Here is a 72,089-nt window from a genome sequence, read left to right on the forward strand (position 1 = left end):
AGAGGGTTCCTCGCTGGGTCTGACTGGCGATGGCAAACCCCTTCAGGATAGTGCTCTTCTTCTATGCTGGAAAATGGTGGTCCTGTGGCTCTTCTTTCCGTCCTGCGCTGGGAAACCGAAACGGTGGTGTTCAGTGTGGGCAACCACATCTAAAGTTTTTCCCCACGTTCTCAAGCCTATATCTTGAGTATTGAGTCTACTTTTTTTGAAAGTATCATAGCCAGGCTGTTGAGTATGGGGTACTAGTCAGTGGCACGACACTTTGAAGGTCAGTATATTTAAGTAAATATACCTTTACGATTGTAACGTCACATCTAGTTCCACAAAGATGTACACCTACATATTTATATACCTTCAAGATATTGAGGTAGTCGATATTCTGGTTATGATATGTTTGTAGATCGGTACATTTTATTTAAACTGAATATATACCGGCTCGTCACTTTCAGATAAGGTCAAAGGCTTCCATAAGAAATTAAAAAACATATTTTCAGTAAAAATGTTTCTGAAAAAGACAGCTGTGTATCTTTGTGCACAATCTTCTTTCCTGACTGCAGTCTATTGATTAAATGACATCTTTAATTCTTGCCAGCATAGGCCTAATCTGGCTTCAATTCCTTTGGAAGACACACCATCTGCCATGTTAATTGAGCAGCTTCAGAAGGACTGCCTAGGAAATACTAGGTTGTACAATCAAAAAATCAATTCTATGGTGAGGGAGGGAATGACACACAAGCACACATCCTGGCACTGACTAGCATGTTCATAGCTAAATGGGGGGGCGTGAGGGAATTAAACACATAAGGTGGTCTTGCTTTATGACACCTGCCCCCTGTCATCCATGCCTATGCATTAAAATTCCGGCACAAGCATAACACATATTTCCAAAAGTCTAGCGGTAATATGTTTTTTTATGGTTGGCACCACCCTCAACCAAAGTAAACAGGAAGCAGTCACACTTTCGCCTGCGCATCTGAGGATGCAGTGTAGAACTGTATTTTAGGCATTTGTGTGTTCAAATTAAAAGTTGAATAATTCAGATTTAATTGTGGCACTCTTTTAAATGGGGAAATCTTCTGCTCTTTAAGTTCTTTAATATGCACGGGTTGGAATGCACTTCTTTAGAGAATACTTCTAGTACTATCAATGTCAGTATTATAAAGAACTGTCACAGACTGCATAAACACCGTATAAATATCAATGCATATAATGAAGGCAATAACATTCACTATGCTATTAATACAAACAACAACAGCAGCGATGATTGTAGTAATGATAATGATGACATTATTCTTATTGTTTTTTTAAATAAATAATGTACATAGTGCGTGTTCACTCGATGGCATATTGGCGCCAGTTATGTATGGACTGGAAAACCTGCCTGGTGATTGATAGACACTGGCTGACGATTATGAAGCTCTCTGCTGCAGTAAACAGCCAAGTTTTCCAAGATCTCCTAAACTTTAGCAGACCGGTTTCCTTTCTAGCATAAAAGAAGGGAATTCCAGAGTGAAGGTGCCATGACAGAGAAGGCTAAGCCCCTGAGTGTAGAGTGTTTGACTCACTAGAACTCAGAACTCTCCTCAGTTTATAAAATGAGAAACGTCCACACAGAGAACTCGTCTTGTCTCCATCAACTGTTTTGTGAATGAGAACCAGAGCTTTAATGTTTACTCTCGTCGCAATAGGTGAGCAGTGTAGCTTACTCAGGACAGCATATACAGATTAATTCCTCCTGGTGTTAAGAATCAGGCTGAGTGCAGCTGTCTGAATCAGTGGCAGTGTTTTAACAGGTTTTAGCGGTGGGCCTAAATAGACCATGTTGCAATAGGGCAGCCTAACAGAGATAAACACATTATGTATTTGGATTTTTGAGAATAATAGCTAAATAGATAAAGAGCTCACTTTAGGACCCGTAAGTGGAAAAAGCACATTTTTATTATAGCTTTACCTTAGTTCTCCATCTGAAGATTTTGCATCTAACGATTCTCCTAGATGTTTCACCCTTTGCACCAGTACTGGTTTAGTTCCCATCAGTGGTTGCCAAGCATCTGTCTCTTCACTTTTTTTCTTCTTTGTATGATTATTATAATTATTATAACTGTAATTATTATTATTATTATTAGTTGTAGTAAAAATCTCTACTTATCAAGAAGAGTATTTATACTGCTAACAACAATACTTCTGATAATGTTTTTACTAATAGTACTAACAATAACAACACTACTAACGCCTATTACTACTGCTACTACTACTACTAATAATAATGATAATGGCTGCTAAATGCACCCAATCTGACGAGTACTGAAAAGTGGTAGACCCGTGAAAGTTCTAACTGCTTTGTAAACATTGTTCTCTTCCATTTAAGAACATTTCAATCTTTTCATTATCCTTCCAGACTACTTTAGCTCACTTAATGCTCGATTCCGTCCCCTCATTTATTAGACTCAAATTCTTTCTTTCACTAGTTTTCACTTTGGTATTTTTTTATCCAAATGTTGACACCAAATACAATGTGCTATACATTGTGCAAACGGAAAAATTATCTTTACTAACCCATATGCTGTGCAAATATATAGCTTTTCTACAATTCCTAATATCTCTTTCTACAATATTACCGTTTTACCAGGAATAGTATGTTTTTTATTACAAATGCGACCATATTTTTAATATTCACATTATCGCAATAGGTATATAATTTGCCATGATCAAGCAATATACAACTCACATTTCCTTCACTTGGTTTTGATATACTGGTCTCTAGAATGGCCTCTTGTAAGAAGCTGTGCAGCCTCTCGCTGCTGTAAATCTGCAAATGGATTACTAATGTGAAACAGCATGGTCACAATTTTTATACATTCCAAAATAAAATGTTTTCACAAAACCTTCATAGGAGGTGACCTAACCTATTACAAAAACTTCCTTTACTCTGAAGTTCTGTCTTTTTGGGCAACAGGTGGGACAACAATACTATGTTCATTCATTCATTGATAACTTTATTTCGGTCAATTGACCATAAAAGTGCGCATACAATCCATCAGCACGATCAATAAAACAATAAATATACATAAAATGTAAAAACAGCATTAAACTGGAAGTTATCAGGATACAGCGATAAAAGCAATAAATACATCAATTAATTTAATTTAAAAAAGTTTGTAATCCTGCATGAAGTTCTGTTCAAGTGCTGCACAACATCCCCTACCTTGCCACAGAATTATCACATACCTTAAAAAACAGATCTACATGCAACTAACTGTGCACTCAAGGTTGTGACCACAAGGTTCCCTTTTGTAGTAAGAAGGGTCCCAGGAACGGGAGGACAGATAAAACAAGTCACAAGAGATTCAAAGAAATCTGAAGAGTTTGGAGTACAATGTTATTTATTCACAGACACTCAACCACATATTAGGTATACATTGCATGAGAAATATCCATTGATAAGGATTTGTGCCCAACAAAGGGGGAGTGTGGGAAGGAGGGGGTGATGTGGTAGGAAATGGTGCAGGATAGGGAGCTTAGTGCAGGTCAAAAATACATTATTTACAAACAAAAGGAGCCAAGCATGAGTGCCACAAATGATCGTAAAGTTTTTCAGCAAGGCTTCAGAGGTAAGCTGTATAATTCTTGCTAGGGGTAGAAGCTGGTACGGGGGGTAGTAGTCTACCTTTGGCCCTGACTGGTGTAGGGTATTTGTTCCCTTACAAACGGGTCTTCATCAGGACGGGAAAGGAGAGATGGGCAGAGTTTCTAGAGGGCGGCATAAAAGCAGAAATTAAAAAGGGTCCTTATGAGATACCAGAAAAGACAGGGTTTAGTTACACTGAGGATCAATACAAGGTGACCAACAATGTAGGTTGGGGACTGAATACGGGATTATTTAGTGCTAGGAACACTTTATGCAAAGCACCAACAATGTGGGTTGGGAACTGAATTTAGGAACACTTAAAAAGGGTTCAAACATTTAAATAAAACAAAGAAATCAGGCCTCAGACAAACGTTTGTGAATGCAGGGGACCATCATTGTGGCTGCGGACTAAACATGGCAGCACTTACTGCATGCATTAAGTGATACTGTAGTCAAGACGGTAAATTTAACACCGCAGAGAAACTAGAGCTCCTACCATGCTACCAACAAGAGTGTAGGGGACTCGTAGCAAAACCTAGTTTATACGAAAAATCAACATTAATTGCGAGCACTTACAGCTTGCAAAACGAACTTCAAAATGACGGGTCAGGCCATCGGGAATTGTTTGTGGAAGGGCGCAGTCCTCTACGGGTGTAAAAAACTTCGTGTTACTCATGTCAGCGGACGAGGTAAACGTCTGTGGTCTATATGTATAACTAATATAACAAGTACCTTCAAACACCTGAGGCTAGAAATCCACCACACAGTGGGCCACGGGATGGTTATAAGTATCCGTTGCCGCCGATGGCTCGAAATTAAACATAGGATCCATGTTAAAAAGGACTGTGTCATTAAAACAAGGGGCAGAGTCAAATAAAGGGGGCCCGGCAAAATCGCTGATTCAATCAGGAGCAACCGGGCTGTCGGCTTCTAAGCTCAAGTCGAAATGTGGAGGCCGAAGCTGGAGATTGACAGGGAAGTTAGTTACGTCCCCAGAGGACCCGTGTGAGGTCATGATGGAAATGATAGAAAGACTCTGGCTCATAGTAACCATGGTAACCGATCGTGTTAGGTATACAAAAAATGGATTTAATAAAACCCAGTTAGAAAACACTAATTGGCAAAGAAAAACACAGAACTAAATTGCTCGTACCCGACAAACATGGCGACTAAGGTGCATGTATATACAGGTTCAGGAGGGCTGAATCATATTTATTAGGATACATTAGTGGCAAAACGTGGATAGCCAGACTTGTCGGTGTGCGTGGTCACAGGACCTAAGTTGATTGAAAATGATCCGGTGAGGACTCACAATGCGGACTTGCCGCACAGGGTGGTACACGCGCTGAGAGATCACCCACAACACACTTTGCACAAAAAAGGGAACCATTGTGTTTAAGTATACTAAGACAGAGGGAAAACATTTTTTTTAACATAAAATTGCTACTGAAATATCTAAAAAAATCACACAGGGTGGTTGAAGCGCAGTGGGGTTGGGCTCATGTATGCAGACATAGTCAACCATTGTTCGAGCGCGCTTACCTGCCACGCAGGGTGGTAAGGACGCTCTGGTGTAATTCCAAAGTCAGAGATTAAAGCAAAGAGAGGAAAGGTCAAGGCCAAACCCTAACTGGTGTACCTTTCAAAGCATGAAGCTAAAGACATGTAGGTGTCTGGCTATGTCAAAGTGAGAAAGAGGTAAAAAGTTATAGATTGATTTATAATGTTGCAAGTTGTGCGTAGCTGCTGTCTGACTCATTTAGCCCACTGTGGACTGAGTCAAAAGTAGTTATCCACTTGAGTTCACAAATATTAAGTAATGGGCCAATGTTGCCTCCCCTCGGGCCGAGGGACACACGTTCAAGTTCCGGGGAGTGTCCAGCTTGCATGAAATGTTCCACCATTGGTGCACCAGCTACTTCGCATCTAATGCGACTGCAGTGTTGTAGAATCCTCATTTTTATCTTCTGTTGAGTTTGTCCGACGTAGATCAAATCACATGGACAAATAATGCAGTATATGACGTCTGATGTATTGCAGTTCGTATAGGATTTGAGTGGGACTTTGCAATGTTTGAAATGGAATTCTTTGGTTTGGATGCTGCTAGCGCAGACCTTACAATTGCCACACTCCTGATGAGCAAGGACAGGAGGAAGGTTCCAAAGTGATAGTATTGTAGTTGCTGCTGGTGGATCCAAAAAGGATCGAATCACGTGGTCACGGATATGCTTGGCCTTTTTGAAAGAATGCATGGGTGGCATGTCACTACCCAGATCGTCAGATATCAAGTTCCAATGTTTATTTATGTTTTTTTTATTGTCATTACTCTTGGTTGAAAAAGTGGTTACACAAATCAAACGCTGCTCCTCGGGGTTCACACGTTCCTTGGGTTGCAGAAGAGATTCACAGGGGCTGAACCACATCCGTTTCCTCGCTCTTTTTACTAATATTTTTGGATATCCCCGCTGGATGAGGCATTCCATTAGATTCTTAGACTCATTTAAATAGTCTTCCGTATGGGAGCAGTTACGCCGGATGCGCAAAAACTGCCTAAATGGCAAATTATCCCTTAATCCTCTGGGGTGATGGCTGGAGTACTGTAATAATGAGTTTCGTTCCGCTGGTTTTCTGTACAAGTTAGTGCGTAAAGCATCACCCTCTGCAACGATAGATAGATCGAGAAAATTGATCATTTTTTTTATCTGATTCAACCGTAAATTGAATGTCACGGGATCTCATGTTGAGCCCTGTATGGAACGCTGTTAATTGTGATTCGCTGCCAGACCAAATTAGAAGGATGTCGTCAATGTAGCGCACCCATAGCCCAATGTCGGACCAGAATTGGTTGGAGTTATTTAGAAAAAAGGTGCTCTCAAAGGTTGACATGAAAATAATAGCCAAATCGGGGGCAAAGGCAGCCCCCATAGCCACTCCCTTAGTCTGCAAATAAAAACAGTTCTGGAAGATGAAAACATTTCTCATCATGGCAATCTTAAGGATCAAGATGATAAAGGAAGTCGGGACCTGTATGGGAGCCTCCCAAGGTTCCCTGACATAACATTTGGCATAACATAAAGCAGTAAGAAAACTGCATATATTTTACTGTATTGCCCCTTATCACATTGTTTTCAAATATATTGCTTTGCAGTTTCATGTGTACCACTTCATAGCCCTGGTGAGGCACAAATGTACTCTCAATAGAACAAGAAACCGGATTAAATTGTGGCCTATGTAAGAACAAAATGCATGATAGTCAAAGCTTTATGCCACCGGTGACAGAATGTTTAAGCTTACAAAGCATTGCTGTGAACAGTTAGAAGGGTGTGCGTTGAAAGTGTGGTCTCTTGAAGACATCTTTTGGTGTCATGCTCATTGAACAGTGGCTTGCTCCGATTGTTATCGTTTTGGCTGGGCTTATGGTTAAAGTGGAACACAATGGAATGAGGGATAGTTGTCCATGTAGTTGAGACTATCATCGTTTGTAAGCAATTGGTTCTTGGTCTTGCATGGATTTGATCGTGAATAATCTGTTGCATCTACAACACTTGTGTGGGAGATTGATTTTGCTTCTTTGTCATCTGTTGGGGAAAAGCTAGGTCTGTAAACTTTTCTGAAATCCAGATGGTGGTGCAGGCTTACTGCCATTTCTGGGAGGATGTCCAACATTTTGCTGCAAATACATAAAGGCAGTTCCATCAATATCTATACACAACATTTCTATTATTCTTTTGGTGATTCTTTATTGAAATGTGTACACAGTCTCAGGCTGAAAGGTGAAGATATATTTGACAGTTTATAACTCCAAAAATATCGACCCATCAGCTCATGAGCATGAGTATAACATGGTGAAAGAAGAGTAAGACTCTCCCAACTGATAATGAACACCCAGAACAAAAACAAGAATGCAAAACATCAACCCAGAGTATATAATGAAAGAGAGGGGTGGAGGGTAGGAAGTAAAGGCAGGAGGATGAGAAGTGAAAACAACAGGACAGTTCTATCCTCAGACAGCGGAATACATTTTGGATACCTTCTGATTCTCATCCCACACCCTTTCCACATCATTCCCCGCCCATTGGTGATTCTGGTGGGGGTGCTTTAATGCATTCTGGTCAGGTCCTGCCTGAATACCTCAGAACAGTGACCAGCATGTTAACTCATATTTGCCCCTTGTCCCATCACCTTAATCACCCTTTCAGTTGATAAACTGGAGGTGAGAGTCAATGGGAGGAGGCAAGGGAGAAGGAAGGGGAGAAAGTAATCTGATCGGAGGGAGGCTAACGAAAAAAGGATGTTATATACATCCTGCACTTCAGAGATAATTAATTGAACTGGCACCCTGAAATAAAAGCATTATTTAAGGAAGCTCAAGGGGTCAGGTACATATGCGCCTGTCTAACTGTAGGCGTCCCGGGTCTGGGCCCAGTTCACCCATGCCAAAAGCTACCCCTGGAAAACAGGGTAGAGGTGGGCTAGATTGACCCCAAAATTAGTAAAGCGTTTAAGAGAATTGGAGCGTAAGAGCAGAAGACTGTAAAAGCCTAAGTACCCCTCAAAAATATTATAACTGATTCTACAGGTGATCAACATTCGAAAGAAATAGTGTTGTGTTGTGCTTGGAAGTGTCTAACTGTCATTTGTTCTATGTGAGAGCCGTGGTCATCCTGGAATACTGGATAAAGGGAATTCCAGGATGACAGTTGGAGCAGGGGCTGAAAATGGTGGCCACTAACTAGATGAGAGGCATGTATAGGATCCTGTATGTGACAAAAGTGAACTTGAACTGCATTGGTAATAGAACATATACCAATAAAAATATTCTAAAAGAAAATGGTGGCTGTTTTTCTTGGTTGATGTAGGATTGTCCAATAAAGTGACTAAAGACACAGTATGGCATCCATCTTAAATTGGGTGATTACATTTCTACACTTGAAACATTCTAAGGAATTGGATATTTAAGCGGCAATACTGTGAACAGTGCTTGTTTTAATCTCTTCTTTTTGTATGTTTTATTACCTATGGAAGCACTGCTGTTAATTTCCTATAAGTGTCTTATTCACTGTGTTTATTTACTTTGGTACCTTGATCTTTTAAGTAACATCGTTATCCTTGGAATCTTCATACAGCTTTCAATCTTCACATCATTCCATTATGGCAATGGTTAGCATGCCTTCTCCTCCAGTTGTTTTTATCTGATAAAGGTGAGTCACTGATACCCTGGAAGTGATGGAAAATCACTTTTTGATTCAAACCTTGGAACTATTAGGGGTGAAAAATTTCAGCTGCCAGGAAACAAGGAGTACTACTACAGAATTTAGAGGTGGAATGGCGCAATATTTATGACAGTCTAGAAACCATCTCTGTAGGGAAAGAGTAAGGAGAACCAAGCGATGCTTGTGATGTGAATGCTAGACAAACATTTTGAAGCTATGACCAATGTTGTTTTGGAGCGCCACAGAACTCGTTCTCAAGAACACAAAGTAAAAGTGAAAGTGTGGGAAACTATGTGACTTGCTTGAGAACCCTAGCACCCAATTGCAAATTAAATCTTTAACTGATTCGCTTATCAGGGATCTGTTGGTGAGGTGCACCGAAATATTGTGAAAAAACCTTGATGTCAGAGAGGCCATTACTATTCTTGAAAGTATATAAAGCACAAACACATGGGTGCATGAAATGTGAGTTATGCCTCCTCCTTTGCAGAGTAATTCCACTAATGTGATAAATGAAATTGCTGTAGATGTTGATGATAGAATCTAATCAGAGGGGAAGCATATTGGCAGTAGTAGGGAAACCAAGGATAGTATAATGAAATGTTGTCAATGTGGTAATCCTCGCCACTCTGCAAATAATGTTCATTGCTAAAACAGGAATTCTATCTGCAGGAAATGTGGAATAGGGGTCACTATGCCCAAGTTTGTAAGGGTGACAAGGGTCAAGCTTTTGATACATAAGTTTAACCATTCAGACCAATTCGAGTGAGGTTGCTGTTGATCCCTTGATGGTGCCTGAGTGTTGCATTAAGATTGACATTAAGGAAACTGTGGTCTTAGCTGACTTTTGATCACCTTAAACTATGGTGGGTGATAACAATTGGGAGAAGGAGTTTGATGATGAGCACATTTCTCTCCTTCTCCCTGATATACATCCTGTGAGCTGTGGAGGCACCAAGATTGAGGTTGTGGGTTATGTAATTATGAGAATTGCATTCATGGACAAGGAGACTGTGGGACAATTGTATGTAGCCAAGCAAGGAGACAATTTATTGGGTTGGTGTCACCAATGTGACATGCGTTTTCTGTTGAATCCCACTGCTTTACAACTAGTTATGTATGCAAGAACACAAAGACATACTTTCACGGTTCCCAAGTGTATTCAGTGGTTAATTGGATCTTCTTAAAGATATCAAACAAAAAGTAATTTTAAAGAAAATTAGTTTTCCTTGTATTCACAAAGTCAGACAAGTTCTCAATCTCATGTTTGAACCTGTGAAGAGGAAGATTGACAGCTTGATAGGGGAAGGCATAATCGAGGAGACTGAATCCAGATAATGACTTGCTCCAATTGTGTTGGCACCTAAAGGTGGGGGTAAGCAGATCAGTATGTGTGCTGACCTCAGAGATTTAAACAAGAACATTTTAGTTGTTTGTCAACCTCTTCCCAACATCTCTGAGGCTTTAACTATGCTCGGGGTTGCTAGGATGTTCAGGGTCATAGAGCTCTCATCTTCATATCATCATGCAAGTTGCTTGATGAATTCAGGCAATTGACCTCATTTGTCACACCTTTGGGTGCTTACCATTTAATTAGGATGCATTTTCTTTGGCTTCCAAAGGATCATGAAAAAGGTTTGGATGGTGAAGTGGGCATACTTTTCTTTCAGAATGACATCCTGATTTATGGGAAAGATTTTTGAGAACATAACAGTACACTTGCAAAGGAGCTGGAGAGTTTGCGAGTGTCCTGACTAATACTCAAGAAGGAGAAATACAAATTTTGTATCATTTCTGTTTCCTATTTGGGCACACTATTTCTGCTGAGGGGATTAAACCCAAATTGGAGTTGGTTGACTCAATTCTTAAAGCACCAGGACCGCAAGACAAAGAACAAGTGAGGTCCCTCCTAGGGTTGGCGGCGTCTTACTCCTAATTTATACCCAGTTTTTCCAGTGTGGCTCAGCCTATCTACGCATTGTTGTAAAAATGTATGATGTTTGTTTGATCTGATGATTGTGTGGAGGCTTTTGATCAAGGTCTATATAGAAGGAATGCTTATCAAGGGACACTTTGATGTATCTAAAAAAAAATGTTTTGACCACAGATGCTAGCCTTAAGGGGCTAGCTTTCACAAATTGATGGTGGTGAAGAATGGGCAGTAGCATTTGTGTCATGTTCACTCAAGGATATGGAGGAACGACATTCCATCATCAAGAGGGAGGCTTTGGCATGGGCATGGGTGATCATGCATTTTAAGTTCTATCTGGCCAGGTCTGATCACAGACAATTAGTTCATATATTTTCTACAAAGAAGGAGGAAGATCTGATGCCCAGGATTAAAAGATGGATGGAACGGTTCAGTAATTTTATTTTCCAAGTGGAGTATATTGCTGGTTTCAGGAACAGAGTTCCGGGTTGTCTATGCAGATTACTGTTAGACAGGTATGTGATGTTAAAGGATGATGATCGAATTAAATGGGAATGTGAAAGTTCTATATGTGAAGATGAGTGGCAAATGGCAAGAAACAGTGATGAGGAGACCAAGGAACTCGAGGAGTTAATAGTTAAGGGTTGGCCAGAGTACAGACCTCTCTCAGAAGAGATGAGGGAGTTTGGGAATGTTAAAGAAGAGTAGAGCTGGCGTGGAATTGAACTGTTTAGGGGTACAAGGTTGATTTCACCCAGAGACATAAGAAATAAAGTCATACATCTGGTGCATGAGTGCAATTTAGGGAGGAGCCTCACTTAAGCTATGGTGAAAGATTTGTATTGGTGGCCAGGGTTGGATCAGCATGTTGGAAGTGTAGCTAAGAACTGTATTTCTTGTGCCAATAATAAAGTAGTTTCTAAAGCTCTGTTGTCACCTATGGAAATTCCAGAAGAACCCTGAAAGAAATCTGGACTGGATTTCACTGGTCATTTCCATCTTCTACCTCTAAGCGAATGATATGTGATACTATTAGTGGGTTATATGTCCAAATGAGCGGTGACTAAGTGAGTGAGCTCAATCAACACCAGAATTGTTATTGACTTTTTAAAGGAGGAGTTTGTCGAGGGGTCCTTCATAAAATTGTCATGGACAAGAGATGCAGGAGTTTTTGAAGGATCTATCTAAAGTCAGTCTCAAAACGGTGTTATATTCTCCACAAGCGAACAGTCTTACTGAGCGCATGAATTGGGTGGTGCAATCATGTGTGCAAAAAGTGGTGGAAACGAGAAGGCCTTTGTCGTATATGTTGAGTGAAATGTGGTGGGCTCATCGCTCCACTCCCAGACCAGTAACATTCAACTCACCTTTCTACTGTATGAGAGGAAAAGTAAGGAACAAAAAATTAAATCTGGCATGGATGAATAGGGAAATTTATGGATTGAGTTGATTGAATGATGAGATAAACATGGGTGAAGTCAAAAGAGAGAGCAATTTTTTGAAAGATATACATGTGTATCAGAGCTTTTACAAGAGGAGGTATGATCAAAATAATTGAATTAAGCTCCTGCCATGGTTGGTTGGTGACAGGGTACTAGTGGAGATGCCAGTTTTTGTGAGGAAGGTGAGTCAAATTACATGGGTCCTTTTTAGATTAAGCCAGTCATGAGGAAAGTTGTTATCCTGGATATTGGTGATGTGTGGAGTATGTCTAGATTTGTGAAATGGCTTTGTAGAGATTTTGACAGCACTGATGATGCATTCAGTTCTGAGGCAAGTCTTATCCCCGGGAAATGCGAGCACAGTGATCCGTAGGGTAGTCACAGTTGAAATCATGCTCCAAGATTATCTCCTAGACAAACCACAAGGTCTTCTGTCAGACCCATCTGGTGGAACGACAATGTAGTATTATAGTTATGTCTCAATCTCATGGAAACATGCTGCATTGTTCACTTTATGTTATGTATATTTTATCCCTAGCAATTTTATGCTTTTTAGTTTGTTTTGTTTTCTTTTTCTTTTTCAATATTGATGATATTGAACTGTATATCTTTATGTTCGCTGGTTAAACATTTTCTGTATGTTTAATGTGTGGTTGCTGTACAGGTTTCCTTTGTTATTAAGGGAAGGGAAATGTGTTGTGTTTTGCTTGGAGTATAGAACTGTCATTTGTTCTATGTAAGAACCCTGGTCCTTCAGGAATGCTGGGTCAAGGGAATTCCAGAATGACAGTTGGAGCTGGGGGCTGAAGTTAGTGGCTGCTGTTCATGGTTGCTGTAGGATTGTCCAATGAAGTGACTAAAGACACCTACTGATAAATGTCTTTCCTTCATGCAAGTAACTTAATAGATAGTTAAGATGTTTATAACATGAAGGCTTCCATTCTTCACATATATTATACTTGAATGAAAGATGGACTTGTAAGCAATGCAGATTGCCTTGCTTAGTGTTCTAGGTGATGTAGTTGCATACATGTAGATTTAGTATTTTATATGGCTGCTGCATTCTGGATTCTTAGAAGTCTTCATAGTAGGAAGAGCGGCACCCCTAGGTAGATTCATTTTTGAAGTCCAGCAGGACAACATACGTGAGACCTATGCTACTCTGCAGCTTCATTAGGAAAGAGATTGCATAGCTTAGAAATGGCATCTTGTCACTCTGGTCACTTGAACACAGTCCTTCAAAGCTGATGTGAAGTTGCATCGGTATTAAAATTCTTTCCTTGCCATGGAGAAATGATCCCTTCTGTGACCATCTCAGAATGCAGAGATATCAAGCAAGTAGCACTGTGTACTTTTACTAATGGGCACCAGTGAGTTGAAATAGTTTCTGGTGAACATTCAGACCTAAACAACTAGGTAGACTGCTAATCAAGGGTGCCACCTATACATCTGTAAAGCCTTAAATAGAGAAAAAAGCAGCAACACCAGTTAAGTGAGGTCTGTTAAGTTATAAATTCATGCAGAAACAGAATGAATGTGGAAATATAACAAAGTCATTAATTTTTTCCAGAATAGCACTATCAACAAAGTACCAATGTTTCTATGTCATGGAATAACAAATCATACCATTACACAGCATAATGGAAATCTGTTAATTGATTTTGGAATGGTGGCCCTACCTGGTTCTGATCTGCTTACTGCTTTAGAAATCATATGTGGGATTGTTGCATCTGTTCAGTTATTATACTGTAGGAAGTTAAACTCTATGACTTCACCCAGACCCAAATCTCTTTTCTCCCTACCTGTCCAATGTCCCCAAACCTTCTGATGAGTCTGAAGTATAAATAACACTAAGCCACAATGAATGTTAAAAAAAGGCCGAAAGGAACATACAATTCAATATGGCTTTACTACTGTATTCTAAACTAGGACCCTCTTGTTTGCATTAGGATTCCCAAACACTTATAGAAAAGAACAGAAGTTTCAAATATTTTGTGTTGCAGGGATTCTGCTCAGACACAGAACTGTACACAGAGACCCAGGACCTCAGTGAATTGTGGTGGACCAAAAAACTCACCTCAGTACCTAGAACACCCTAACCAACTAGCATCAGTGTCACATTAGCTCTTCATCCTATAGCAAAGGAACCAATGATTAGACAACCCAGAACATACAACTTAGGTTACTCTCAGATATGGTGGGAATCAAGAAAACTCTTTCGTTATATTCTCATACCAGTCCACAACATGGGTAAAGAAAGAGACACGATAACGTTTAAAAATGTTTATTCTAACGACGTGCTCTAAGATAGAGTATTTTTGCGAACATAAGCAGGCATGTGATTAAAAATAATATGATCAACATTGTTACAATTCCATAAAACACAAAAGGAGGAAGCATATTATAATGCGAGTAAAAACAGGACTTATAGTGCCTAGTGTACCACCCTGCCTAGCTAGGAGCTATGTTTTATAAAATATAGAAGGTCTCTTAGGCTTGAATAAGGGACCTCATTACTCCAAGATCAGCAGGAGTAAATCACATCAGAATCTGCAAACGCTCTCTCTCTCTGGAAACGGATTTGCTCCAAGTGTCTAAATCATGCATGCAGTGTGATATTAAAGACGCCAGAATTTCAACTAGCTGCAGCTGCGCGCATGTTATGTCTAGTGCATGAGCCGATCAACCCGAACAACACCTAACATTGTTATGATAAACTTGTAGGCTTCAGCACTCACTGTGCAGACTTAGGTCGATATGTAAGTCTAGGGATGTGGAAAACAAGCCATGCTCATGTGAAGAATTCACGCAGCCTAACTTACAACAACAGGTACAGATAGAGTCGTGTGGAAAAGCAGCAAAAAGGTAAAATGGCATTTAAACTTCTAATATGCCCATGCTAACATAGCAACTCGAACAGAATGTAGACTGTGAAACAGTGGTCAGGAGGATATTCTGCATCTTTTGTGTATTTGCCCCGAACTTTTGCAGGAGAGAAAAACATTGCTTAAGTTTCCTTTCAAGGCACCCGGCATGAGGTCATGCAGGCAGGCTCTGATTAAGTGCTTGCATTCGAATGATATTATATTAAATGCTACGTTTGTAAAGTTTCTAATGATAGTTAAAAGGAAACTAGGAGTTGTAACTATTTTAAATATTTAACTGACTATAAAGTTGATGCAATGATATTTTAACTGTTCTTATACATGATTATAGCTTTTATTGTTTTTCTTTTAGATGAGTAATATTGTAAGATTTTAAATAATCAACACAACAAACTACTTTGTAACAGTGTAAAAAAAACATAGCAATGTGTGCACACAAGGCTCTGCCTTCACTACAGTTGGAAACCCTTGAAGCAAATCATTGGGTGTGGGGTATGTGTTTTGTCACTAGTTTTGGGGAGCTACAAGTACATTGAAGAGTAGTTCATCTATCCCTTTTATTTCTATTTTACTAGGAGGTGGTAAATGCTTGGGGAAAACATCCCCATTCTTGTATTATGAAAGGTTTTTGCGATTTCCCTGTAATTTTTTAACATTCAAGAGTAATCCCACCCAAAAAAAATTAAGCCAGGGAGCAAAAGTCACAGTTTATTATTTTATGGAGAGCTCATAATGCTGCATAGAAAGCCAAAAGCTGGTATGCAAATCATCCCTATAAAGGTCTCAGTTTGCAGGCAGTGATAGATCAAAGGAAACACCATATATCAGATTGGAGATTATAAGGGAGACCCTTCTCCTCACCCCTAAATGAAGACAACTATGTTGTATTCATATTTCTTAATTTCTCTGTTTGGGGCTGGCTAAAAAAAAAAATTGAAAGGTGCAGTACAATAATTATAAGGTGCAGATACATTAAAAAAACAATGCCATGAAGCCTCTCAGTAAATAGGACAATACTGAATAATGTGCAAATCAAACAATTCTGAGTCCCAAGTAAGTAGCAAAATCAATAAGAAAACACACAGCATGCCTAATAAAATTGCTGGAAATACCTTGCTTGCCTCCCAAATCAAGAGTTTATATGCAGTTTTCTTGCATAAAAAATCATTAATTTCTGCAGAATTCTCCCAGAGCAAGCAAAACAATTATATAGTCAGCAAATCATAACACAATTCTATAAAGCATCATGCTGCCTTACAATCTAAGCACGATCCCACTACATGACTATTGAGTATGCCCATTCTATGCTAATCTCATCCAGAGATGGCAGGACAAACTGGTTACACACACAACAGAAAACTATTATGAATGAAAAAACAGTACAGAGAGCTAACAACATGACCTTAATATCGCAACATTGCTATGTCCATGCTGCATTTTTTTTCCTAGAACAGCAAGAACAACTTCAATGGAAAATAAAATATGACTCTGCTTGACTGTGTGCTGCAGAATTATTGAACAGGTAACATGCAGGAGAGAATCATTTTGAACAAGATGGCGTTGAGGCCTGATTTTTAACATAAGCCAGAGAAACACAATTTAACAAGATATTACAAATTTGTTTCAAATGCAATAGCACCATTTAAGCGTGTACATGTAAATTCAAAGGTGAATCCACGTTCTACACTTTAAAGATGCACATAAGTATATAATAGTTTAAAAAACATTCTAACACCTGCAGCTCATAAGAACATGGAATGTACACCTTCATTTAAGTGCTAAAAAAATGGATGGGAATTTTGGAAGCTATATTAAAGAGAATTTAATCATAGCCCAAAAGTTCACATCTAGTAAAAATTCAATCAACCACATAAGAGCGTGAACATAGAAGGCTGGTTGACCAAAGAACAGAGTGTCCAATCAAAACTGTGTTATCTTCAATTTGCCAGTGGAGCCACGCTCAGTGGATGTGGGCAATCCAGGCTCGGTATGTCCAGGTCATATAAAGTCACTCTTGACTCTCATTTGTTTTTCTTCATGCCTCAAATATATATTTACACATGTTACTTTGTGACACTGAAGCCCTTTATAATCCTGATTAACACCTCGTAGACACCAGTCAGGATTTTCCCTTTTGCTCTTTACCTTAGTGTTTCTACGTGCATTTCACTGTCTTTATGCAGCTCTCATGAGCTTTTGAGAGGGTTAAATGGTCAAAGGGATATGCAAGACAGGGGCTGGAGCCATCATGACTGTGAGATGTGGAACCAAAGGGCAGGATGGCAGACACAGAGAAGAGTGTTACAATGCTGTATTGTAGAGTGTTCCACATTTCTCATCCTCCTCCTAGCCCCAGTCCATCATCCGGGTTACTGATGTTACACCACCTCTCACCTCTGAAGCGTCCTCCATGAGATTTTCTAGGTATCTTGGCCAATTAAGGTAGAGGCACAAGCAAGATGCAGGGAACATCACCTGTGTCATAATGGCAGGAATGATGCTCACAGAGGTCGTGCAAGAATAATGCTTCTACTGCCTCTCTTCACTCCACACACTGGTACCTTGCTCCAGGGATGATTGTAAGGCTAAATGAGCAGTCATGTCTTGAAATGCAAGATTTTGGGTACAGAAAACCTTGAGATGCACTGTACTACTAATGGTGAGGAATAGAAAGACAATTATTTGTTGCCTCTTCTGATTCTGAGTTACCAAATTGCCTTACTGCCATCTTCTAAATGTTGTGTCCCTGTTGTTTTTTAACCCCTTTGAGGCATCCATGATGACAGCGTGAAACAAATTAAGTTGTACAGACTTTTTGATAATGTAAGGTCTATACTATTGAAACTACAGAATACAGTAAATAAAATAGCCACTGCACTTTGGACAAGGAACTTCCCCACCTGTCCGTGGAAAATCCAATATTAATTTGTTATCACCTCTACTGCAAGTCATACAAACCAATGGTCTCATGCAAAAGCAGTGATTCAGTATTGTTTATTTACACACAGATATATATAACCAACCATTTTGTTCCCGTATAACAGTAACCTTTGTATGCATAGAGCTGTCTAAATCCCCATCTCTAGATTGACCTTGAGCACATCTTCATTCCCTTATAAGTTCAGAATCTTATCCTCACTTCATAAATCTTTTGAACATGACATGTTTTGTTTGTTATGTTAAATTATGTTATGTTATGGTATGCTATGCTATTCTATGTTATTTTCTGTAGATTTGTAGGGCGCATGTGTATTATATATAGAGGAAGTACTTTTTTTTTTTACAGAGTTTTATATAGAGTGAACTTGACCTGAATCGGGTATCAGAGCACTTTACGTAGCACCAGTTGCATTACATGAGGACACATTCATTTTTTTAGGAACCGGGAGATTAAGTGATTTGCCCATAATCACAGGAAGTTCAGCGTCATTTCCAAGACTTTAACCCAGTTCCCCTGATTCAAGGTCAGCCACCCTAGCTGCTAGGCCAACTCCTCTCCCCAAACTTTCCAGTTTTTGGCAGTGATGAATGAAAATGGGTGACCTCCAGTCTTCCTTCTACATATGCAGGTGATTTGAATGAGGGAGAGCGAGGAGATACGTTGCTGTCTGCAGGGTTGGTTGAGTTGGTGTTGATCCTGTGTTGTGGAGGGCTTTGTAGACGTGGATGAGCAGCTTGAATTTGCAGCGTTTCTGGATGGAAAGCCAGTGTAGTTCAGTAAGGTAGGGAGTGATGTAAGTGCTTCTGGGGATATCCAGAATGCGTCTTGCGGTGATGTTGTGAATGGTTAGGAGTCTTTGAGTGAGTTGGTTGGAGATAGAGATAGAGTGTCTTGTCGTAGTCGAGTTTGCTGTTGATGAGTGCCTGGGTGACCATGCACCTTGAGTTCCTGGTGAGCCATTTGAAGATCTTGCAAAGATTTCTGAGGATGTGGCAGCAGGATGCCATCACAGCATTGACATGTTTGATCATTGTAAGTTTGTCGTCAAGGATGATGTTGATGTTTCTGATTTGGTCTGTGGGTGTGGGCATGGGACCCAGGATGAGTGGCTTCTAGAGGCTCCATTGTAGATAGAGGGCACTTACCCTCTTTGCACCAGGGTGCACCTTTAAGCAGGTGCACCGGGTGCAAACAGAAAAAGTGTGCCCTATCATGTACAATGCGATGCCCTCAGGTCGGCCGTGAAGCTGACCTGGCCCCGGGGCAGCACATTCAAGAGAAATATGAAGTAGCTGTTTAAAAGCTGCCCCATGTTTCACTGTTCAGGCAGAAACCACCTGCACTTTTATGAGGGAAAAGAGATCCTCTTGCAGGCTGGTGCAGTGAGTGACATAAGACCCCATTTACTCCCTCCAGAGGGCTGTGGCGCACTGTCAGCACATCTCCTGGCAGCTTCTTTGTCTCTGCTCCTGCATCTATAATATGGTAAGAACAACATCTGGTCCTGCTGTAACTCTTTTAGAGACCAAAGAGGCAAAAAGACTCTTCAAATTAATTTATTGAGTCAGTGAAAAAGTTTTCTCATGATTACTTTAAACAAGAGAGACAAAACAACTAAATTTAAGACCCTAAATCTTCTTTATATATGAGTTATAGACGTTGCATAATCAATAGAACAGACAATGGTTGTCAAAAAAATGAGAGGTGCAAGAAAAGTGCTCATGTGCGAGGTGAGTGGAAAAAGGAGAAATCAGAAAATACCTCATCATTCACTGGTCTCTTAAATTGTATGTACCGTCTCTTACATGGTACTTGTATATATATATATATATATATATATATATATATATATATATATATATATATATATATATATATATATATATATATATATATATATACTAGCAGCCCGCCCCAGCGTTGCCTGGGGCAGAAGGGGGCTGGGGGCTGCATTTTTAGGCCGGGGCCAGAAGGTGGCTGGGGCAGCATGTTGTTGAGCGGTGCACCCGCCGACTCCCTCCCGCACCCCCACCTCCAGCCTCCCGCCCCCCCGCCTCCAGTCTCCCGCCCCCTCGCCTTCAGCCTCCCGAGTACCGCCCCGACTCCCTCCCGCCCCGCCTATTTACTTTTCTTACCTGGCCCGCCGCTCCTCCTCTTCATGTCGCCACCAAAGCACCGCCGCCTCTTCATGTCGTCGCCGCCGCTACTCACTGCGCCACTGCACCACCGCCCCGCCGCTCCTCCATGACGACGACGCTCCTCCATGACGCCGCCGCTCCTCCTTCGTCATGACGCACGTCGCGTCGCGGCCAGCACTAGGTCCCGGCCGGCGCTACTTTCAGGGGACTACTTTGTTTTGTAAATTAATTTTTTTATTTTGCTTTTTTAAAAAAAATGTATATAGCCTATGTCCATCTACACACCCTGACATTTTCAAAGATGTATCGGGTGTGTAGATTGGCGCTGTGGTTCCCGAGATTACCTTGCCAAAAGGTGCAAGTTCTCTCTTTATAATAGTAGTATAGATAATATATATATATATATATATATATATATATATATATATATATATATATACATATAATATATATATATATATATATATATATATATATATATATATATATATATATATATATATAATACACTTCAATTTATGTATATGATATTTATTGGAAACAATGTACCATTGTTAATACTGTTTGTTTTTGTTTCTTGATATGCAATTCACCTTTAACTGTACACACTGCTTGATGCTGCACTATTGTAAATACATGTCTGTCTTGTGATTTGTGACAAATTTGCTAAGATACGTGTTGCACACCTGTATGTTTTGACGGGTTATGTAGAAGCGTATTGCATTTAATATATACAGCATGATCTTGCCAGCATATATGTAAAAACGAGGTACTGTCTCAGCTCGTGGCCGCACTGTATCTCACCTATAGAGGAGACAGTCTTTCTTCCATCATATTGTATACCCTGAAAGACACCCGGTCAGCATCATTCATGACAGCCCACTGCTCCCTCGGGTGGCAGACGTTGCTTACGTTCATGATAAGCACGTACCCTGCAAGCTCTTAAAACCACGGGTCCTCTGACTCGCATTCCCACAGAGCCACCGCACTGACAGGAGCTTCCTGGGACTGCCACATGGCCGGCCACCAAGGTAATAGCGTGTTTGGCTTTCTCTGAGTCGAGCACTTGCCTTTTTCCACACGGCTTGCAGATGTTGCATACAATGACCTTTCTGAGCATTCTGTTTATTCACTTAGATATAATTTGTGATTAGTTCGCTTTTCTACATGACTTTGACTGAATGCCAAGTGAACATTCAGTACTCACTTCTTCTTGAACAGCTAAGTAAAGTACACAGTTTCTCCTTACTGTTGTGGTAAGTCTATAGTACTTAGACTTCTAGACTAAAAATCCAATTTTTTCTGTCTTGGCGACTTTTATTATTTTACTCATTTATGATTACATTTATGATTACAGAACACCCACTCTCCTGATCTGATACACTCTCACGTTAAGGACTACCCAATTGTCGGGGGTTTTGGACTCACCCGACCTGCCTCTTTAGGCCCCAACTACGGTCAGTGAACATACAATTAATGTATGTTGTTTCTATGACATTCCACGCATCAGGGAGACATGTTAAATTTTTCTTTATTCTATTTAGGTTGTCTCTTTCGATTCCATTGTCCTGATGAAGACCCACAAGTGGAGGATTAGATTTACCCTCACCGCTTAGATCGGGTCGAAAAGTTGACACCCCTCATTCTACGGCCTTGAATATACTACACTTGTCCTTCCCGCAAATGGGTTGTGCATTCTAAAACACTAGCATCATTCTGTAAAATGGACATGGGAGAATATAACAAAATTGTGTTGTAAACAGGTCTAAGAGCACTGGTTTACTTTTTCTTAGCATCATTGCAACCATTGCTGTATGTGTAAAATTAAGATACTATGATTTGCAACTGTTTCTTTTCTGATTTCCCCCTTTTCCACTTGCAAAAGAGCACTTTTCTTGCACCGCTCATTTTTTTGAGAACCGTTTTCTGTTCTATTGATTATGCTATGTCTATAACTAATATATAAAGAAGATTTTGTTTCTTGAATTTTGTTGTTTTGTCTTTCTCTCTGGTGTATGTTTAAAGAGTATTTTACTCTCTTGTTTAAAGTAATCATGAGAAAACTTTTTTGCTGACTCAGTAATTTAATTTGAAGAGTCTTTTTGCCTCTTTGGTCTTCAAAGAGGGACCAATTGTTGTTCTTACCATAAAGTACCCTGGTTCTTTGACGTATTCTGGGTTACCCCATTAGTTTATAATGGTGCATCTATAATATGGCATGGGCACAGAGGCAAAGGGGTTCCCCCATTTGCATGGTGCCATGAACTGATACAAATAAGGTAATACCCTCTTGAGAAAGCACTGGTGCTGCATGTGCACCAGCACTTTCAGTATTACAGAAGGAACCACACAAGCATCTGTGGCCCCATCTTTAATACCAACATGCCCTGAGCTGTGCAAAGCAAGTGCACATGCCTGTTGTGCCCCTGGGGCATGTTCTGTAATACGACCCCAGGAGAGTCCCAGGAGGAGATCATACTTTCAAAGATCAGGATCTCCATTTTGTTCTTTTTGAGTTTGAGGATGCTTTCTTGCATCCAGTTGGCCACCCTCAACATGCAGGTGGTGAAGTTAGACCTGGTGGTGTTGTTCATGTCAGTTAGCTGATTTTCACCAGTATAGAAGACAATGTTGATGTTGTAGATTCTTATGATGCAAGTGAGAGGTGCTATGTAAACATTGAACAGGGTTGGGTTGAGGAAGGAGCCCTGGGGGACTTCACAGACTATCTTCTTGTGTTCAGAGGTAAAAATGCAGAGTCTGACTTGTTGTGTCCCGTTGGAGAGGAAGGAGGCAATCCAACTCAGAGCATGCTCTTGAATTCATGAGTCCTGGAGTCTTGAGATCAAGATGCCATGGGAAATGGTGTTGAACGCTGCTGAGAGGTCTAACAGGATGAGAGCTGTGGTTTCTCCTCTGTCTTTGATAGACTGGATGTCTTCCGTTGCTGCCAGAAAGGCAGTTTCTGTGCTATGGTTGCTGTGATATCCTGACTGGGTGGAGTCCAGGTGGCAGTTCTACTCAAGAGGGGTGGAGAGCTGCTAGTTGATCTCTTTGTCCAGGACATTGGCCATGAAGGATAGGAGTGAGATTGGCGTGTAGTTGCTGAGATCTTTCGGGTTGGTTGAGGGTTTCTTCAGAAGAGCAGTGACCTCTGTGTGTTTCCATCTGATGAGGGTGGTGAGGTTGGTGCTGTAGTGAAAGAGCCACTTTTGTGGTTGAGCACCTTATGATGACCATCGACTAACACCATCTTAAGCTGACTTTAGTGTGTTATTTTATCCTAGCTTATTGTAGGATGGCCCTGTATCAATGGGAGCCATCGAGGAGTAGAACAGTACATAATATTATGAGTGCTTACTATTTGCTTTGACACGGCCTCATGTCATCATGCTCTCTGACTTTACTTTGCTTCATGGCAGTACTTACTATTGGCTTTGTCATGGTCTCATGTCTTGCTTCCTAACTCTACCTTGCTTTAAGCTTTTCTGTGTGCATGGCAGCACTTGCATCATAATTGATGCCATGTTCTGTGCTTGTATGTAGCTGCAAAGTTGGGACGGCATGTTTTTTTGCTTCTGACTTATTTTTCGCTCCTCACCGACCACAGTGAACTGGATATTATCTGTGGAATGTACAACTCTGTCTTAGAGTCAAAATACAAGGGCTTGGCCAGCCATTGTCTTGACCTTGACGCAGACTGGTACCAGCCAGCTCAGTTTTTTCCAATGAGAAGGGGGCAGGGTTTACTAGGAGCTTCTTCCCACATTGAATAATGGTATTAAAGCTGGGAGCTTTCATGGACCAGGTGGAAGTTCACCACAGAATAGACGTATTGCTGTGGAATGGTGACCGAACTGACTGAACTCCTTCATGGGCTGTTGAAAAGGACTTCCACAGCTAAAGAGTTGGCAAGGATGTTGCAGAATCAGTCGGTAAGGTGTTCCTAACCACTTGTATATATTTTCTATTCTTTGCTACTTGTATACATACTGCATTCTATTTCAATCGTTTATTTTAATTATTTACTTGATATGTGGGAGTCTGCCATGACTGATATATTCGGCCAGCCTTTTTAAAATGTTGCATTAATAAACTTGCATGTGTTACTTTACTTACATTTGGGTTTGTTTTCTTACCTCACCTTAAGGAAGTGCTGGGTCTTGCCTTGCCTTTTTGGGGTGTTGGGTTAGGATGTGGTCTTTTAGCAAAAAGCACATTCATTACATGAGCTTATCAATGTGCTTTCCAGGTTGTACATGGCAAGGGTTGGAGGGGGACCCTGGGGAGATGGTCGGCATGATTCTGGCAGTGTCATCTGTGGTGTGAGGGCTCCAGTTCATTAGCAGGTGGGTGCTCCTGGTGGTGGTGGGGGAATTGTGTGATGATATCTTCTAGGGTGGGTTGAGGTGTGAAGTTGGTGTAGATCTTGAATATTTTGTTGTGGTAAAAGTCAGAAAGGTTGCTGCAGAGGATCTGTGAGGGGATAAAGGTCTTGGAGGCTGCTGTTGGGTTGTCGAATTCTTTGATGATGTTGCAGAGTTCTTTGCAGGAGTTGGAGTAGGATTCATGCCGGAGCATGAGGGCCACTTTCTTGGCTTCTTTGATCTGTGTGTGGTACCTTCTGAGTGCAGATTTGTAGGTGTCTCTAGAGTGCTTTTCTGGCTGGTTCTTCACCTTCTTTCCAGTTGTTTTCAATAGCGCTTGAAATCACTTATTTCTTCCATGTACCAGCATACTTGAGCACAAGTTTTTGTGTGTTTGATCTTCTTCATGGGGGCCAAGGTGGTTAGGCAGTCTCAGATCCGATTGCTGAAGACGGATAGGTCATTCTGTGGATTGCCTGTGAGAATCGGTTGGTTGGATCTGAAGGTGAGAGACCAGCCTGCTTTTGTTATATTGTTACTGTTGGGGCCAAAGTTGATGGTTGGTTTTGGTTTGCAGGGGTGGGTTGTGTTGATGTGGGAGTAAACAATGAAGTGGTCAGTCCATGTGAGCAGGGTGAAGAGGCTGAAGGCAGTCTTGTCGCTGACTGTGAAGAGTGGGTCTAGTTTGTGCCCTGCAATGTGAGTTGCGCCTTGTATGAGCTGTGTGAGTCCCATGTTGTTGAGGCTTGTGGTGTTGCACTCCATAGTGTCATTGAGATGAATGTTGAGGTCGCCGTGCAGGAAGAAGTCATTGGATCTAATGGCACTGTAAGTGATGAAGTAAGTGAGGAGGTTGCTGAAGGTGGTGAAGGATTCTGGTGGTCGATAGACGTGGATGCCCAAGATGCTCATGAAGATGCAGATGTTGTGCAAGTGTTCCATAAGAGTGGTTGGTTCGATTGTAGGAGTAGTGCAGCTGATGGTGTCTTTGTAAATGATTGTGAGGCCTGCTCCGGGTTTGTGGAGCCTGTCGCTGTGGGCAATCCTGTTGCCAGGTGAGATGGCCACTGCAATGGAGGGGGCAGATGCCGGGCTAAACCAGGTTTTAGTGAAAAAGAGTATGTACGAGTATGAGGTCCCAGAACTTAGTGATCTGTTTGCAGATGGATATGGTATTGAGGAGCAAGCAGAAGATGCAGGTTCAGATGTGTGCAGAGGATGGTGTGTGGGGGATGCTGAAAGAGAAGTGGCACTGAGTGCACTAGAAAGGGCCTGCCATGTTATGTGGTGCACAGTGGGGGCAGCAGTTGTGACTGCGCCTGGTGTTGTTTTCTAGCAAGTCGATGGAAGTGTAGCGGTGATGGTTGGAAAGACGAGGTTCCTTGGGGCTGGACACAGTCAGTGTGAATGGGTGCAGATAGGTTTGCCTTAGGTGCGCCAGAGGCATAGTCGCACAGGGGACCCCTTAAGTATGTCCTAGGAGGGTAGGAGCAAGGGGAGTGAGGCTAAGGAAGGGCGTAAGGACGGAGAGGGTGGGGCAGGAGGGTCTCTGCAGAGAATGGAGAAGTTGCAGAGACAAGGAGTAAAAGCAGAAGGAGCTGAAGGGCAACAGAAATGGGCACTAAGGCGTGGACAAAAGCACACACATGGGCACATAAGACAGTGATGAAACAAGCACAAAAGACAAATGGGCACAAAAAACAGACAAAACAGCCATAATGCAGACCAATGGGAACAGAATACAAGTGAGCAAAAAGACAAACGAGTACTAAACAGAAAGGAATAAAGAGCACAAGAGCCAGAGGACGCAAACGGGCACATATGCCAAAGACAAAAGAGCATACAATGCAGAGTACAAAGCAAGAGAGGGGAGGAGTGAGTGAGAGCAGAGTGAAAGAAGGAGAGAGCCGGAGTGCAGTGAGGCAGGACCTCTCAGCAGATGTCTAGGTTCAAAAGGGCCTTAGACTGGTTGCAGGACTGGTTCCCAGAAAGTGGTATCTGGAGCGTGGGTCACGCAGCAGTCTCCTTTCAGTAGGTCCTAGTAGGGGGAGAAGCATGGGGTTGGAGTTAGGGAGGGGCAAGAAGCCACTTTGGAAGAAGGCAAACGGGAAGCAGGTAAGGAGAGGGGGAGGAGGGAGGCAGGAAAAGTGAGGAGAGAGGAGGGGCTCCCTGTAGCAAGGGGGACATTTCTGGAGACAAGAGGAGCAAAAGCACAAGGAGCAGAAGGGGAACAGAGACGGGAATGAATAGGGGCACACATTCTGGAAAAGAGCACAAAAATGGGTGCAAGAGACTGAGAAATGATACACGCACAAAAGACAAACAGACACTAAAGCAGAAAAGCACAAACGAACACAACAGACAGAAAGGCAGACAAATGGCACAGAAGAGAAGTGAGCATAAAAGTCAAATGGGCACTAATCAGAAAGGCACATAGACCACAAGAGCAGAGCAGGTAAACAGGCACAAAAGGCAAAACAGGCACAGACGACAAACACAAAAGAGCACAGAAAGAAGAGTGCAAAGCGAGAGTGTGGAGGAGTGAGTGACAGCAGAGTGAAAGCAGGAGAGGGAAAGAGATGGAGCACGGTGAGGTGGGACTCGCAGCAGACGGCCAGGTCTGAAAGGACCTTAGACTGGCCAGAGGACCAGTCCAAGTGGGAGTTAGGGCAGGGGTGGGTACAAGACTCTTCTGTCTTTCTTTCACATTCTTTTGCTTAATGAGCTGGCTTTGTTGACTGCAGCAAAGCAGTAACATCTATCTAAAAATGTAACCTAATGCTTTATGTTGGAATTCCAGAAATGTTGAACATTGAGATACATGCACATGGTAGACAGTGCTAACTAGAGCTAAAGGGCTTTTGCTCTCTCCCCTAAAAATGGTAGTATTGGTTCATCGCCTATTGGCATATTTCATTTATTTATAAGTCTCAGGTAAAGTGGTACCCCTTGTACCCAAGGCCTGTGAATGAAATTATACTAGTGGGCTTGCAGCACTGATAGTGCCAACAACGTAAGTAGCCCTTTAACCATTTCTCAGGAAAGCCATTGCAGAGCCAGTGTGTGCAGTTTACACTGCAATGTCCCTTTTGTCAAGCCAAAACCTTCCCTTTTTATACATATAAGTCACCCCTATGTTAGGTCCTGTATAACCCAAAGGGCAGGGTGCAATGTATTTACAAGGCATGACATACTTTTTTTTCTTGTGTTAAAATTATTTGTTAGCATTTATTAAATATAAGACAATAAAAGCAATAAAATACAGAACTGTGCAAAGCGATAACAGAAATCACATTGGAAGTAATGCATAAAGTCAAATATATATACATGTACTTTTACATTTTACATGTTTTGGTAGTCAAAAACTCCCAAAGCTGTTTTTCACACCTTCCCCACAGGGTAGCATTGGGATTACCTTATTACAATTTATAAGTGAGATTAGCAATTGTGGAGAGATAAGACCCCAAAGTGTAATGTCTCTAGAATCACAATTTAAAATCACAACTTATGGTTAAGTAGAATTTTAAATAGCAATTCTCAAAATGCCTCTTTTAGAAAGTTGGCATTTTCATACTTTAGCCAATTGGTGTCTGCTGCCCGCTCTCCTCAGTCTGGGTTGGGTGACAGCTGAGCTATGTGTATTCCCTCTAGACGGTCACATATAAAGGGAGCTTAGGTATTACTTGGTGGGCCATCCTTGGAGATGGGAGGGTGGCGCTGGGCACAGCTTCACACTTACACTTGAGTAGGCTGTGTCCTGTCCACACACAAAGAGATTCATACCCCCTTGTAGTGAGCCTGGAGCCAGGGCAGGAAGGGTCGGATCTCTGTGCACTTCAAAGAACCTTCTTTTAATCTCCACCACTTCAAAAGCAGAAGTGGATATAAGTACTGGACCTCTAACATTATGCCTTTAGTACACTTCTGGACCTGTGAAGACTGTCAGGAAGAAGGACTCCACTGCTGCTATAAGACTGCCACTGTGCTGGACTGCTGTTTTTCTGGCTCCTGCCTTTCAGTGCTGCCCTTCTGCCTGCTGTTCCTCTGCCTGGCTAAAAAGGACTAGACCTGCATCACTTGAACCCAGAGTGACTCCAAGCGCTTGCTGGCTTAACTTCTGATTTGAAGTCTCAGGGACGTAAAAGACTTCCATCCATCCTACTCCTACACCCGGACTCTAAAATCTGTGAGTCTGCTTTCCCAAGTGGTGCCACCACAGTCCTGGACTCTTGTAAGTGGGCCTAAGGTGTTTGCTCCAGCTAAACCGATGCATCCTCTGCTGCATGAGCAGAAATTGGCATACGGTTTCCACTTTTCTCAGTAGGAACTGTGCATTTGTTGGACAATGGGATGGTGCCAAACTGAATCTATGCACCCATTCAGGATATGTTAGCCTATAGTCCTGCTAGTTCATAGTGCCGCCATAAGTACCTCTAAACCTGAGAAGGTAAGAAATGGATTGGGCAACAACAGAACATGCCAACCCCTACTGCCCATGGAATCGTGGTAACAGATCTAGAACCTTTTCGCTCAGTCGCTCGTGCATATCCAGAGGGATACACAAGAATTACACAAGAAGGCATTTCATTATTTATTGATCCATTGTGATTCTTGTGGAAAATATATGCACTGCAATGATTAATAGACATAAGCAGATGAAAGTGAGTAGCAACATGAGAACAGCGAAAAGTAAGCTGTATAGTGTACTCCTAATATACATTCTCTAACTTACTTGCCTATGTTTGGGTGATTTGAAAAATCCCCTACTGGATGATATAACTCCCCATTACCTGTGGGTGAATGCGTTCAGGACACCCATCTTGGTTGCAAGTTGGACATCCCTCTTCGCAGAGGGTAAAAGGAATCAGCTGGTCTGAGACTCCAACGAACAGTGACCTCACAGTGAAAGAAGAATGCTCCTCTGATTCTGGCATGGAAATGCGTGTCTTTATATATAATAAACACATCCATGCTTCTGAGGAGAGGCCTCAGCCAGGCTGTCATTGTTTATCCTCTTTTAATAGCTGTGTCGACTTACTGATGCAGGGTAAGAACCCCTGGGGTGATATTCCGATTCCCGTGTCTCGCAGGTATAAATCATTTTATTTGTTGCACAATATAGACATAGTATTTACATTTACTTTTAGAAAAACTTGGGCTTTTACTGGCCAGCCCTCCGTTACCCATTAAGAAGCGGCGACCCATACATACCTAGACCCTTAGAACTTCGTCCGGTAAGCTATACGGGAGCCGCACATGTTTAGTTACTACACATATATTTATTTTTGTGTACAGAAGACTGACAACGCTTTACTGTTTCCTAGCTGTCGTCAGCACAAGGAATCAAGACTGTTCTAGATTCATACCATCCACATGTGTAGGATGATGTAAACCACGGTAAATACAGTCTTTGGTCATATAGACGATATTGCCGGTTGGGGTCTACTCTTTATCACCCTATTTTCCGCTAGTTGTTTATTTAATTTTTTCAATAATACACACGCTTTTCTTGCGTTTGGTTTTTCACTTCTCCTGGGTGTTTTTTGTATAATTATTTTCTGTGCCAAACCACTCCAAGGAAGAGTTGTAAATAAGTGTATATAATGGATGTATACATATAGAATATACCCTTTGTTTCTTTAGAAATATCATGGAACATTTAAAATTAGTATTAGTGAACATGTACATATAAATGTTTGTATTATTTTTGATTTCATAGATGGACCTTTAATAGCCCTTGTCCTGATGAGGCCCATAGTCATTGGGCTGAAACGCGTCGACATTTAAGAAGACACCATAAAAAAACGTATGTTGCAAAAATAGCTAAATAAGGAGTGCTCAAATAAGAAAGGTTTAAATAATATATACCTTCTAGGCTCCTGCTTTGTTTTTTGGTGGATCTTGCTGTATAGGAATGCCTTTTTTAATTTAGTAAGCATCCTTTTTGTTTAAAAAATGGACTATATTACAAATAAAGGTTGAAAATATATGTTCTAGTATGTCATTGTAAATATTTTTGTACAGTTTGTGATGTGTATATATATATATATATGTGTATTTGTTATGTATATGTAGTTTATTGTACAACTATAAAAACTAATTCTTTCTGTCTATGAGAAAATAGAACAGTAATAAAAACAAATGTTAAACAATAAAAAAGAGCCATTTAGTAAGTTATTTTTGTGTCATTAAGTTTGGCCCCAGATGAACATACAATATAGATTGGTTCTGATATCATTTAATTCTAGTAGGAAGGGACAATTTATTTTTCCCTAGCCTTGAAATAGACCTATTAGTATTTCCTATGCATCAGTTATTGTAGAATATATGACTTACTGATGCACAACAGCAAAAAAAGATTTGCACAATGGACATTTAGGCCTTGTGCTAAATGTTCATGGTGTTCTGATAGTGTGCCTACAAAGTGGAAATGTAAGCAATATGGTTTCAGAGAAACTAATCCTGGACTGTCACACAAGCAAATGTGTGTCAAAAGTCATTGTGTAGAAAGGAATACAACCTACAAAAAGTGTGCATGTAAAATGGCAGTGTTTCTTCCAGGGCATAACCCAGCCACGTGACAAATTGACACATTGCCACTGTTTTTGGAGCAAGACCGGTGAATCACCTTCGGAACCAGCGCATTGTCTTCTAAACCACCACTGCAAACCCAATGCATCATGGCCACCATGTAGAGAAGATCAATGCATCTCCTCTATTGAATGGAGAAACACGCCACATCATCTCAGTACTGTTGCATCTTAGAACTGGCGCATTACCTTCAGTACCAATGCATTGCCACCATTAGATGGAGCCAATCAATGCATTGCCCCTACTGCATGGGGGGCACAACCATCTCTCGACTGCACCCTGCATCTTCGGTGATGCAACTAGGATCAAGGTACTTTTGTTCAGTGGGTCCCTGTATACGGCCCGTGCCCCATTGCTGTCATCCTGAACTTTTGACTTTTCCCAGGTCCAGCGCTACCAGATATCTTAAATAGGCATTTATCTAAGCACTATTTTACAGTTTGTTCAATAAAAATTTATATTCAAGTTCTACTTGTTGGACTTTTGGCATTTTGGTCTTGTTATAGTTATTAATTTAAGCTCAATTTTTCTAACCTGATGTGGAATCTTTTTGTATGGTGTCTTCACTGTCTGCTTGTTTGAAATCTTTCACAAATCTTTTACACAGTGCCTGTAAATTAAGCCTGACTGCTCTGTGCCAAGCTACTAGAGGGTGAGCACAGGTTAATTTAGAGTTTGCCTGCTTCTTACCCTGACTAGTATTGTGGTTGCTGCCTTACTTGGGTTAATACCCTAGTCAACCAACAACCCAATTTCTAATGATGCAGCTCAAATGAAATGCTGCGCATTGCCTGGAATACTGCAGAAATTGGCAAAAGTGCATTCTAAGAGCAGAATGGAAGCTTGCAAAGTAGAGTACCGGAATACATTCATTATGAAATCTAATGCCTTGAAAGATTTATCAAAACTTGTTTATGGCCCTCAGCAAGTACCAAATTTCAAAGTACTTGGCCTATTTGGGCAATAAGGGGCTGCCCAGGTGTAAACTTTGAAAATCCACTGGCTCCATACAGGGAATCATGAAACAATTAGAGAGAGAGAGGGTATGAGGCACTCTTAGTCCCCCGAGTTATGTATGTAAAACAAAAGAAGAGTGTCATATGCAAAGGTTACTGTGTAGAGACACAGAGACAAAGACTGTGAAAAAGGACTATAAATAGATACCCTCTTGTTGACACATTGGAAACCTTCAAGGGATTTATGGGAAGCCCTCACTCACCAACCTGGTTGGTGACATGCTTCATCATCGAGCCCACCAGGAGAAGCCGAATGCCTCCCTGGTGTGCTACAACGCCAGATTACTGCGGAGCTGGATTTTGTGACAGTGATGTGAAAAGTGATGTTAAAAATGTCTAATACGGTACCAACCAAAATGATTTATTTACTGGTCAGTTTAGACACAGAGGCAAAGACTGTGAAAAAGGACTATAAAAAGATACCCTCTTGTTGACACATTGGAAACCTTCAAGGGATTTATGGGAAGGCCTCACTCACCAACCTGGTTGGTGACATGCTTCATCATCGGGCCCACTAGGAGAAGCCGAATGCCTCCCTGGTGTGCTACAACGCCAGATTACTGCGGAGCTGGATTTTGTGACAGTGATGTGAAAAGTGATGTTAAAAATGTCTAATACTGTACCAACCAAAATGATTTATTTACTGGTCAGTTTAATAAAGACATGTTTAAAAAGGTATGTGTGGGAGAACTACCGCAAATTATGATGGGAGTTTCCACTTAAAGTGGGGTCAACATGTTTCTGCCCTTTATAAGTGTCAGAATTATGTGGGCATTCGTCAGGACAGTGTAGCGTGTACCTTGGCGGTATGGGTGCGATAAGGCCCACCCTGACCAAAGGACGTGAAAGTTAAAAATTGCTCTATGTGTAAAAAGGTGCAAAATAAAACACAAACCACAAGTTGTGGGAATTGCCTCCACTCAGAGGAACCTGTATTGTCTGGGAAAGAAAGACAGACAAACATACATGTAGAACAAAACATATAGTTAATGTTTGATCGTTTGTGGTTGTTAGGACAGTCTCTGCATTAAAAGTGCTATGGATTGGTCTAGAGGTAGACCTAGTGCCATAAATATATTTTAGTGCCAGAAGCGCTTTATGGTTGCCCAAGGGGCATTACAGGCATGTGGGCATGCACTTTGGTGAAAGAAATGCAGGCTGTAGGACAGAGCAGCTATATTACAGCACTCGTGGGTAGCGATCAATTGACCAATGGTGATGGCCTGAAGTGCTAACTCCTGAAGGAATTAGTGTGACACACAAGTGTTGGGTTTACAGATCTCACTTGTGTAGTAAAAGATCCACGCCCCATGGGTCTCGAGAGGGGGGTGGAGGCGACAATGGCACACCATGTAAGTAAAATAGAGGAAAGAGAAGCCTCGTAAATTTATACTGCTAATAGTGGTGACAGACAGGGCATTTACTAAGCTCAAAGTTAATGATGCGAAGGATTCTTACGCCCGCAACGCCTAGCACCCTCTTGGCACCTAGCTTCTCCTGCTCCAAACCCCGTGGATGTGGGTCGCGGCGCCGGGGCCGCTGATATGGAGTGCCAGTGGGGGCCGCGGTAGGCGGGGCATCGGCAGCCAATCGGGGGCTGACCTCAGGAAGAGGCTTGGAGAGAGAGTCGAATCCCGGACCGGCCTCGGAACGAGGCTTGAGGAGCAAGCTCGCTCATTCTATCCGAGTCTAGGGTGTGTCGGGCTGGCCTCAGAGAGAGGCTTGGAAGGCAAGTCTGAAAAAGACCAGTCCCGGGCCGACCTCGGAACGAGGCTTGGGAAGCAAGCTCACTCGATCTGTCCGATTTTGAGTGGATCGGACTATGAGGTTGGCTCAGCAATGCTAGTTGGTTGCTGGGGAAACAAGGACTCACCTCCACATTGGGGAGAGTCGGTGAGAGTATTAACACAATAATTACTGTCTTGGGTGAATAAAGAGGTGGTAAAAATTATTTTAACAAAAAAGAGGAATAGGAGGGTTGTTATAAGAAAAGGACAAACGAGGGTTGTTCGCTTAGTAAGGCGAAGAGCCTTCACTGTGGTTGCTGGAGGTGACTACAAAGTGTGGCACGGCTGGGGGCAAATAACTGGTACTATGCCCCAGTTCAATGTGCATGGTCAGGTGATTGCATTAGGTTAGAGGTTGACCATAAGCATAAAAGGAAGTTCAACGCTTAAGTACTGTCGACCAAGGGATCTGGTTGTTTAGGCCATCTAGGTGTGTGCCAAGTCTGTACACCCAGCGTTGTTCTTTCTCAAACAGAATACTCGCAGTATTGGTTGTTGATTCGATTGGCTCTATGATGGTCAATCTCTGGTCATTTGGTGTGTGGTTATGTTGAATGAAGTGCTCGCTTAGTTTTGTAGTGACTTTGCGGCATCTAATATTGCTGCGATGTTCGCAGATGCGTTGTTTGACTTTGCGAGTCGTCATACCAACGTACCTTTTGCCACAAGTGCAGGTGATAAGGTATATGACGTTCATTGAATTACAGTTGGTATGTTTCTTCTGGAACCATGTTTTCCCTGGTTCTATGGAGAGTTCCTTTGTGTGGGTCGTCAAATGACACACGATACAATTAGAGCATGGGTAGTGCCCTACTATTGGTGGTAGGCCCCATGCATTGGTGATAGATCCAGAGTTTGGATGGTTCAGTTTATCGACCTTGGGTCGGGTATTCACCAGGGTGTCCTTGAGGCTGGTTGCTTTTTTGAAGGAGAAGAGTGGTTTCTGCCAGTCTTTTCTGTTGCTCCTAATTATACTCCAGTGTTTGTTTACAGATTTCTTCTTCTGGTTTCAGAGGGTACTGTAAGTGGTGACACATGTTAAAGGTATTTCCGCAGGCTCTTTGATGGTATCTTCTAAAAGGGCCTCACGGGGTTGATTTCTGGCCCGTTTTGTTGCCCTTCTCAAGTATCTTTGTCGGATAACCTCTTGATTTTAGTTTCTGTGTTAAATCTGCTGCCTGGCTCTTGTAGTCAATGACACTGCTGCAGTTCCTGCATATCCTGAGGTACTGACCATAGGGAAGGTTCTCCCTCAGTGGTCTAGGATGGAAACTCAAAAATTCCAAGAGATTATTCTTTGATGTGGGTTTGTAATGTGTTTTTGTGGTCAAGGAAGTGCCACTGACCATGATTTCCACATCTAAAAAGATGACTTCTTTCCTGCTATAACTGTGTATAAACTTGAGATAAGTATCCAATGTGTTGATCCAGTTCAGAAAATGCTCCAGGGATGCTTCACTACCCTTCCAGATTAGGAGGATGTCATCAATATACCTCCTCTAAAGTCCTATGGAGGAGGAAAAGGGGTTGTCCGATGGTAAGATGTGTCTAGATTCAAAATCATAGACATACAACCCTGCTACGCTGAGAGCAAATGTGCTGCCCATCGAAGTTCCCGTGGTTTGCAGGTATAGTTTGCCCTTATGTTCAAAATAGTTCTCCTTTAGAGCTATTGTCGCACATTGGAGTATGAAGGACTTTGGTGTTTGTTATTTCCAGACGATGGAGTCTAGTGCTGTGGCTAGAACTTTCAAAGTTTCGTCTTGGGGGATGCTGGTATATAGGCTCTCGATGTCGAGCGTTACCAGGATGATGGAGTCTGCCTCAAAAGTGATTCCTTCGAGTAATTGTAGCAAGTTTTTAGTGTCCTTGAGATATGTGGTACTCTTTTGTATCAAAGGCTTTAGATAATGGTCACAGAAAGTTGATAAGGGTTCCAGGAGGGATCTAATGCCTGACACTATAGGTCTTCCTGGTGGTGGAGTTTTGTTTTTATGAGTTTTTGGTAGGGTATAGAAATACGGAATGGTTGTGCCACCTGCCATAAGAAAGGATGCCTCATTCTTAGAGATGTATTCGTTTTCTTCTGCTTCCTTTACCATGTTATGGATCCGAGTCCTCAATTCTGGAGTAGGGTCTTCCCTCAAAAGGGTGTAGTTGGTTTCATTGTTGAGAAGATCCATACAGACTTTCTCATAGTCCGGGGTGTTCTGAATAACGATGCCACCCCCTTTGTCCACAGGTTTGATGGTAATTTCTCTGTCATTTTTAAGATTCGTGAGGGCTTGGTATTCTGCGGCACAGAAGTTCTTAAAGGGTGTTGGTGTTGGTAAAGCTTCCATATCGTTGAACACGGCTTGTTCAAAAGCTAAAATCTCAGCTGGGATTGTATGTGGGGGTGGATTGAAGGTTGATTTCAACCTCAGATTGGTATCGGATGTGGGGGAATCATAAGTAGAGTCTTGTTTAGACTCAAAGAATGCCTTTAGTTTTAACTTTCTGAAAAACTCCGCTAACTCGCAGTGGAGTTTGAATTTGTCTGGTCTGGCAGTGGGAGCAAAACCTAGGCCTCGTTCTAACACCTTTGATTCCATAGTGTTAAGAGTCTTATCTGAGAGATTGGTTATCAGACTCCCTGGGCACTTGTGCCCGGTGTCGGGGTTTTGCTCCTGGTATGATTCCCTACTGGGTCCTCTGTTTTCCATGTGACTTGTTGGTTGCCTTGTCGGTTGCCTCTTCTCCTGCCCCTGCCCCTGGCGCCTCTCTCTAAAAAAGGCATCCGGTGTTGGTTTTGGGGAAATTGGGGTTGCATATAGGGATTCCAACCCATCATGTGGAAGGGTGGTGGTTGTTGGAAGAAAAGCGGGGGCTGACCACTGCCAGGGGTCCCGAATGTAGGCCACCTTTGTTGCTGGTTATAATAGTTGGGTCTGCCTCTGCCTCCTCTGCGACCCTTTTGTTTCTGGCTTTGGTTACTGGATGTACTACTATTGGAGGAGTTGCTGTCCGAATCCACAGATTTGTTAAGATCTTTGCGTGGTGCAGTATAATCAGGATCTGAATAGGGATATACTTTCTTGTACTCAAATCTCTTTAGATCTTTCTGGAATTTGGTAACTTTAGACTGCATTAAAGAGTTTTTGTACTCAGCTAGTTCTTTGTTAATCTCATCCAGCTTTTTCTTGTAGCCTGTTATCGTGGTTTTAAAGTGTGACTCTGTCTGTTGGATCTCTATCATTAAGGCATCTGATAGTCTCAAGGCTGTCTTAATGATTAAGACCAGCCAGTCTCGAGTACAGTGCCATGCTGTCATGGCCAGTTCCTTCCGGAATGTTGCGTCATTCAGAAATATCCTGGGGGCATTGGTGACCAGCAGACCTCTGGGTGCCGTGTTTGTAGCCAGGTATTGTTTTAGTATTGTACCATGTAGAATGGTCCTTATCCGCTCTCTTTTTTGTTCCGTGAGTTTTTCCCATTCCGAGGTATGGGAAATAGCTTGGGATATTGCAGAATCCGCAAAGATATTGGGATCTGCTAGTAATTCATCCACTTCTGCATCAGAAAATGTAAGCCCAACATTGGCCATTTTGTAAAAAGAAAGATTAAAGGTTCACACCAGGAAAGGTCAGTTGGTGTGTACCTTGATTTAAACTCTCACAGCTGTGCGCTGCTAAATATCATGAAACAATTAGAGAGAGAGAGGGTATGAGGCACTCTTAGTCCCCCGAGTTATGTATGTAAAACAAAAGAAGAGTGTCATATGCAAAGGTTACTGTGTAGAGACACAGAGGCAAGGACTGTGATAAAGGACTATAAAAAGATACCCTCTTGTTGACACATTGGAAACCTTCAAGGGATTTATGGGAAGCCCTCACTCACCAACCTGGTTGGTGACATGCTTCATCATCGGGCCCACCAGGAGAAGCCGAATGCCTCCCTGGTGTGCTACAATGCCAGATTACTGCGGAGCTGGATTTTGTGACAGTGATGTGAAAAGTGATGGTTAAAATGTCTAATACTGTACCAACCAAAATGATGTATTTGGTTTTATTATAATGAGGCACCCTTTCTTATGGCAGGTGGCAAAACCATTCCGTATTTCGATACCCTACCAAAAACTCATGAAAACAAAACTCCACCACCAGGAAGACCTATTGTGTCAGGCATTGGATCCCTCCTGGAACCCTTATCAACTTTCTGTGACCATTATCTAAAGCCTTTGATACAAAAGAGTACCACATATCTCAAGGACACTAAAAACTTGCTACAATTACTCGAAGGGATCACTTTTGAGGCAGACTCCATCATCCTGGTAAGTTCTAGCCACAGCACTAGACTCCATCGTCTGGGAATACCAAACACCAAAGTCCTTCATACTCCAATGTGCGACGATAGCTCTAAAGGAGAACTATTTTGAACATAAGGGCAAACTATACCTGCAAACCACGGGAACTTCGATGGGCAGCACATTTGCTCGCAGTGTAGCAGGGTTGTATGTCTATGATTTTGAATCTAGACACATCCTACCATCGGACAACCCCTTTTCCTCCTCCATAGGACCATGGAGGAGGTATATTGACAACATCCTCCTAATCTGGAAGGGTAGTGAAGCATCCCTGGAGCATTTTCTGAACTGGATCAACACCTTGGATACTTATCTCAAGTTTACACACAGTTATAGCAGGAGAGAAGTCATCTTTTTAGATGTGGAAATCATGGTCAGTGGCACGTCTTTGACCACAAAAACACATTACAAACCCACATCAAAGAATAACCTCTTGGAATTTTCAAGATTCCATCCTAGACCACTGAGGGAGTACCTTCCCTATGGTCGGTACCTCAGGATACGCAGGAACTGCAGCAGTGTCATTGACTACAAGAGCCAGGCAGCAGATTTAACACAGAAACTAAAATCAAGAGGTTATCCGACAAAGATACTTGAGAAGGGCAACAAACAGGCCAGAAATCAACCCCGTGAGGCCCTTTTAGAAGATACCATCAGAGAGCCTGCGGAAATACCTTTAACATGTGTCACCACTTACAGTACCCTCTCAAACCAGATGAAGAAATCTGTAAACAAACACTGGAGTATAATTAGGAGTAACAGAAAAGTCAAGTCAAGTCAAGTCAATAGATTTGTATAGCGCGCTACATACCCAGAGGGTCTCAAGGCGCTTGAGGAAGGGTGGGGAATTACTTGTCAAATATCCACGTTTTAAGTTGCTTTCTGAATGCTAGGTGGTTCTGAGTAAGGCGAAGGTGAGTGGGAAGTGAGTTCCAGGTTTTAGCTGCCAGGTAGGAGAAGGATCTACCTCCCATGGTGGTTTTGTTGATGCGAGGTACAGTGGCAAGGGCTTGGTTGGAGGATCGTAGCTGGCGGGAGGGGGTGTAGAAGGACAGTCGTGTGTTGAGGCATTCGGGTCCGATTTCGTAGAGTGCTTTGTGTGCGTGGGTTAGGAGCCGGAAAGTAATCCTCTTATTGACGGGGAGCCAGTGGAGGTTTTTCAGGTGGCCAGAGATGTGTTCTCTACGCGGTATGTCTAATATGAGCCTGGCTGAAGCGTTCTGGATGCGTTGGAGTTTTTCCTGGATTTTTGCAGTGGTACCGGCGTAGAGGGTGTTTCCGTAGTCCAGTCGGCTCGTGACCAGAGCGTGAGTGATTGTTTTTCTAGTTTCGGTGGGGATCCAGCGAAATTTTTTTTTGAGCATGCGAAGAATGTTGAAGCAAGATGAAGAAACGGCGTTGACTTGTCTGTTCATCGAGAGTGAGGAATCCAGGATGACGCCCAGGTTGCGTGTGTGGTTCGTCGGGATAGGTGCTTTTCCAAGGGCCTCTGGCCACCAAGAGTCATCACAGGCGGAGGGGGAGGTGCCTAGGATGAGGACTTCTGTTTTGTCTGAGTTCAGTTTCAGACGGCTGTGCTTCATCCATTCGGCTACTTCTTTCATTCCTTCATGCAGGTTAGTTTTGGCCGTGTTCGGGTCTTTGGTGAGTGATAGGATCAGTTGAGTGTCGTCGGCGTAGGAGATGATGTTAAGGTTGTGTTGGCGTGCGATGGCCGCGAGGGGGCTCATGTATACGTTGAAGAGGGTGGGGCTGAGTGAGGACCCTTGGGGTTCACCGCAGATGACTTCAGTGGCCTCTGACTTGAATGGTGGGAGGCGGACTCTCTGGGTTCTTCCGGTGAGGAACGAGGTGATCCATTCCAGTGCTTTTCCATGGATTCCGACGTTTCTGAGGCGTTGTAAAAGGGTGCTATGACAGACCGTGTCGAAGGCTGCGGAGAGGTCGAGGAGGATGAGGGAGACTGTGTCTCCATTGTCCAGTAGAGTTCGAATGTCGTCTGTTGCTGCGATGAGGGCGGTTTCAGTGCTGTGCTTGGCTCGGAAGCCGGATTGTGAGGAGTCGAGGGATTTGTTGGTTTCGAGGAATGCGGCGAGCTGGTTGTTGACCGCTTTCTCGATGACTTTGGCCGGGAATGGAAGGAGTGAGATAGGGCGGTAGTTTTTGAGTTCGGTGGGGTCAGCTGTGGGTTTCTTCAGGAGGGCGCTGAGTTCGGCATGTTTCCAGCTTTCCGGGAAGGTTGCGGAGTTGAGGGAGCAGTTGATGACGTCTCGGAGGTGCGGTGCTATAATGGAGTCTGCTTTGTTAAAGATGTGGTGAGGGTATGGGTCTGTGGGGGATCCTGAGTGGATAGAGTTCATCAGACGGATGGTGTCCTCAGTGGAGATTGGCTTCCAGTCATTGAGGATGTTCAGGGGGGGTTGGGGTCCTGCAGGGGGTTGGGTGGGTTGGTCTTCGGGTCGGATGTCGAAGCTGTTGTGGATGTCTGCAATTTTGTTGTGGAAGAATGAGGCTAGGGAGTCACAGAGGGCTTGAGAGGGGGTGATGTCGTTGGAGTTGGCCGAGGGGTTGGTAAATTCCTTGACGATGTTGAATAATTCCTTGCTGTTGTGGGCGTTGTTATCTAGTCGGTCCTTGAAAGCGGCTTTCTTGGCATTCCGGATCAGTTGGTGGTGTATGCGGGTGGCGTTTTTGAAGGCGTCCTTGGTGCTGGTGGTTGGGTCTTTTTTTCAGGCCTTCTCAAGGGAGCGGCAGAGTTTCTTGGATTTCTTAAGATCATCGTTGAACCAGGAGGCCTTCTTGCTGCCTAGTTTGATTTGTCATTTTTTCAGTGGTGCTAAGATGTCGGCGCTGTTGGATAACCATTGGGTGAGGTTAGTGGCTGCTTGGTCTGGGTTTGAGGAGTGGGCTGGGGGGTTTTGAAGAAGCGATGAGGAGATCTGGTCGATGGTGATTTTGTTCCAGTTTCTTTGCAGAGTGGGTTGGGGGTGGTTGTTGGAAGTGGGCTTGTTGTAGGTGAAGTGAACGCAGCAGTGGTCAGTCCAAAGGAGAGCTGTGGTGTGGCTGAAGGAGACATGTTTGCTGGAGGTGAAGATAGGGTCGAGTGTGTGACCTGCGATGTGGGTGGAGGTGGTGACAAGTTGTTTAAGTCCGAGGTTGGCGAGGTTGTGCAAAAGGGTGGTGGTGTTGTGGTCGTTGTTCTTTTCAATATGAAAGTTGAGGTCTCCCAAAAGGATGTAATCCTTGGAGGGGAGCGCGTGTGGAGTGATGAAGTCCGTGATGTCTTCACTAAACTGTGCACGGGGTCCTGGTGGCCTGTAAAGGAGGGTGCCTCTGAGTGTGGTTTTGGGGTCGATGTGGATCTGAAAGTGAAGGTGTTCAGAGTTGGCGAGATTGACGTCTGAGCTGGTTGAGATGCGGATGGATTTCTTATGGATGATAGCGATACCTCCTCCTGTGTGGCCGGTACGGTCCTTGCGTATAATCTTATAGTCTTCCGGGATGGCAATGGTGATGTCTGGGGCTGATGTGGCGTTCATCCATGTTTCTGTTAGGAAGGCGACGTCCGGAGAGATGGTGTCTAGTAGATTCCAGAGGTCAATGGCGTGCCTGTAGACCGATCGGGTGTTGAGCAGGATGCATTGTAGGTGGTTGGGGTCGGATATCTGTTGTGTGTTCGTAGATGAGGAGTTGTTCTTTGTGCCGTCGAACTTGCAGGAGTTGCAGGAAAAGGGTCCATGGGTGTGTCCAGGGGCGGCTTGCACGCAGTTGAGGGAACGGCCGGAGTTGAGGGCTAGGAGGGTGGTGGCATCGTAAGTAATGCGGGAGGGGTGGACATTACGAGGACCAGGGGCTCTGGCGCTGGGCGCGGTCCAGGCGCGGACAGGCGTAGACGGGCTTACCTTTGGCGCACCTTCGGCGCGGCCGTAGCGCGTGGACGCTGCGCGTGGAACCATCTGACTAACATAGGTGGTGGAGGGGGCGGAGCGTGGGAGGGTCAGCTGGGAGGCGGGGACGTGGAGGCGGGCCAGGGGAAAAGCACAACAACAAGATGGTGGGGTAGCTAGAAAGTGAAACCGGGAGGGCGCAATGCAAAGCCTGATAATGTCGAATGTACAGAACTACTAGCGTGCTCACTAAGTGAATCCCGGTGAGAGCGCTTACAAGTTAAAACAAGCTGCCTAAAATTAATGCACTTACAAGTTAAAAAGCGCTGCCTAAAATTAATGCACTTACAAGTTAAAAGCGCTGCCTAAAATTAACGCACTTACAAGTTAAAAGCGCTGCCTAAAATTAATGCACTTACAAGTTAAAAAGCGCTGCCTAAAATGAATGCACTTACAAGTTAAAAGCGCTGCCTAAAATTAATGCACTTACAAGTTAAAAGCGCTGCCTAAAATTAATGCACAGATCGATATGATAGAGTCGGAGCTACGATACCAGACTCTGCAGGTGAGTCACAAGGCAAACGAGATACAGCTGTGGGCTGTGGGCGCTGCACTGGGCTGGAATCAGGAAGCGAGGGGAGCGGCCGTTCAGGACGATGTCCACTCTTCTCCTTCAAAAAAGCAACCAGCCTCAAGGACACCCTGGTGAATACCCGACCCAAGGTCGATAAACTGAACCATCCAAACTCTGGATCTATCACCAATGCATGGGGCCTTCCACCAATAGTAGGGCACTACCCATGCTCTAATTGTAGTGTGTGTCATTTGACGAACCACACAAAATAACTCTCCTTAGAACCAGGGAAAACATGGTTCCAGAAGAAACATACCAACTGTAATTCAATAAACGTCATTTACCTTATCACCTGCACTTGTGGCAAAAGGTACGTTGGTATGACGACTCGCAAAGTCAAACAAGGCATCTGCGAACATCGCAGCAATATCAGATGCCGCAAAGTCACTACAAAACTAAGCGAGCACTTCATTCAACATAACCACACACCAAATGACCAGAGATTAACCATCATAGAGCCAATCGAATCAACAACCAATACTGCGAGTATTCTGTTTGAGAAAGAACAACACTGGGTGTACAGACTTGGCACACACCTAGATGGCCTTAACGACCAGATCCCTTGGTCCACAGTACTTAAACGTTGAACTTCCTTTTATGCTTATGGTCAACCTCTAACCTAATGCAAACACCTAACAATGCACATTGAACTGGGGCATAGTACCAGTTCTTTGCCCCCAGCCGTGCCACAATTTGTAGTCACCTCCAGCAACCACAGTGAAGGCTCTTCGCCTTACTAAGCGAACAACCCTCGTGTGTCCTTTTCTCATAACAACCCTCCTATTCCTCTTTTTTGTTAAAATAATTTTTACCACCTCTTTATTCACCCAAGACAGTAATTATTGTGTTAATACAGTCACCGACTCTCCCCAATGTGGAGGTGAGTCCTTGTTTCCCCAGCAACCGACTAGCATTGCTGAGCCAACCTCATAGTCCGATCCACTCAGAATCGGACAGATCGAGTGAGCTTGCTTCACAAGCCTCGTTCCGAGGTTGGCCCGGGACTGGTCTTTTTCAGACTTGCCTTTCAAGCCTCTCTCTGAGGCCAGCCCGACACACCCTAGACTCGGATTGAATGAGCGAGCTTGCTCCTCAAGCCTCGTTCCGAGGCCGTTTCGGGATTGGACTCTCCCTCCAAGCCTCTTCCTGAGGTCAGCCCCCGATTGGCTGCCAATGCCCCGCCTACCACGGCCCCCACCGGCACTCCATATCAGCGTACCCGGCACCGCAACCCACATCCACGGGGTCTGGAGCAGGAGAAGCTAGGTGCCAAGAGCGTGCTAGGCGTTGCGGGCGTAAGAATCCTTCGCATCAGTAACTTTGAGCTAAGTAAATGCCCTGTCTGTCACCACTATTAGCCGTATAAATTTACGAGGCTTTTCTTTCCTCTATTTGACTTACAGGGTGTGCCATTGTCGCCTCCACCCCCCTCTCGAGATCCATGGGGCTTGGATCTATTACTACACAAGTGAGATCTGTAAACCCAACACTTGTGTGTCACACTTATTCCTTCAGGAGTTAGCACTTCAGGCCATCACCATTGGTCAATCGATCGCTACCCACGAGTGCTGTAATATAGCCGCTCTGTCCTACGGCCTGCATTTCTTTCACCATAGTGCATGCCCACATGCCTGTAATGTCCCTTTGGGCAGCCATACAGCGATTCTGGCACTAAAATAGATTTATGGCACTAGGTCTACCTCTAGACCAATCCATAGCACTTTTAATGCAGAGACTGTCCTAACAACCACAAACGATCAAACATTAACTATATGTTTTGTTCTAAATGTATGTTTGTCTGTCTTTCTTTCCCAGACTATACAGGTTCCTCTGAGTGGAGGTAATTCCCACAACTTGTGGTTTGTGTTTTATTTTGCACCTTTTTACACATAGAGCAATTTTTAACTTTCCCGTCCTTTGGTCAGGGTGGGCCTTAGCACGCCCATACCGCCAAGGTACACGCTACACGGTCCTGACGAATGCCCACGTAATTCTTACACTTATAAAGGGCAGAAACATGTTGACCCCACTTTAAGTGGAAAGTCCAATCATAATCTGTGGTAGTTCTTCCACACATACCTTTTTAATCATGTCTAAACTGACCAGTAAATAAATCATTTTGGTTTGTACAGTATTAGACATTTTTAACATCACTTTTCACATCACTGTCACAAAATCCAGCTCCGCAGTAATCTGGCGTTATAGCACACCAGGGAGGCATTCGGCTTCTCCTGGTGGGCCCGATGATGAAGCATGTCACCACCAGGTTGGTGAGTGAGGGCTTCCCATAAATCCCTTGAAGGTTTCCAATGTGTCAACAAGAGGGTATCTTTTTATAGTCCTTTTTCACAGTCTTTGCCTCTGTGTCTCTACACAGTTACCTTTGCATATGACACTCTTCGATTGTTTTACATCCATACAGGGAATACCAGTTTTTGTTACCTTTACAGACCTGTTGTCAGTGCTCTGTTCTATTTATCTACTACTTACCTTGTGATTACCTTTTAACTGTTTATACCTATGGTAGTTGCTATGTGGTGCTTGAAAAACATTGGTTGAGACGTCCCTTACTTGCCACAGAAGTCCTTCTAGCTCGTGTAGCTAAACAACTGCTGCTGAAATAGGGGGACTTGGATTCAAACCTTGGTTTACAAAATCAAGAATCAGAGTAGGTCAGAGAAAAACTGCCATATTATTATTTACTAGGCAAGTATTAATTGGCTAACTTCACAGGGATTGTGGCTTGCAAGGAACTATAGATCACTACCCCTGTGAAAGTATTTGTACATTGATTTTTTTAAGCAAACATCGTATCGCATTGGAAATGGAGGAGCTTTAAAAAATGTTTTTTTTATTTTGAAACACTTCAGTGAGAGTAAGCTCTGGTCCCCTGGACAACTGCCTACTCCCGGCGAAGCAGCTGCAATGATTCCAAAAGTGCAAGGGCTCCAAAGGGAATCCCTTCCCATTTTTGAAAATCAGTTACCACTGCAACCAGGGAATTCAGTCACGGTTCCATGGCTGGTGACCAGAATTTGTGGTTGCAAACCCTTGATAATTACGGTTTCAATTCCGTATTTGAAAGAAACACCCAAAACACTTCCATTCCAAACAAGAAGTTGGTTACCATTTCCAAACATATTTAGCAATTGCGAAAAACTTTTTCAAGTTGGTAAATATGTTTAACACATTTGAAAAATATTTTCATTCATCTCAAACCCTCTTTTGGAGTGAATTTTAGGGTTTGTGACTGTTAAAATAAGGGTGAAAGGAACTCTTATTAGGAGGGTCACATTTGCTCACTTCACACACTTTGTCTGATTAAGGTATGTTTCAGGGAGAAGCATTTACATTTTCTGGCTACTCCCTTGGCCGTGTGACAGGCAGCTAGACATTGTCATTAAAACCTTGTTGTTTTAAGCAGGAAAATGACACTTTATAAAAGTGTCCAACTTGACCATTAAGTTGTTTTTTAAATCACTTTTAAAATGATATTCTCAAACTGATATTTAAATCATATATTAGGTAATAGTGTAAACCAATGTTAATCTTTGGAAGAGCAAGCCTTGCAACAGTGAAAAATGACTTTGGAGATGTTTTACTCTGTGGCAGCCGGCATGGATCAAGGTGGGGGGCGGGCGGGAGGATGTAGTAGTCCCGTGCTCTGGCCGGAACACAAAAGCGCACCCAGGCTCCCAGTCAGCCAATCGCAACCCTGCAATATAGCATTGTGATTGGTCAGAGCACCGTAGTTCGCCACTCAGACTCCGACTGGGAGCCTGAGTATCTTTTCCATGCAGGCTGTAATGCAGCCTGCATGGAGAGCACACAAAGTGTGCATGAATGTTTGGCTGGGACGAGAAGGGCAGGCCAAACATTCATGCGCACTTACAGTGTGCTCACTTACAGTGTGCTCACCACTCCTCCTGCTCCAATCGTGAGAGCAACCCCACCCTGCAAAGCTGCCGAACATCAGGAAAAGATAAAATGATAATAACGCAAGTTAATATCATTTTATTTCTCCTTAACTTCACTGTTAAAAAGCAGTGGGGTGGCGCTCCTCTGCCTTAGTGGAGGAGCCGCCACTGTTTTCACAGCTAGGACATATGAAACATTAAATACACATGTTTCACATTTAAATACCATGCACCCTGTCCTATGGGATTTTAAGGCCTACTTTAGTGGTGACTTATAATTATTACAAAGGAAGGTTTAGGCCTGTAGGCCTGTAGGCCTGGGAAAATGTTTATTTTGCTACATCAAAATGGCAGTTTAAATCTGCACACCCCGGCTGCAGTGGCATTCCTGGAGACATGATTTACTAGGCTACTGTAGCGGGTGACAGTATGAGTGCAGAAGTCGACTGGAAAGCATTTAATTTACAAGCCCTGGGTATGTATAGTACCATATACTAGAGCCTTATAGAAAAAATAATTGTGTCAATCAAGGGTATACCAATGTTATCATGTTTTAAATAGGGGAGCACAAGCACTTAATCTCTGGTTAGCAAAGTAAAGTGTTAAGAGCTCCACAGCCAACAACAAAAAAGCAAAACAATCCTGGGTAACCATGCAGGAAGGGAACATTTCCAACATGCTTAATAAACCATGTGGGACTATGTTTTGGCAATATACCTTGGGAATGATGACCTAAATCTTTCTAACCCAACAGGTTTTGCTCATTTCTTGCTTACCAAATGAGCCTTAAGAATAGCTTTTTATGAATAACCTACATCCCCTCATAGACTGGTCTTTACGTCAGGTTTTAAGTTGTGTTGCTGGCCTGTACTGCATTTCAAAATAGATTTTGCCAACATGTTTACAAAATAATTATTTTTCATTATATATTTGTATCTGTATAGAAAGGCTCATTTAAGTTTTAGTTCTTGTCTCAATCATTTGCCCAGCACATTTGCATCAATAGTGTAGCGTTCTCCCAGCCAGGGAGCATGAAAAATGAATATGCCGCACATGGAGCTCTGGATTGTGCATCCTTATTCCTTAACATAAACATACAGTCACACAATGCTCTCTCATTACAGCATGACCCTTAATATCCACATCTTAACACCTCCCAGCAAGTTACGCAATTCCTTATTTAGTCCACCCAGAATGTAAAGGGTCCCAGAGCACAAAGTCTCACAAAAATACATCCCTCCCATGTTAAATAAAAAGTACAAAAAAAAGTCACACCATATTTCTTCAATAAGGTGTTGGGGTGCACACACTTATCACTCAGATCGTGTGGTATGAAATGGATGAGATATACTCTGTACACCGATGACTCTGGTTCTTTTTCTTGATATGGACTATCAGGAGGTGTCGCCTCGTTCATGATTGTAGGAGCTGACGATCATTGAGGTAGGTTCTTAAAGTGTGATGAGTCCCATGTAATGGACTTTCTTGAATGATGAACTGTCACCATATGTCCTTTGCATGTCACAACCCTCAAAGGATCAACAGCAAATGGAGAATATATTTTCCACTTTTGCTTCTGCTTGACCAGAACCCAGACACCTTCATCGAAGACTGTCTCCTGAGGTCGTTGACAAAAATCAGCATATGTTTTCATCTGGCACTTCCGAGAAGTGTCTGTGACACAAACCTTGTACACATTCAATGATTGGTCTACTGCCCATTGGGGCAGTTTAGTTCAGATAGCTCTTCTGAATAGCAAGGGGGAAGGATTCTTATCAGTTGTGGAGTCGATTCTCGTTGAATTACCCATTTGAGGGTACCCATGAATTGTTCCACAACACCATTATCTAGGGGCCACAGAGGTGTGCTCTTTTGATGCTTGACATTTAGCCTGACCAAAAAATCCTTGTGTTCTTTGCTATTGAATGACTAATCATTGTCAGATTTTAAAATATCAGGGATACCCCATGGTGCAAAAATGTCAAATAGCCACTCAATAACATTGTCATGGTAAGTGGACGATAGATAATTTAATAAAAGAAAACGTGAATGACGATGAGATGATGTCCGCTTTCTAAATCCTTAAGAAATCAACTGTAACTCTTTCCCAGGGATGTGCAGTAAGTTCAGACATTGTGAATGGGTGCTGTGTCACTTTTGGGGACAGGCAGTTGCAAATATGGCACATTTTTAGTTCCCTCTCCATTCGTTCATCTGGGTGTGGGAACCACACTAGGTGTCTTAGGGCTCTTTCAGTCGTTACAGTGACACAATGTCTTTCATGGGTTAGTTCAATGACTTGCTGCACTAGGCTCTCATGCATGATGATTGTTGAGCCTCTTAATACAAAACCTTCCTTGGTCAAGGACAGTTCATCCTGTACATTTTAGAATTTTTGAAATTCAAATTTGGCAGTAAAAGGTTGAGTAGGGTTCTTCCACGATTGAGTCGAAATGACGTCTTTGGTGATAAACCTATTTTTTATCAGCATTAATCTGTTCAGAGTACAGGGCTGCTGGCGTGCTAGACCTCACAATGATGCTAATATACTCCTCAACCATTTTGAATGTCAAACTGTGCTGCTCTAATAGTGAAACAATTCCCATATAGGAACATATGAAAAGTTTTGCAGGCCCACATTACAGCCAGATTCTCCTTTTCCGGCTGAGAATGGACAAGTTCTGTGTCAGACGGGCATCGGCATCGACTGGCATATGCTATACTTTGTCTCTGAGCATTTGGATCAACATTATGTTGAGCAAGTATTGACCGGCCCCAGTCCAACCAGACTTGCATCAACTGTGATCTCAGTATGTACCTTATGGTCAAAGTAGGCCCTCTTGGTTGTATTTTCAATTGCATGTTGTATTCTTTTGAAGCTTTGGTCACATTCAGCAGACCACTGGAAAGGGGCATCTCATTTTGTCAAGTCTCTCAATGGGGCACTCAGAGTGGAAAAGTCACAATTGTACCTTGAGCAATAACTGGGCATGTCTAAGAAGGATCGCAGTATGGTGACATCTTGTGAGGGGCAGGTAGCTGATAGTGCTTGCATTTTATCTGGGTCAGGAGTCATTCACCCATCAGAGAATATGTACTCAAAAAAGTTGAGGTTGGTCCTATGAAACTCACACTTTGGTGCATTTAAAGTGAGATCTGCTTCAGCAAGTGAGGCCTAATATAAAACCCTGCCTGCTTGACTGCAAGTTAATGGCCTTGAATAGGAGAGGATATGTATTTCAAGGAGAACGAGTCAGGATTGTCCGTGCTCTCCACTATTATTTGCACGTTATATTAATCCATTCTTGGCTAAATTAGAGAGGAACATAATTATTAGCCTGGTAGTTCAGAATACCGTAGAATATAAGGTGTTTGCTTATGTGAACACTGTAGGAGTAGTTATTTGAGACCTAACCTCTGCTTTCTCCGAAAATAGAAAAGTTAGCCAAACAATTTGGATCATGGTCAAGATATAAACTAAGTAGTTTTAAAACCCAGATAGTATGCACAGAGCAGGCCCATATTAGAGATCAGCGGATTATCATGGAGGCACTATACTTATAATTACTGCTGCTTTGGATCAAATGGTTGAGATTAATCTAGTCCCAGTGCTTGATAAGATTCTATCTGGACTGGATAGAATCAATTACTTATATCTCTCGGTAATAGGGAGATCCCAATGTGTTATATTTATTTCCATCCATTCCATTGTTGATTGGCAAGGAGTGGTAAATGATGCTAGAATCACTATGTGTTAGATTTTTGTGGGGTTACTAAAAGCAAAGGAGAGCAGCTAAATTCATGACCCTATCAAAGCTCTTAGGAGGGCTATCCTAACTTTACCTTGTATTATTGGTTTTGCGTTTTGCAAAACATGACAATTTTTATAACTGGGGGATCCCAAGGAGTAGATTTGGCTGAGACCTCAACAATATACAAAATGCTCAAAGGAACGGAAGATGAAAACTACATTTAAAGTGCTAAATCCAGCTTTTAGGGCATGGGTTCAGGTAAGCGACATTTAGAGCTCGGTAAGACTCATTTTGACACACCTACTATAGGAATCTGGCTCCGTATATGCTATACCAAAATGAGCTATAGTGTGCACAGAGTCCATTGGTACCCCAAAGGTAGGCAGAAGTAAAAGAAGATAGCACCTAACTCTCCATTTCTTGTAGTGTCGGCGAGCAAAGAGACTTTATCAGAAAGGTAGTGTTAAGCATTTGTTGTATACACTTAATCAGCAAATTATGTGACACACTCTGACCAATTTGATTTGTATAAAAATATTATTTTGCTGTATTTATTTCCTAGAACCAAGCAAGCCTGGCACAGGCAAGTGTATATGATAATTTTCAAGTCTGGTTGAATAATACAAGCAAGGTGAATGAAAATGACTTCGTTACAGGTTTGTAAATGTTTTCAATACAGTGAAAATTACTGTTAGATTACTTTGAATTACTTTTCAGATTACTTTCTGGATTACTTTTTCTACTCAGTGTGATACACCTACATATCACACTGGGGCATTTCCTAGTGAAAAGGTAAGTAAACATTTTTTAGTTCTTTGCAGTTTTTCAAAGTTCAGTACAAAGCCAACCCCACACAACATTTTTCGAGGAAAAACAGTCAATCTATTCCAATGGAGAGAAATGAAGTTATCAGTTAACAGGTAAATACTTCGTTGTGGGAGCTGGTCTTCTGGGATTAGAACTATGTTTCCCCCAGGGTCAAGGTTGCACTCTCAAAACACCTTCAGCGGTACTAGGGCGGCTGGGTGCAGAGTGCTGAGGCCCAATGGTATCTGAAGGGGGATAGGGGGCTCCAGTTGGTGGCTATACACAAGCAGGCCACAAAGTTGTGGGAGCAAATCTCCTGGTGTTTAGCTCAGGGCAAAGGAGGATCCGTTTTAGCACCCAAAGTACACCCGCAGCAGCGCTGGGGCGGCTGGGTGCAGGGTGCTGATTTGGTGTCGGGTACCCCGTTGATTTCAAAGGGGATTCTCCGGTTTCAACAAAGACTGCTGGCTCGGAAATTATCTTCTGGAGTCAACCACCGGTAGGAGAGGTAAGTTAGGATGCCTGGGGATGCTGGGACACTGTTGGTTGGACCACCCAAGGCCGTGGGACTGGGGTGCAGGGTTGTCTTTAGGCATAGGGTTTTCCTTACATGCTCAAATTGCGGTCGTGGGGACCCTCCAGAAAGAGGCTGCAGGCTTTGCTAGGAGATTCGAGGTAGGTCAGAGATCACCAAATCTCAGGTCAGGATTGCTGGGTAGACCTCCTCGTGTTATTGGGCTGCTCGAACTCAGCCTCAGGCATCAGGCGCAGAGTGGTGCAGACTCGCGGATTTGTTTAGGGCCAGAGTCCTATTCTGGTGATCACGGGAGACAGAATCTTTTCTGTGGAAGGCAGAGCAGGTCCTCTCGGATCTTGAGGTTGGTGACTGCAGGACACATCAGGATTTTGCTTCTGCAGGTTCAAGGTGGGGACCGGCCGGAAGCGCTGTTGCCAAGTCAGTGGGCGTCCTCCTCTTCTTAGCTTTAGCACAGCTTATTCGGTACTTCTTCTTTTTTTTGTTCTTGTCGGTTCTTGTCTGAGGAGGCAAAGTTCAAGGGTGCCCATAAATACTAGATTTAAGGGTGTTACAGGTAGGTAAAGGTTGGGACCAATGTGTCCCTTCCTTGGGGTGAGTACACCCCCTATTATGCAACACTCCAGTGGGAGAGGGGCATATGCCTCAGTCTGGTTGGATGGGTCCCCCATCTACAAGATGGTGGGGTCTGAGAGTTGTGCTTCACCTTGCTTCCCCCACCTGAAGGGTGGCTTTGTTAAAGGTGGGTAAACCTCCCTTCCACACTTGGTTTTCCTGACGATTCTCCTGCCCAAAGTGGGGGGTCAGAACCGGTGGGGACCATTTGCTGGAAGCAGCAAAAGGCCTGGGGAAGCTGACAAAAGTAGCAAGCCTTTGAAGCTTCCCCTTCATAGACCCTGCCCATCCTGGGGGAGGAGGCGTGGCACCTCGACCAAGGATGTCATTAGTTTCCGACCCCTGAGAGCAGCTGGCTTGCAGCCACTAGGCATGGACACAGGGTTCCAGAAACATGTCTTGTGGTGGCAGCTGGCGAGCAGCCACTAGGCATGGACACTAGTGTTAGGTTGTTTTTCATGGGGCATCAGGCCCTCAGTGTGAATTTTTCATTAAATCCCATACTGGCATCAGTGTGGGTTTAATGTGCTGAGAAGTTTGATACTAAACTTCCCAGTTTTGGGTAAAGCTATTATGGTGCTGTGGAATTCGTACTGACAAACTCCCAGTATCATATACTCTTAATGGCGCTTCTGCACTTAGAATGTCCAAGAATTGGCTTGGACACTGTAGGGGTACAGGGCTCATGCACCTCTACTTTCACCACTGGTATAGTGCACCCAGCTAGAGGGGTGGCTGACCTATGCCAGTGCAGTGGGTTGTAGGCATGGCACACAAGGATGTGTGCCATGTCGACTCTTCACTTTGTTCTTCACCAAAACATGCAAACTGCAAAGGCAGTGTGTGTGTAAAGTTATAGGGCCTCTAAGGGTGGCACAATAAGTGCTGCAGCCATTAGACGCCTTCCCTGGCCACCGTGCCCTTTGTACCCGTGGTACCATTTACAAGGGACTGACCTGTGGCCAAAGAGTTCCAATTGGGTTTTATTTTCAATGCAATTTAGAGAAAGAACAATGGCCATGTGTACCTGTTTGGCAGGAACCCAGGGCACACTCAGTCAAAGCACATCAGCAGTTTAGCAAAATGAGGGCCAACCATGCAAAAAGAGGGCATTCTCCTACACCTAAATCTGCATCAGTCCTGCTTCTATCTATCTTTCAAGGGGCACTGGTGGGAGCATGGAGACAGAAAGGTATTACTGTAATAGGTGATTTTTATGATGATACCCAGCTCTATTCTTTTATTTATTTGCAGGAACTCTTCAATTTATGGAGGGCAGATTTTTTTAAAGTATCTGCCGGTCTGAGATTTTCCAGCTAAATAGATAGGAAATGTAGAACTCATGATTAAGGTTCCTTTAATTGAGGCTGTTAGACAAAGACAGAGAATTGTCCCTATATATGAGCTATTGTTGCAAACACAAAAGGATGCTTTAGAGGTGCAGAATGATATGGAATCTGAGGTTGGGACTTGAAGGCACATATCTCAAAGAGTCTTTAGCGTTGTCTGATAACATTATTTTAACGACGAGCTTGAGGACCCAGCATTTTAAAATGGTTTTTAATCTTTATTATAACCGGGCAAAAATGTTTAACCCCTTCGCTGCGGGGGTTATTCCCCCGCTGTGCTGGGGGAGGAGGCGCGCACAGCGCCCGCATGCTCATGACGAGCTGAGCTCGTCATGAGCTACGGCGCTCCTGTGCTCATGACGAGCTCAGCTCGTCACAGGTGCATTGGCTCCGTGGAACGTTCAGCATAGCGGTGGAATTCTCCCCGCACATGAGCGTTCCACGGGCCATGACGAGCTGAGCTCGTCATGAGCACCGGAGCGCCGTGGCTCATGACGAGCTCAGCTCGTCATGAGCATGCAAGAGGTTAAATTTGGGGGCGGATGGTTCCGATGGCAAGTGCAAACAATGTGTTACAGAACAGGCAGATATTATACATATGTTCTATGCATGCTTGAAATTGACACCACTGATGAAAGGATAGGTGGATTCTTACGAACTGTTATCAAGGAACCGATAATTGTTACCCCGTTAATGATGATGCTAGGTGTGTTTGAAGACAGTGAGGGCAACCCTAAATCAGTAAGAAAGATGTATTTAGTATTTTTGGCCATGGCTGTTGCACTACTTTGTATAGCCTCAGATTGGCTGAAGCCAGATGCTCTCACTTTTAGTATGAGGAGATCGAAGCTTCTTGCCATTTTTAACATGTAAATATCCCTATACAAACTTAAGGGTAACATGAAATGATAGCAGGGGAAAATGGTCTGGTCCTTGGTAACATAATGGATGGATAGCCCCAGACATCACCATTGCCATTCCGGAAGGATACAAGATCATTCGTAAGGACCGCACCGACCAAACAGGAGGAGGCATCGTCATCGTCCATAAGAACTCCATCCGCATCTCAACCAGCTCTGACGTCAACCTTGCCAACGCCGAACACCTTCACTTCCAGAACCACACCAACCCCAAGACCACACTCAGAGGCACCCTCCTCTACAGGCCACCAGGACCCCCTACACAATTCAGCGACGATATCACTGACTTCATCACCCCACATGCCCTCCCCTCCGAGGAATACATTCTACTGGGAGACCTCAACTTTCACCTGGAAAAGAGCAACGACAGCAACGCTACCTCCCTTCTGGACAATCTCACCAACCTCGGACTCAAACAACTTGTCACTACGCCCACCCATATCGCAGGTCACACACTCGACCCTATCTTCACCTCCAGCAAACATGTCTCCTTCAGTCACACCACAGCTCTCCATTGGACGGACCAGGGCTGCGTACACTTTATCTACAATAAGACCACAACTCACAACCATCCTCAACCCACTCTGCGAAGAAACTGGAACAACATCACCATCGACCAGATCTCCTCATCGCTTCTTCAAAACCCCCCTGCCCACTCCTCAAACCCCGACCAAGCAGCCACTAACCTCAACAAATGGCTATCCAACAGCGCCGACATCCTAGCACCGTTGAAAAAACGTCAAATCAAACTAGGCAGCAAAAACGCCTCCTGGTTCAACGATGCTCTTAAGAAATCGAAGAAACTCTGTCGCACCCTCGAGAAGGCCTGGAAAAAAGACCCAAACACCAGCACCAGGGACGCCTTCAAAAACGCCACCCGCATACACCACCAACTAATCCGGTCTGCCAAGAAAGCCACATTCAAAGACCGACTAGATAACAATGCCCACAACAGCAAGGAACTATTCAACATCGTCAAAGAATTTACCAACCCCTCAGCCAACTCCAACAACATCACCCCCTCCCAAGCCCTCTGCGACTCCCTAGCTTCGTTCTTCCACAACAAAATCGCAGACATCCACAACAGCTTCGACAACCGACCCGTAGACCAACCCACCCAACCTTCTGCAGAACCTTCACCCCCATTGAACATCCTTAATAGCTGGAACCCAATCTCCACTGAGGACACCATCCGCCTGATGAACTCCATCCACTCAGGATCCCCCACAGACCCTTGCCCTCACCACATCTTCAACAAAGCAGACTCCATCATAGCACCTCACCTCCGAGACGTCATCAACTGCTCCCTCAACTCCGCCACCTTCCCGGAAAGCTGGAAACACGCAGAACTTAGCGCCCTTCTGAAAAAACCCACAGCTGACCCCACCGAACTCAAAAACTACGCCCCATCTCGCTCCTTCCATTCCCGGCCAAAGTCATTGAGAAAGCTGTCAACAACCAGCTCGCCGCCTTCCTTGAAACCAACAAATCCCTCGACTCCTCACAGTCCGGCTTCCGAGCCAAACACACCACGGAGACCGCCCTCATCGCAGCAACAGACGACATTCGAACTCTGCTGGACAACGGAGACACAGTCGCCCTCATCCTCCTCGACCTCTCCGCAGCCTTCGACACAGTCTGCCATAGCACCCTTCTACAGCGCCTCAAAAACATTGGAATCCAAGGAAAAGCACTGGAATGGATCACCGCGTTCCTCACCGGAAGAACCCAGAGAGTCCGCCTCCCACCATTCAAGTCAGAGGCCACTGAAGTCTTCTGCGGCGTACCACAAGGATCCTCACTCAGCCCCACCCTCTTCAACGTATACATGAGCCCCCTCGCGGCCATCGCACGCCAACACAACCTCAACATCATCTCCTACGCCGACGACACTCAACTGATCCTCTCACTCACCAAAGACCCTAACACCGCCAAAACCAACCTACATGAAGGAATGAAAGAAGTGGCCGAGTGGATGAAGCACAGCCGTCTGAAACTAAACTCAGACAAAACAGAAGTCCTTATCTTAGGTACCTCCCCCTCCTCCTGGGATGACTCTTGGTGGCCAGAGGCCCTTGGAAAAGCACCCATCCCTACGGGCCACGCACGGAACCTGGGCGTCATCCTCGACTCCTCACTCTCTATGAACAGACAAGTCAACGCCGTTTCATCATCTTGCTTCAACATTCTTCGCATGCTCAAAAAAACATTTCGCTGGATCCCCACCGAAAACAGAAAAACGGTCACCCATGCTCTGGTCACAAGCCGCCTGGACTACGGAAACACCCTTTACGCCGGTATCACCGCAAAACTCCAGAAAAAACTCCAACGCATCCAGAACGCATCAGCCAGACTCATACTAGACATCCCGCCTAAAGACCACATCTCTAGTCACCTGAAAAACCTCCACTGGCTTCCCGTCAATAAGAGGACCACTTTCTGCCTTCTAACCCACGCACACAAAGCACTGTACGAACTTGGACCCGAATGCCTCAACACACGACTTTCCTTCTACACCCCCTCCCGCCAGCTACGATCCTCCAACCAAGCCCTTGCTACCGTACCTCGCATCAACAAAACCACCATGGGGGGTAGATCCTTCTCCTACCTCGCAGCTAAAACCTGGAACTCACTCCCCACTCACCTTTGTCTCACTCAGAACCACCTAGCATTCAGAAAGCAACTTAAAACTTGGATATTCGACAAGTAATTCCCCACCCTCTTCAAGCGCCTTGAGACCCTCCGGGTATGTAGTGCGCTATATAAATCTTTTGACTTGACTTGACATAGTTAGTATGTTTGAGATTGATTTGAGAGGGCCAAATTTGAAAACTGAAATGCTGGATGTTCTGATTGTTGTTTTCTATATATGTGCTTGATGATGATTTATATATACGTAGTACAGGCTGAAGAATTCTAAGCGAGATGGATATATCTGATTTCATTTTTATAATGTATTAAATTACTATAAAATCAATTATTTCTTGCCTTTTTTCCGAGCTTTTGATTGCTGGCTATTGCCTATATGGAGTTTTTAATCTACCAGAAAATGTGCTGCTATTAGGAATAAGGCATGTTAAGCATATTATAAGTATGTATTTATGTATGACAGTAATTGTACATGTGGAATTGAAATAATTAATTTGACCTTTGATTTAGGGCTTATTTGTGAGAACTAGAATATTGTTTCATTTTTTCTTGTCTTGAAATGCAAAATATAATGTTTCGAGAAAATCAATAACATATTTTATTTAAAAAATGAAGTAATGTCTTTGAGGATAAGCATGTTCTTATCAAAAGCTATGATCTGTTCAAAGTATAGGGCTGCTGACGTGCTAGTCCTCACAATGAAGTTAATATACTCCTCAGCCATTTTGGGTGTCAAACTGTTCCGCTGTAATGGTACTTGTGAAAAGCAATAAGCAGAGTTCTGCTCTTTACATTGCTTGAGTATAATTGAGTAATCATACTATTGCAGTTGTAACCCCCACCTCTTAATGTGAAAGGACATATTGGCTTTCAGGTTTCCAAAAATAATAAGGAGCACTTGGTGGTCTGTAACGATAGTGAAACATTTTCCATATAGAAACACATGAAAATTTTTGCAGGCCCACACTACAGCCAGACTTTTGTTCTCCGGCTGAGAATGTACACGCTCTGTTTCAGACAGGCTTTGATTGACATAGACCACAATGTGTCCCTGAGCAATCGGATGACCAATATATTGAGCAAGGATTGCCCCCTGCCCCAGAGGGCTTTAAAACAACTGTGATCTCAATATGTACATTGGGGTTCAACATAGACAATCTCTGTTGCATTTTCCATTGCATGTTTTATTTTTGAAAGCTTTGGTCACATTGGGCAGACTGATTGAAAGGGGCATCTCATTTTGTCAACTCTCTCAACGGGGGACTCACAGTAGAAAAGTCATGAATGTTGCTTGAGCAATAACCGGCCATGCCTAAGAAGGAGGGCAGCATGGTGGCATCTTGTGAGGGGCAGGTAGCTGATAGGGGTCGTGCTTCATCTGGCTCAGGAGTCATTCCGCCATCAGAGAATATATGCCCAAACACCTTGAGATTGGCCTTGTGAAACTCACACTTTGTGCATTTAAAGTAAGATCTGCTTCTGCAAGTAACTGGCACACTTGCATAAGAGCCTTTTCATGCTCCTTTTGCATTGCCCCAAATACCAGTATGTCATCACTGTAACTAAAAGCATGCATGACAGGTTGAATTATTCAATGTATAACATCCTGAAATATTTCTGCAGCTGACAACACTCCAAAACTCAACCTCTTGTGTCTGAACAAACCAACAAAGAAAAGTAGTGATATATTTGCAGTTTTCTTCCAACTCGAGCTGATGGTATCCCTGTTCTAGTCAAGACAGCAGAAATCTTTGGCACTGACCAGTTTCATGAACATGTCTAACATGTGTGGAGAAAGATGCCCTTCTCTCTTGATTGCTTTGTAGGCCTGGTGAATATTAACACAGATGTAACAACTTACGTATTTTGGGAGTTGGGGAAAAATCAGAAGGGAAGGATGTTCGCCGGTATGTAGTAGAGATGTTTTCAGATGCCTTTCAGGAACTTACTGGATGGGACTGGGATAAAGAAATTATAAGAGCCCATCGGTTCCCATTTAATCAAAAACCGGACCAGGAGGGGAGAAATAAACATCCAAGAGCTATTCTCATTTGTGTGCAGAACTATCTTCTCCGAGAGATCTTATATGATTTGGCAAGGCCATCTAAACCCAAAAAAGGCTTGGGGCATGAATTCTTCGTTAGACCAGATTTTTGTGCCGCAACGGTTCAACAACGCTGGAGACTTAAACAACTTATGGCACCTATGCAAGCCAAGGGGGGTCAAACCTTCTTATTGAATCCTGCTAAGCTTAAAGTTGTGCATAAGGGTAGAACCTTATTTTTTGTTTCAGAGATAAAAGCACAACAATACCTAGAAATTATGTAATAATCGTTATAGGATGGAGGTCATGGGTAATACTGTATTTAGTTTGAACGGGCTGACCCCTTAGCAGTGTTGTAGGAAGGGGGAGGCTCTAGTTGGCGCAGTGCAACACTAGCGACAAGCAGGGACTCTCTCTTCCTCGTCAGGGCTGAGGGTTACCTTCCAGACAACCTCTGCTTACCCTCTAGGTAGTGTGGCTTAAGCAGTCGTAGGCTAATCTTTGGGGCACATAGGGTTAAACACTGCCAATACTACACCCTCACAACCAACCCACCACACAATGAGACCAAACTGTATTCTGTAAAAATATATATCTTTATATAGATTTTAAGCAGGCTTGTGAATACAGTTAACGAACTTTCAAATAGCGGTTCCAAATTACTTAGTTCAGGTTGCCACAGTTCTTTCTAGCAATAAGCGTTCTTTTAGGGCCTTCTGGCCGGTTCAACAAAGTTCTTGTGGAGCGGGCGGCTTCCAGGGGAGCTGTCCCACGTCGCGTTGCCTTCCCGGGGTCGCTGTTCATTGCGGCTCTCAGCCGAGCAGGTCACGGGTCATCCGGGGCAGCGGTGTTCTGTGGCGGCAGGGTCCTTTCCTCGTTGTTCGCTCCGACCCTGGAGGCGGCGGCTGTGTGGTGGCGGCAAGTGGCAGTACGGTCCTCAAGTGCAGGACGTACCCAGCCAAGTGCCGGTGCAGCTGTGCGCTCACAGCTGAGCTGTCGGGCAGGATACCGACCCAGAGGACTCTCACAGGGCGACTGTCCGTCTTTGCAAGTGGATTGGCTGCTCGTGGCGCAGTCAACTCGAGAGCTTGGACCGGACAGGTCCTCCTTCACTTTGCTCTCGGGCTCCCGGTGCAGTTGCGGTCACGGTGTTCGGGTCAGCGGCGGCTGGACCTCACGTTGCTCTCGCTGTTGCTTTGGGCCCCGGTCACGGTGGTCAGGTGGATGTCGTTGCCTTGGAGGAGATTCCTCCGTCGGTACTGCAGCGATAAGCAGCACACATAGTCGCTTTCTTCCGGGTGTAGCGCCCACTGGTCCTGGGGCGCTGGTCAGGGGGCAAGTTCACAGCAAGCCCTTGGAGATCGTTTCAGCAGAGTTTGGCACAAAGTCTTTGTAAAGCAAAAGTCTTCTCGTAGTCTTTCCTTTTTCCTCTCCTTCGGCAGCAAGGCACCAGACACAGGCAAGAGACAGCACCCTTCCTTGTCCTTCACGGTCCTTCTCGTCGGGCAGAGTTCCTTCTGTAGCCCAAACCGGATCTAACTTTCAAGGAGCAGGGCTCCTTCTTTTATATGGTATTTCTTTTGTTCTCGCAGGCCAGGGGGGCCTTTGCATAGCCACTTTCAGTCCTTGAGTACTCCGGCGGGTGTAATCCGGCTTCTGCTTTCAGTGTGAGGGGCAGGCGCATCAGACGCCCCACAGGAGGTGGAGCCAGCATTGTGCGGACAGGGGTAGCCAGAGTACCTTGTTGATGGGGCTTCGCCCTTCCTGGGCCAGATGTCGGCTGAGTCATCAGTCGCTCCCCAGGAGGGTGGAGCCAGCATTGTGGTGGCAGAGCGCAGCAAGATCCAGAGTCAAGAGCCACTCCTACCTCCCACTAAGGTGTAATCTGCGCATTCACCACCTGTCATCCCCCCAGCCCTGTCACTCACACATCCCAGACAGTCAGATACACATACCAGCAGAGGCGGACTGAAATGGTTAGGCAAGCAAATGCTAACTTTCTAAAAGTAGCATTTGCAAACCCAGGATATTAAAATAAACTTGACTACAAGAAATATTTTATCATCCTGAGTTCAGGCATACTAAACACGACTCGCTACTATGCTCCTTGAGCCTGCCGGGATTATAGGGTGTAATAATTCCAGCAGCTCAGTCTGGCCTAATGGAGCAGGTAGCCTTCAATAGTGAAATACGGTTTTGGTTGTAAGTCACTACTAGGACAGGCCACACACATCAGGGCTTGTCCTACCTTACACCTACAACGCACCCTGCCCGCAGGCCTACCATAGGGGTGACTAATATGTAGTCAAGGGAAGATTCAGGGGCTGGCAAGGGGGTGCACTTGCCCAGCTAGCGTGACAGTACGAGACCGCACGCGGGTTCTGCGGTCGCAGTTCCCAGACACATCTTTACGGCTGCTTCGGTGGGTGGCGCAACCAACGCTGCAGGCCCACCAGCAGTATTGGCATCTACAAGCCCCGGCACTCCTAGTGCACTTTACTAGGGACTAACAGTAAATCCAATGAACCAATCATGGATACCAATCGCATGTACAATTTACAGTAGGGAGCACTTGCACTGCGGCACGGGTCGGCCGTGGCGCAGTGCCCTGAGTATCGGAAAACCAGTAAAACATCGGAGGCACATCAGCAAAAAGTGGAAGGGAAACTCACGCCAAGGTGCCAGGTCTAACATGTGTCCCCTCCAGCTGAAATGTGGGGGAACTACCCTTCCCCAGGGAGTTCCACATCACTAAGGCGGAAAAATCTGGACAGACCGTCAGCGTTGGCGTGATCGGTGCCAGGGCGGTGTTCCACCGTAAAGTCCATACTCTGTAGAGAAATGGACCACCTCAACAGTTTCGGGTTCTCACCCCTCATTTGCATCAACCATCTGAGGGGCCTGTGGTCCGTCTGAACTCGGAAGTGAGACCCAAACAAGTAGGGTCTTAGCTTCTTCAGCGCCCAGACCACAGCAAATGCTTCACGCTCTACTGCACTCCACCTACTTTCCCGTGGAAGTAACCTCCTACTTATGAAGGCTACGGGTTGGTCAAAGCCCTCCTCAGTCATCTGTGAAAGAACAGCCCCTACACCATGCTCTGAAGCGTCTGTTTGCACTATGAATTCCTTGGAGAAATCAGGAGCCAGGAGCACGGCGCCGTGCACATGGCAGTCTTCAGGGTGTCAAAAGCCTTCTGACAGGTGTCAGTCCAAATCACATTCCTGGGCTGCTTTTTCGAAGTCAGCTCTGTCAAGGGGGTCACAATCGTGCCATAGCCCTTGACAAACCTCCTGTAATACCCAGTGAGCCCCAGGAAGGCTCTCACCGCAGTCTGGGTCTTGGGGGGTTCCCAAGCCAGGATGGTCTCAATTTTGGGTTGCAAGGGTGCTACCTTGCCACTCCCAACTTGGTGTCCCAAGTACACCACTGAACCCTGCCCAATCTGGCACTTGCTTGCCTTGATTGTGAGGCCTGCTCTGCGCAGGGCCATCAACACTTCCCAGAGGTGTCGCAGGTGTTCTGGCCAGGTGCCACTGAACACCGCGATGTCATCCAGGTAGGCGGCACTGAACTCGTCCAGCCCAGCCAACACCTGGTTGACCAATCTCTGAAAGGTGGCAGGGGCATTCTTCATCCCAAATGGCATAATCCGGAACTGGAAATGCCCATCTGGTTTCGAGAATGCCGACCTCTCCTTTGCCCCATCGGTCAAGGCGATCTGCCAGTACCCAGACGTCAAATCAAACGTACTGAGGAACCGAGCAGCCCCTAGCCGATCAATGAGCTCATCAGCTCTGGGGATGGGGTGCGCGTCAGTCTTCGTGACTGAATTGAGTCCTCTGTAGTCCACACAGAACCGTAGTTCGGGTGTGGCTCCCGGCGCAGCAGCCTTTGGGACCAAGACCACGGGGCTGGACCAAGGACTGCTGGAAGACTCAACCACCCCAAGGGCAAGCATCTTGGAGACCTCCTCCTTGATGCAGGCCCGGACCCGGTGAGTCACTCTGTAAGCCTTATGCTTCACAGGTAAGCTGTCTCCAGTGTCCACATCATGGACGCACCAATCTGTGACACTCGGAACAAGGGAGAACAGATCTGGAAACTGCCCCAGCAACTGGCGGCAGTCTTCCTGTTGTTCGGGGGTCAGGGTGGGTGAGAGGTTAACTCCATCCACTGACCCGTCTTTCTTACAGGCCACTAAGAGGTCAGGAAGAGGCTCCGACTCCTCCTCCATTCCGTCATCAGTTGCCAACAACATGCCCACTTCGGACCTTCGTAAGTGGGGCTTGAGGCGGTTGACATGTAGGACCCTCAAAGGGTTCCTGGGCGTCTTCATGTCCACCAAGTATGTCACTGGGCTCTTGCGCTCCACAACCTCGAATGGGCCTGTCCACTTATCCTGAAGGGCACAGGGCTCCACTGGGGCCAGGACATACACCTCTTGTCCAGGCTGAAGCTCGACCAGAGTGGCATTCTGGTCGTACCACCGCTTCATCTCCTCCTGGCTCGCTTCCAGAACTGCCTCGGCAAGTTGTCTGAAGCGTCTGGTTTGGTTTCTGAAGGCCAGCATGTAGCTATATACATTCTGGGGAGGTTTCCTGAGAGATTGCTCCCAGCCTTCCTTTACCAAACTCAGCGGTCCTCTCACGGGGTGACCGTACAGCAGTTCAAAGGGGCTGAACCCTAGGGACTTCTGTGGTACCTCGCGATATGCAAAGAGCAGGCATGGTAAGAGGACGTCCCACTTACGCCTCATTGGACCTTCTAGGCCCATGATCATGCCTTTCAGGGTTCGGTTGAATCTCTCAACCAACCTGTTACCTTGGGGATGGTAAGGCGTGGTGAACTTATACGTTACGCCACACTCTTGCCAAGGGACTTCATATACTTGGATATGAAGTTGGTCCCCCTGTCGCTCACCACCTCTAGAGGGAATCCTACTCGTGAGAAAATTCCCATCAGTGCACGTCCCACCACGGGGGCCGTCACTGTCCTCAGAGGGATGGCTTCAGGGTACCGGGTGGCATGATCCACCAAGACCAGGATGAACTTGTTGCCCATGGCTGTCTTGGGGTCCAGAGGCCCAACGATGTCAATACCCACTCGCTGGAATGGCGTACCGACCACAGGGAAGGGTTGGAGGGGAGCCTTGTTCTTCCCTCCGGTCTTCCCACTTGCCTGGCAAGTCGGACAAGTTCTACAATGAGCGTCTGAGCTCTTGTGCATTTGGGGCCAGTAAAAGTGGGTGACAAGCCTGTCATAGGTCTTGTCCATCCCCAAATGTCCTGCTAAAGGCACATCATGAGCCAGACCCAGTAGGAAGGCTCTGAACTTCTGGGGTACCACCAGCACACGGGCTGACCCAGGTTCAGCAGCCTTAGGCTCCGAATACAGGAGGTCGTTCTCCCAGTACACATAATGTGTTTTGGCCTGAACACCGTTGGCCTGGTCTGCAGCCTGCTGCCGCATACCCACGAGAGAAGGGCATTCTTTCTGCTCCTTGCAGAATTCCTCCCTGGAGGGTCCTCCTTCTTGCTGCCAATGGGTCAGCTCAGGCAGGTCCCCCAGTTCGGCGATCTGTTCCCCTGTAGGCTCCAGGGCATCCCCCTCAAGGTCTGCTTCCTCCTGGACCGTGGGAACTTCAGGGACCGGTTTCCCGCGTCCCCTGCGCCTTCTCCCTAAGGCCGGTTCCTGGGCCTCTCCTTCAGGCCCCAGGACCTCTTGATCACCCCTACTGGCTGCCATTGACCGGGTGGTCACGCACGCCCAGTCAGGCAGACCCACCATCCGCAGGTGAGTCGTTTTCTCCACCTTTTCCCAAGGGGAGTGCTCCAAGTCATTCCCTAGCAAACAGTCAACAGGCATGGTTTTTCTTACACAGACCTGCAGAGTACCAGAGACCCCCCCCCCACTCGAAGGGAACTTGAGCCATCGGACACTGACTCTCAGAATTATCAGCGTTGATAACCCTACAGTAGGCATGGGGTACAACCTGCTCTTGAGACACCAGGTGCTGCCTCACTGCAGTCACACTGGCTCCTGTGTCTCTAAGAGCCTCAGCTTCCTTGCCATTGATGATCACCACCTGCCCATATTTCTTAGTGTTAGAGGGCAGGTAGTTCGTAGGGATCATCTCACTGTCTCCTAGCGAGACCAGGGTCATGTGAACGGGATCTCCACCCCCCGGGACCATCACTTCTTCTCCTAAGTGAACACTAGTCACTTGACGGGGCGGAGCACCAGTGGGTGCGGGTTTTCCAAACAGGCGACACTTGGGGTCACTGGATATGTGCCCAGGCTCGCCACATTTGTAACAATTGAAGGGCCCCTTTGGAACAGGTTTACCTGTCGGGCCCCATTCTGCTTCGGGGGTGGGGGAGGCTGAGAACCTTGCTGCTGGTTCCCCTGGGAACTACTTTGGGGGCCTTTTTGGAACCCTTTCTGTTTTCCCCCTTGTCCCCCCCACTCTTCTGCTGGGGACCCTGCCCACTCTTGGCGGAGTCTCCCACGGGACCCTTGTGGACCCTGGTGCTGAGCCAGCGGTGCGCCTCCTCAGCAAGCTTCCTCGGGTTGGACAGCTGGCTATCGATCAGGTGTTGGCGTAACTCAGGAAAACAGTGATCAGACAAGTGCTCCCATGCAATCAAATCAAAGAGACCTTGAAAATCATTCACTTTGCTACCCTTCACCCAACCATCCAGTGCTCTGCAAAAGTAAGTCACATACTCCACATACGTATTCCCAGGCCGCTTAGTACACCCCCTAAACTTCTGTCTATACATTTCAGGGGTAAGCCCGTACCTGTTCATTAAAGCTTCTTTCATGTGGGAATAGGATCTCTGATTCTCAACGGGCAAATCTAGTAAGGTATCTCGCCCTTCGCTAAGGAACCTTCCCCACAACCCCGCTCCCCAATCCTTGTCAGGGACCCGGTGGGAGGACATGGCTACCTCGTATGCCCTAAACCACTGTCCTATGTCATCCCCCTTAAAGAACCCCTTAACTACGTCCTTAGGGATGTGCACTCTTGACTCTACCTGCACTGGCGATGTGCTGCCACCAGAGGGAGGATGATCCAAGCCTCTTTCCTTCAGGCTCATCTCCCTCATTTTCACTTCGTAATCCATTTGGTGCTTTCGCTCTTCCAGTGCCATTCTTTTGGTTTCAAGCTCCAGTTGGATTTTTAATTCTACCAGCTTCCTCTCGTGATTCCTTGTTTCCTTCCTGTCCGCCAGCTCCTCTGGCGACAGGCCTTTACCAAAGCTGTGCACGCTGTTTGGCCTTTCGAGATCTATCAGATCCCCAAGTGCATTCTGCTCCTCAGTTGCATCTTGCTCCGCGAGGGCGTCTTGATCCTCCGGGGCCTTTCTGGACTCTATCCAGGCTTTCATGGCCTTGTAGAACTCTGGCTTGTTCTTGCAACCAGCGTGCGGAACCTTGAGTTTCCTGCAAAAGAACTTCAGCTCATCCTTGGTGTATTTATCCAGCTTCGCGGCGTCCCACTCCACCTCCAACACCTCGGAGGTCGTGGACTCCGCTCCATCCAGGCTCTTTGTGCCCGGCATGGTTTTTCCACTCGGAATCTTCTTTTCGGCAAAATTCAAAAGCAAAGTCTGTGGCTAAGTAACTGGACTGTATTCACTGTGCAATGGTCAGAAGCTCAGGTATAAATACTGCAAATGTAGATTCGAAAAATCCTCACCGCTGCGTCCAATGTAGGAAGGGGGAGGCTCTAGTTGGCGCAGTGCAACACTAGCGACAAGCAGGGACTCTCTCTTCCTCGTCAGGGCTGAGGGTTACCTTCCAGACAACCTCTGCTTACCCTCTAGGTAGTGTGGCTTAAGCAGTCGTAGGCTAATCTTTGGGGCACATAGGGTTAAACACTTGCAATACTACACCCTCACAACCAACCCACCACACAATGAGACCAAACTGTATTCTGTAAAAATATATATCTTTATATAGATTTTAAGCAGGCTTGTGAATACAGTTAACGAACTTTCAAATAGCGGTTCCAAATTACTTAGTTCAGGTTGCCACAGTTCTTTCTAGCAATAAGCGTTCTTTTAGGGCCTTCTGGCCGGTTCAACAAAGTTCTTGTGGAGCGGGCGGCTTCCAGGGGAGCTGTCCCACGTCGCGTTGCCTTCCCGGGGTCGCTGTTCGTTGCGGCTCTCAGCCGAGCAGGTCACGGGTCATCCGGGGCAGCGGTGTTCTGTGGCGGCAGGGTCCTTTCCTCGTCGTTCGCTCCGACCCTGGAGGCGGCGGCTGTGTGGTGGCGGCAAGTGGCAGTACGGTCCTCAAGTGCAGGACGTACCCAGCCAAGTGCCGGTGCAGCTGTGCGCTCACAGCTGAGCTGTCGGGCAGGATACCGACCCAGAGGACTCTCACAGGGCGACTGTCCGTCTTTGCAAGTGGATTGGCTGCTCGTGGCGCAGTCAACTCGAGAGCTTGGACCGGACAGGTCCTCCTTCACTTTGCTCTCGGGCTCCCGGTGCAGTTGCGGTCACGGTGTTCGGGCCAGCGGTGGCTGGACCTCACGTTGCTCTCGCTGTTGCTTTGGGCCCCGGTCACGGTGGTCAGGTGGATGTCGTTGCCTTGGAGGAGATTCCTCCGTCGGTACTGCAGCGATAAGCAGCACACACAGTCGCTTTCTTCCGGGTGTAGCGCCCACTGGTCCTGGGGCGCTGGTCAGGGGGCAAGTTCACAGCAAGCCCTTGGAGATCGTTTCAGCAGAGTTTGGCACAAAGTCTTTGTAAAGCAAAAGTCTTCTCGTAGTCTTTCCTTTTTCCTCTCCTTCGGCAGCAAGGCACCAGACACAGGCAAGAGACAGCACCCTTCCTTGTCCTTCATGGTCCTTCTCGTCGGGCAGAGTTCCTTCTGTAGCCCAAACCGGATCTAACTTTCAAGGAGCAGGGCTCCTTCTTTTATATGGTATTTCTTTTGTTCTCGCAGGCCAGGGGGGCCTTTGCATAGCCACTTTCAGTCCTTGAGTACTCCGGCGGGTGTAATCCGGCTTCTGCTTTCAGTGTGAGGGGCAGGCGCATCAGACGCCCCACAGGAGGTGGAGCCAGCATTGTGCGGACAGGGGTAGCCAGAGTACCTTGTTGATGGGGCTTCGCCCTTCCTGGGCCAGATGTCGGCTGAGTCATCAGTCGCTCCCCAGGAGGGTGGAGCCAGCATTGTGGTGGCAGAGCGCAGCAAGATCCAGAGTCAAGAGCCACTCCTACCTCCCACTAAGGTGTAATCTGCGCATTCACCACCTGTCATCCCCCCAGCCCTGTCACTCACACATCCCAGACAGTCAGATACACATACCAGCAGAGGCGGACTGAAATGGTTAGGCAAGCAAATGCTAACTTTCTAAAAGTAGCATTTGCAAACCCAGGATATTAAAATAAACTTGACTACAAGAAATATTTTATCATCCTGAGTTCAGGCATACTAAACACGACTCGCTACCATGCTCCTTGAGCCTGCCGGGATTATAGGGTGTAATAATTCCAGCAGCTCAGTCTGGCCTAATGGAGCAGGTAGCCTTCAATAGTGAAATACGGTTTTGGTTGTAAGTCACTACTAGGACAGGCCACACACATCAGGGCTTGTCCTACCTTACACCTACAACGCACCCTGCCCACAGGCCTACCATAGGGGTGACTAATATGTAGTCAAGGGAAGGTTCAGGGGCTGGCAAGGGGGTGCACTTGCCCAGCTAGCGTGACAGTACGAGACCGCACGAGAGTTCTGCGGTCGCAGTTCCCAGACACATCTTTACGGCTGCTTCGGTGGGTGGCGCAACCAGCGCTGCAGGCCCACCAGCAGTATTGGCATCTACAAGCCCCGGCACTCCTAGTGCACTTTACTAGGGACTAACAGTAAATCCAATGAACCAATCATGGATACCAATCGCATGTACAATTTACAGTAGGGAGCACTTGCACTGCGGCACGGGTCGGCCGTGGCGCAGTGCCCTGAGTATCGGAAAAACAGTAAAACATCGGAGGCACATCAGCAAAAAGTGGAAGGGAAACTCACGCCAAGGTGCCAGGTCTAACAAGTGTCTTATGCTACTTTTCTTTTGCCTTTCTAGCTCCAGATGCACTCTATTTTTCTATTTGTCAGGCTGGTCACACCCAGGCGGAACTCATAGCTTGTACTTACATACCATCAATGAGGGCAATAGCCCTTACGCTTCTGGTGGGGGGGTGGTGGGGGAAGGGAGGGGTGGGAGGGAAGAGTGGGGGTTGTGGGTGGGAAGAAGTTTTTCTTTTGGGGTGCAAGGTCATACAGCTGGAAGATGTATATGTTTTGTGTTTAAGATCCATTTACGGCAGATACCGAATTTTGGCAATTGCTGCTCATGTGTTTTTGTCTAGCCAAGTTTACTTAAAAATGCTTTATAATGGCTATATATTCTATCAATGTATGTGGTTTGAATGATAAAAGAAAAAGGGGTATAATGGCTCAGATGTTAAAAACTATACGGGTGGATGTAGTATGCATTCAGGAGACTCATATTGCTTGGTCTAGCAGAGGGACCTTAAGAGATCTTGGTTTGGAAGTGGTAGGGTGCTCTCGCCAGAACTCTACAACAAGAGGGGTTGCAATTCTTAAGAGACATGGACTGGGGGAAGTAAAAAGAGTTAAAGAAGATCTATCTGGACGATGGGTGATTGCCAAACTTAAATATGGAGGACTGATTATTACTATATGCTCTATGTATGGATCTATATTGGATGATTCTGTTGCGCTTGATTTTCTAAGTGTAGAGTTGGCACAATGGTCCTCCAATATTATATTTTGTGGAGACTTTAATCTACATCTGGAAGAAACATTTTACATTCATAGTAGTACTCCATATAAGGGTAGGAAGAAGAAGGTATTTGCAGCACTTAAAGGGATTATCCAAGAGTATAGATTAACCGATGTAGGGCATGAGAAAAGAGCAGGGATGTTTGGGCATACTTTTTTTTCTGCACCGCACCAAAGATTCTTTAGATTAGATTATTTTTTTGTATTTAAGGGACTATACAATGACCTAGCGCAAGTGGAATATGAGGTTCTTCCGAAAGTTATCTCAGATAATAACCCTTTAATATTTAAATTTGAACTGAATACTTCTAATACCACCCGTTCGTGGTCTTTCGACCGTAAATTATTGTATGACCCATCTTATATTGACCACATGAATACTTGGATCCCGGAATTTTTCTCTAATAACAAAGGCACTGCATCTCCTGAAATAGTCTGGGATGCCTTCAAATGTGGGGTTCGGGGTGAAACACTGAGTTGTTCAATAAGCAAACAAAAGGAAGCTAGGCTCCAAGAAAACTCTGAAATTAAAAATCTCAGATCTCTAGAGATCCAACTTTTGCAAGCATGCAATCAAGGATTACCTACTGAAACTGTTATAAAGAAATTAACAACTTTGAAAGTCAAGATATATCAACGATTTGCTACAAAGTTTGCGCAACAAGTCTCTGCCTTCAGGACAGAGCTATATGAAGTTTGAGAAAACTCTGGTAAATTATTGGCAAAGAGGGCGAGACAAAAAGCAGCCTTTTCTAGTATTAATAATATAAAAAATCATACAGGGATGACTGTTAGTAAAATAGAAGATATTCTGAGAGTATTTAGTGATTTTTATTCTAAACTGTATGCTGATGATGATCGCCCTGATTGCTCAGATCAGATTAATCAGTTTGTTGACTCAGTTTTGAATTCCACCCTATCTAACGAAGAGAAGGAGAAACTAGACTTACCATTCACCTGGGAGGAGATTGAACTCTCCCTAATGTCGCTAGCTTCAGGAAAAGCTGCAGGACCCAATGCTTTTCCTTTAGAATTTTACAAATTCTTTAGGAATGCATTAAAATTAGAACTACTGGATCTATGTCTGAATGCACAGCAAGGTAACGCCCCTCAATCATGGCATGACTCCATTATTACGGTGTTTCTTAAAAAAGGCAAACCTCCGTTATTACCTTCATCTTTTCGCCCTATTTCACTTATAAATACTGACAGCAAAATCTTCTCTAAAATTTTAGCGGTAAGACTATCCAACATTATCTCCCCTTTAGTTTCTAAGTACCAACATGGTTTTATCCCAGCTAGAGACACTGCCGATCACATTCGACGTGTGATTTCTTTCTTGGATTGGTCCCAAGCAACTCGGTCTAATATTGGACTCGTATTTTTGGACGCTGAGAAAGCTTTCGACCGGGTTGCTTGGGGCTACCTTTGGGAAATTTTGTTCAGGAAGGGACTAGGACAGGGAATCATTAAAGCCTTAAAAACTTTGTATATTTTCCCCAGAGCGTACATTCGTATCAATGGGCAACTATCGTCACCTTTATTAATTACTAGGGGTACCCGCCAGGGATGTCCCTGTTCTCCCCTACTTTTTGCTTTTTACATTGATCCTTTAATTAACCGTTTTTTTTAGAAGCTAATATTAAACCCATACATCCAGCCAATATTAACTATCGAGTCCTTGCCTACTCTGATGATATTGTGATCACTACTACGGATGTCCAAACAGCCTTACCTATCATCGATGAGATTGCTAAACAGTTCGGATTTTGTTCTGGTTATAAACTCAACTTGGAAAAGACTCAAATTCTATGCTCAGGAGAAAACCCACCTGCAAACATCCCTATCACTTCAGAAGTCACATATTTAGGAATCAAAATTTCTT

Source organism: Lissotriton vulgaris, chromosome 4_1 (assembly GCF_964263255.1).
Source record: "Lissotriton vulgaris chromosome 4_1, aLisVul1.2, whole genome shotgun sequence".
Classification (NCBI taxonomy): Eukaryota; Metazoa; Chordata; class Amphibia; order Caudata; family Salamandridae; genus Lissotriton; species Lissotriton vulgaris.